Here is a 61065-nt window from a genome sequence, read left to right on the forward strand (position 1 = left end):
GAAGAAGAAGGAAGTGCCAGGGCCACAGGAAGTTCCACTGTTCCCAGAGCCCCAGGTTTCCATCTCCGGCCCCGTCAAGGCCCTACTTATTGCCCCACGTGGCCACCTTTGTATACAGAGGCGTTCGGAGGAAGCGGCCACTCTTCATGTAGGCAGAGATCTTCTTCAGTCCCTGAGAGTTAGAAAAGGAAAAGAAAACCAATGTGGGCTTGCTCTTGGCCAGAGAGGGCAATCATCTTCCTCTTCCTCACACTGCTCCTAAGAGGCACACATCTGAGACCTGCCTGGGCTTTGTCTCCAATGCTGTACTCTCTCGGCACTCCCTCCTGCCCTCCCCAAGGGGCCCTGTCACCCCGTCTACACAGACATGCTCCTCTTGCACACATAAACTCCATATTGCCTGGGTCTGCACATTGAGTAGGAATCTATCAAGACAAAAGGGCATGATAGCAGATAACCCCTATCTCATCCAGTGCCTTGGCAAAACCAGGGTCAAAGTTTATAGATATAGATAGACCAGAAAAGAAAGCCAGGCTCTCCCTAATCATTCCCTTAAGGAGAAAGTCAAACTTCTGCACCTGGTGCTGAACCTCAACCAATCCTGTCTCTAGCCTTGATACAGGGAGCAGGCTCAATGACAGTCACCTGTGTTATTGGCCTTCTACCAGGAGAGTGAGCCCCTAGAAAAATCTCTAAAGAGTTCAGCGAAGTCCAGAGCTGTCTGTATCCAAGGGACCAAGTTCACATTTAGCCTAAAGCTGCAGCCTTCAGGTCTCCCCAGCCTCTTCATTCTCAAAGGCACCCAGTTTGGACCAAAGGATGAGAACTAGCTGAGAAAGCTCATCACTTGATAAGGAATGGGACAGGAAAATGAGTTCCAGACTTTTGAAAAACCCATGGGACTAAGGTCTCCAACCCCCAAGTTTCTAATAAATTAGGTGGTGTGGGCATCAAACAAGTAGTCTCTGGTGAATCAGGGCTCCATGGCACCCAGGTGGTACCACACACCCGTCCCAGTCTGGTGTGCCTGATGTTATCCAATACACACGGTGCCAAAGTGGGTCTAAGGACCACCTTTTCCTTTCTTACTGGGCATGGCATGTGCCTCATACAGAAATCAGAAAATACAAGCAAAACTAAGCATATGATGATGTCTCACAAAAGGAACACTTGGACACCCAAAAGGAAAAAAATCGAAGGAGTGAGAGAGGAAAGCCATGACACACATTTCAGGATAAAATTCTCTAACGGGGCCCACAAGGTCTCAGCAGAACATTCAGCACATCAAGTACAAGTATTCGTTACATCCGGGTGCTTTGCAACACCTTCCTTTGACTTGCCCTCCTAACCCAGGCAGCAGCCGCGACCTGCTGCCCAAAGAGCAGAACGTCAACAGGGACCCCAGCACAGTTCTGCTGGTGCTGACACCTTGAGCAGGTAAGTAACCCTCTACGGTTTCACATTTCCTTATCTGAGCAGTGGGGCTGATCATTCTCCACACCCTGGAGAAACGCTGTAATGATAATCTTGATCAGCAGACACAAGGTGCTGAGCACCGGTTCCGGCAGAGAGTGGGTCCTCAATGCACGCTACTTTGTCCTCACGCCATCTCCAAGCCCAAGAAAACATCAGCTGACAGCCAAGAGCAAGGAGGACCAGGGCATCACCTCAAAGCGGGCCACAAAGTCCTTCAGGTTTGGGAAGGCATCCAGGCACTTGGGTTCGAATATAAGGTGCAGGTCTAGGATATCATAAGCAAGGAAATCCACAAAAGTAATCTGCAAAAGACCAAGAATGGGGGGGGCATGAAATTCTGCCCCCTGGGAAGAATGACAACCCCAACTTCTTCTGTCTTACCTTTTCACCAACAAACCACGTCTGCTTCCCCAGGAACTGTGAGAAGAGCTTCATCGTTCCAGGCAGCTGCTCCGAGTATTCAGCCTTCAGTTTCTCCTGAAGCAAAAACAGCTGTCACCATGGAAGTTCCCTGGCACAGTGACCAGGTCCAACAGTATCGTGCATGGCCCTAAATGGTCAGGGGTGGGCAGACATCTCCACTAAGATGGAGACCGCGTCGTTGTCCAGGCTTTGATTGAATGTACCAACACTTACTTATTAGATTCCATGGTAGCTCATCCCACCCTTCAAATGCAATCAGACACTGTCCACAATGGGACATCATCATTCCTGATGCCTAAGCCTACAGGTGCCTGGAGCAGGCAGCAGGCCCTGGGTCTGATGCCAGGCAGCATCAAAGAAGTATTTGGAGGAGAAGATGAGAGTTCCATGTAATAGATGGATGAAATATACTTGAGTTTCCCCCCAGTCAACTGAGGAGTATTTGAGGCTGGCAGGCAAGGAGATAAAGTCCTTCAGGCTGCTCCTGATCTACAGATAGAAAATTTGCTGACTCGCGTGGGTGTGAAGAGAAGCACTTTGAGAGGTCGGACAGGGTTCCCTGAGTCCTGCACCTTGGACTTCTTTTTCTAATCCATTGAGGATACATGTATTTCATGGTCAGCAATGATGTGAACTACCTGGTGGAGGGCCTACGGCAGAGCGCACAGGGTGAGGACACTTGGAAACATGACTTCACCGTCTAGGAACTTAGTGTCCACTCTGGAAGTCTGTACTGTTCCCTCAGACAGGTAGGGCCTAAGTAAGAGTGTTCATTTGATAGTTCAGTGTTATGGAGACTGCTGGGGACAACCCAGAAAACATCCTGGGGGATAAGTGGCTAAGAAATTCAAAAAGTAAATAAGACCTATGCAGAACCTGGGGGAACCTGAGAGAGCTGAGTCCCGACCCAAACACTGCCTGGTCCAGCCCAGTGTGGGAGATGGATGGGACTCACAAAGTCTGGGCTGTAACAGACTCTAGCCAGCTGATTGGAGACATCCATAGCCTGGTTCTCCAAAATGTCCACACGAATCTTTTCTTCTTCCGTCTCCCCACCTGCAGCACACACAACACAGACTCATCCTCAACATCCCACCCCAGCCAAGCCAAGGAGGTTATCCCCCATGCCCCTCCCTGCAGCCAGCCCACTCACACATGTTGTTCTTGCGGGCAATGTAGCGCAGGATGGCGTTGCTCTGGGTGATCTTGTGTGACCCATCGATTAAGTAGGGCAGCTGTTTGGACAAGCAAGGACGGTCAGATGGGATCTGAGGTCCCAGCCTCACTTCCCTAAGTTAGGACAGACACGTGGCCCTGTGGCATGGCATTCAGTGTGGCTAGCATGGGAAGCCCTCCATGAACACACTGCACACTGAAAGGAGGAGTTGGGACCCAGTCCATCACAGAAATGCTGTGCAGCCACCAGGAATGGGAGCAGGAGAGCAGAAGCTCTGATCCCAACCCCCTCAGCCAGGCAAGGAGATGAGGTGAGGACATCATGCCTTCCCCAAACCTCCCCTTCCCTGCACCTACGTTGGGAAAGTCCAGGCCCAGCTTGAATTTCTCACTCAGCCATTGGCTTCTGTCATAGTCAGGAGCTACGGTTGAAAAGATGACGTAAAAAGAAATCAGCCTAGTGTCCAACACACCTGTTCTAGGAACTCAGCCCCTTCAAGCAGGGGATCTGCAACCTCACACACTTCCAGGGATGAAGAGTGCTTGGGACTGTGGGCCCGACATCTCTACGACTTAGCAAGTCTTCATGGGGAATGTGATCTAATTTCAACAGGAGTAAGGGGACCCACCCCTCCACCTCCAGGGTTCCGTGTTGAAAGATCAAGCCCACTCTCTGGAAGTTTCTGTAAGAGGCAAGATTCTAAGTCCACATGGAGGAGCCCTGTACTGCAGAGCCCTGTAATGTAGTGTAGGTCAGAAATGGGTTGCTAGGCACCAATGGACAGGGGTAGGGAAGAGTCTGACCAGAAGAATGTCATTACCATCGCCCATGGTGTATCTCTTCTCCTCATAGCTTGAGTCTGTGTATTCCAGGAGCAGGCGGATAGCGTGAGCCAGCTGCAGAGATAGGTCAGGAATGGGAACTGGGGTTTCTGTGTGACTTCGCCTCCACCAAGAGAGTACACAGACGCACACGCCAGCAAGCATGCGTGCCATAATCTGAGCTGGACAAGGGATTCCTCTAGACCTCTCCCTTCCACCGCTTCCCTCATCCTAGCCCCTCGATCCTTTCCACCCGTCAAGTGGTCGCTCACCCCACGGATGTCCCAGTAACCCAGCGTCATAGGCATGGTGCTGGTGCCAGCGGCTGAGTCCACTGTCCTCCGGGGAGAGCTGCTTTGACTTTATCCTCCTGCTCTAGGATAGCTGGGCGGAGCTGACGCCCGGTGCAGTCCTGCCCCTACTGGCTCCGCCCGGCAACACACACCGGCTCTACGGCTCTAGCCTAGGCAGTGTCACCTGCAGAAGCAAAAGTACTGAGTTCCGCCCCCAAGAGACCGGAAAGCGTAAGATGCGGTTCCGCCTGCAGTCCCACCCTCATCCTCCCGCCGACTGCGCAGAAGCAGAGCACCGGCCGAGCCGCTGTCTTTCCCAGACAGCTCGCCCTGCTGTTCTCGAAGTGTGGTAGGGTCAGACCACAAGGAAGTCCCCAAACCGAAAGTATTGATTAGGCACTTCATCCCTGTTGTCAATCAAGGCAGACTCCTGCAGGGCTCTGCCGATGACAGTTGAGGTGATGTTTCTCCACCTGGCAGAGAGCAGTCTCTGTTCAGAAGTACCTCTGAATTCAAAGAGATGATTTTTATCACAGATAAACCTCTGATTTTTAAAAAGTAGGAAAATGGAAATTTTGAATGTTCGCCCATGGTCAGGATGTCCGCTCATATTATTCAGGGAGTTAACACGAGTCACATGTCTCCTAACAAGTGTAGCAGCTTTCACTATATTGTGACCACCTGAGTGTACTTACACAGACCTAAGACTTCCTGAAATGTCGGAGGGTGCACAAGGCCAGTGCGTGAGGAGCTCAGGGTCAGCGTTCAGCGTCCAGCAAATGCAATCAAGAAAGCAATGCCTGAGATGTCTATAGGAGCTGTTCAGAGCAGGGTATACTGTTCACAACACTGGTTTGTGTGTGTGTACAAAGACTGTGTCTCGGGGGCGGGGGAAGTGGGCTCTCCTTTTGTACAGCAGGTGTCTCATACATGCGTTATGGCTTTAAAGACTCCTACAGGGTCATCAAATAGGAAGAACTTTAAATTCCATTAGAATTCTATGGGACTTTCTAAATATATAGGGTCCATCTTTAACCAAAATGTGCTAGAGTGGCAGGTGACTATACCTGAAATTCTTACTAATATTAAGAGTGTACTGTGGCAGTGCATCATGATAAAAATCTCTTTTATATTCTAAGAGACAGACTTTTGCTGGACCTCACAGCCAGAGTTAATATCACACTTAAGACTGCCATCCTGCTGTGTACTCAGCCTGTCTGTGAACCAAGCTAACACATAGCTATAATCAGGTTTTTGTTTGGTTGGTTGGCTGGTTGGGGTTTTTGCTTTTTTTGTTGCCTTTTATTTTTGTTTTTGTTGAGACAGGGACAGGATCTCTCTACATGGTCCTGGCTGTCCTGGAATTCACTCCGCAAACCAGGCTGACCTCGAACTCACAGAAATCTGCCTGCCTCTGCCTCCTGAGTGCTGGGAATTAAAGGTGTGTGCCACCATACCTGGTACTATAATCTTAAATGATGTACTTGTCTTAGCTACTTTTCTGCTGCTGAGGAAAGGCCCCATAACCAAGGCATCGATCTCATAGAAGAAAGCATCCTGCATGTTGGTTGATTGCCGTGGATAAGCCATCACTTTCCTTGCTTGTCTTCTGTGTCCCCTACCCATTATCGAGGGTAGAACTATTTCTCCAAGTCTCCCAGTGTTTTAGTCTGTGATTTTTGTTGTTTGAGCAAGGCTTGACTCTGTAGCCATGGCTGGCCAGAACTCATTCAAGGCTCAACTATGTAGCCATGGCTGGCCATGAACTCATTATGCAGACCAGGGTGCCCTCAAACTCACAGAGATCTACATTCTGCAAATTTGTGCTGTATGTATTTTGTTCCAGTCCCACTGTGGAAGTCGGCCTTTATGGAAAGGAATCTATTATTCCTCTTGGGAGTTCTCCTAAATTATCCGTGCTTGCCTCATTTTGGAAGGTTTTTGCTTATCCTTACATAAAAAACATGATTTCTTGGTAGATGATAGTTTTAATTATCTGGAACATTCCAAGGACTAGTTGGAATCAGAGTAAGTTAATATGCAGGAGACTGGTCAGCCTCATGTCACATGAGAGACAGTAGAACACAGGTAACTGCTGACCAGTGAGTGTCTTTGTTATCATAAGAGTGAGTTACTTTGTGTCTCAAGATGGACAAAAGCTCAGGGGGTTAGGTTTTTTTGGTTTTTTGTTTTTTTTTTTTTGTCTTGTTGCTTTTTAAATTTTTTATTTTTGATTATTTAATACCTCTGTGCAAGGCAGACATTATTGAGTGGAATTAAACAGTTCCTACAAAACAGGTCCAGATACCCCGAGGAAAGCAAAGAGCTGAGGCAGCCAGAGTAACTCCAATATAAATTAAAATTCTTTGGCCTTGCGGGTAGGCCTATAATGACCTCAAGAGGAGCCTAAGTTTGGCAACACTGGAGATTGGAATTGATAACGTGAGAGAAAGTGACTACCAAAGCGGCCTCTGAAGGGGAACTTTCCATCTGCAGCTTTTAGAAAAGCAGCTGTGAAGTTTTTGTCAGGGTCAGGTGAGGGTCAGCAAGTCATCAGCGGCAGAACAGGAGCAGTGACCTGGGAGAAAGGCAGGGAAGTGTTATGGTCTCTTAAGCGACAGGTGGAGGGTACAAGGAGTCAGACATAGAAGAATAACGATAGGAGAAATAATCTTTAGATTTTAGAGGGCTTCAGATGGGGAATGAAGAAGAGGCCTAATAGTTAGGAAAGAGCTTTGAATCCAAATGCTAATCTTTATCAAAGGCGGGAGCAGAAGCTGTTCACCTGTGACTCAGCATCTTCTGGAAAATTCCTAGGAATCTCATTTTAAGATTTCCATGAACGGCTGGTGTGGTGATTTGAAAGAAAATGGCCCTCAAAGGAAGTGGGACTATTAGGAGATGTGGCTTTGTTGGAGTAGATGTGGCCTTGTTGGAGGAAGTGAGTCACTGTGGAAGTGGGCTTTGAGGTCTCATCTATACTCAAGCCATGCACAATGTTTAAAACCACTTCCGATTGCCTGGAAGACGTAGGGACTCTCAGCTCCTTCTCCAGCACCATGTCTGCCTGCATGCAGTCATGGCCCACCATGGTGATGATGGGCTGCACCTCTGAACTGTAAGCTGCCACTCCAGTTACAAGTTTTCTTTTATAAGAGTTGGCATGGCCATGGTGTCTCTTCACAGCAATAGAAACCCTAAGACAGCTGGAAAGATGACTCAGCAATTAAGAACACTTAGTCCTCCTGCAGAGCACCTGTGTTCAGTTTCCAGCATCTACATCAGGTAGCTCACAACCCTCTTCCGGCCTCCACTGGCACTTTGCATGTATGTGGTACACACATACATGCATGTAAAATAATAACCAAGTCCTTAAAGAATGTTTCCAATAGCTCAGTGCTTTGGAGGGAATATGTATCCTTTGAGCTGATCAATACTAACCTGCAGATCAATACTTCGGAGTTTCGTAAAATCCTTTTCATGTGGGCTGAAGGGAAACTTTTCTCAAGCCCTTTCAGAACAGAGTTTTGAGCTGCAGATGATAGGTAGGTGGTTTGACAAGGCAATGCAGCTAGTGTCTCTTGATAACACTGATGTACTGGATGAATCCCTTGCATCCCTTGATCATCGTTCACTGGAATCCCATAGCATCTAAGGTGGGGGGGGGCTTTCAAACACATGGACCAGCATCTTACTAACTCATCAGGTCAACTCAGGCCTAGAAGGGACTGATCTGGTATTCATTAAAGCTAATAGTGATGTGTTGAGCTATGGATTTATAAGGGTGCTTTCTTTGTTCATTTAGTTTTACAATTCTACAAGGTCTTTCTATTTTTCCTGAGAATTATGGATGATGAGGACAGTAAGCTTTCGGGGAAAATACAAACTTTACAGAGTACCTTAATGACAACTTTAGATGCGTGTTATTACTTGAGAGAGAAATGGAAATTCCAGGTTGCAGAACAAAAGCCAAGCAAAAATTCTTTTTGGCCACAGTTAAAGATTTACAAGGAAGGAAAAGCACGTTCATAATCTACTGCAGAAGGCAGTCACATTGAAATCCATGTAGAGGCTAGAAGAGTCCTCAAGGACTTGGTTCTTTTTATTAGCAGCACACTGCTGTCAGGAAGACATGTTTTTAAAACCTCTCAAAGTTTCCCATTTTTCTGCTTTTTTTTTTTTTGAGTCACTTATCTGTGATAATTAGAAGCTAACTCTTCAAATTCCTCCAAAGTTTGTTTTGCCATGTGATTATAATCTTTGTTACTGCTGCTGTGTTTAGCTCACTGTGCTCCTAAAGCGCTACTCTGAAGTTCTAGGTCCCATGCTTAACAAATATTCCCTTTGTGTTGCAGCCAATGTCTCCTTGCTGTTTCTCAGGGGTTTTTATTGTTGCTGCTATGGTTTGGTTTGGTTTTGGTCTTAGGGGTTTGGTTTTGTTAAGACTGTCTCATGCCATAGCCCAGATTGTTCTGGAACTCACTTGTTGAAACAGTTGCTGTAGGATAATGTTCTTGTACACTGTGAAGATTTGTCACTCAAATTGGTTTGATAAAACGCTGATTGGCCAGTAGCCAGACAGGAAGCATAGGTAGGGTGACCAGACTAGAAGAATTCCGGGAAGAGGAAGGGCAGAGTCAGGAGTCACAAGCCAGATGCAGAGGAAGCAAAATGAGAATGTTGTATTGAGAAAAGGTACCAAGCCACATGGCCAAACATAGATAAGAATTATGGGTTAATTTAAGTATAAGAGCTAGTTAGTAATAAGCCTGAGCTACCAGCTGAGCATTTATAAGTAATATTAAGCCTTGGAGTCAATTATTTAAGAAGTGGCTGCCAGGTATTTGGGAACAGGTAGGTAGGAAAGAAACTTCCATCTACATATAATCTCACACTACACCCAGACTGTCCCAGAACTCATGATGAAGCAGGAGCTGACCTTGACCTCCTGAGAGCTGGAATACAAGGTATGAGTCCACCACAGCTGGCTTAAAAGGTTTGTTTTAATCTGTTGTTTCAGTTTTATAATTTTTGCCAAGGCCAGAAAACTATCCATTTCTAATGCATTCAAAGTTGACAGAACCTCACCCCTAAAGGAAAAATTACCTGCTGTGAACATGAATGCTTTTCCAGCTAGAAGAGTCAGGTAAGGACAGTTATTTCAGACACCAGAAGTGATTTCATTCCTAATGTAGTCTATGTTTTAAGAGCAAATTTAGGTCTATGGTAACACTTTTTTTTTTTTTTTTGGTTTTTCGAGACAGTGTTTCTCTTGTGTAGCTTTGTGCCTTTCCTGGAACTCACTTGGTAGCCCATGCTGGCCTCAAACTCACGGAGATCCGCCTGCCTCTGCCTCCCGAGTGCTGGGATTAAAGGCGTGCGCCACCACCGCCCGGCTGGTAACACTTTTAAAGATTTTAAAAATTATATACGTCTGTGTATGGATATCTGAACATGAGTGCAAGTGCCCTTGGAGGCCAGAAGCATCCAATTCCCTGTAGCTGGAGTTACAGAAGGTTGTGAGCCACCCAGTGTGGGTTCTGGGAACTGAACTTGGGTCCTCTGCAAGAGCAGTGCCTGCTCTTAAAAAAAAAAATTTATTTATTCTTATTTTAGGTACTGGTGTTTTGCCTGCATGTATGTCTGTGTGAGGGTGTCAGATCTTGGAGTTACAGACATGTTAGCTGCCATGTGGGTGCTGGAATTTGAACCCAGGACCACTGGAAGTCAGTGCTCTTAACTGCTGAGCCATCTCTCCAGCCCCCAGTGCCTGCTCTTAACCCCTAATCCATCTCTCCAGCCTCTGTCATAACATTTTAAAATATAAGAAAATAAAGTCAGGCCAGAGCATTCTAGGTGACTTTTTAATAATAATAATAATAATAATAATAATAATAATAATAATAATAATAATAATAGTAATAATAAAAAGATTTAAGAGTGAAAGAAAAGCATAGAGAATTAACAGAACAATCCCATGGGGGTGGGGGGGAAGCCAGATCCTAAACCTTTAGCTACATTTGTGACAGATTATAGTTGATTTTCACACGTAGACAAACAAACAAACAAAAAACCCAAATTTTTGATATAGCAAAGCTTACTTTCTTTGCGTTTCAGACAGGGTCTCCGTAGGTAGCCCAGGCTGGCCTCTCATCTCCCTCTTTCTGCCTTTGCCTCTCAAGTGCTAGACTTACACAGTGTGCCACCACGCCCAGCTTAAAGCTTTACATAAGTTTTTAAGCACATGGTGTAGTTCTGTTAACTGTAAGCACAATGTCCTACAACACATATATACAGTGTATTCCCCTTGAGTGGCTGGGGGGATGTGCCGTTCAATGCAGCTGACATTTTCTGCTCCATTAGCCTCAGGCAGATGCCATTTTTGGACTACTCTATATTTGCACAAGCTTGCCTTTGTTAGATGTCTCCGCTAAGTGGAATTATGCAATATTTGTTTCCCTGTGGATGGTTAGTTTCACTTCCCTGATTTATCCATGTTGTTGTATGTTGCAGAATTTCTTTCTTTCTTTCTTTCCTTCTTTCTTTTTTTTTTAGAATTTCTTTCTTTATTAAGGCTAAGTAATATCAATACGTTTTCTTAATCCGCCAACCCACTGATGAGCATTTAGGTTGTTTGCATGCATTGGCTGTGGTTGGTTGTGCTGCAGTAAACAGAGGAATGGCAAGCTCTCTTTGAGATGTTGATTTCAGTTGCGGGGAGCTTGTGTCACTGGATGTGGAATATTGGGATCATGTGGTAGTTTCTTTTTAACTACCTCCATGCTGTTTTTCCATAGTGGTTTCACCATTTCTATTCCTGCCAACAGTATGTAAACATTCCAATTTCTGTACTTGTTATTGGGGATGGTAGCTACTCTTGCTGGCTGTGAAATGATAACTCACTGTGGTTTTGATTCCCATTCCCTCATGGTTAGTAATGTTGAGAGTCTTTCAACATACCTGGTAGCCATTTGCCTGTCTTCTTTGGAGAAATGTCTATTCCGGGCCTTTGCAAAGATGGTTCAACAAATGCAAATCAATCAGTTGGACATGTCATGTTAACAGAATGAAAGATTAAAAAAAACCCACGTATCATTTTAATAGATATAGAAATAGCATCTTGTAAAATTCAACCACTCTTGTTGGAACATGGTCAAAAGAATGACGTACGGTGAACAATGCCTTGGGGAACTGTGAGAGAGGCTCCAGGAAAAAAGGCAGAGGGCCTTTTTACCTCAGGTGCATTTTGTTCCCTGGATTGTTCTTGGATGTGGTTTTGTGCCTCCCGTGTTAAACATTTGCATTGGATTTACAAGGCATGTTTATTCTTGTTGGATGTCGGAACGTAGCTATAGAACCCAGTCTGGTGGAAGGACATGCTGAGTGCTGTCCCCAGTGTGCCCTGAATGTGCATACGGCCTCTGCCTTGCTCTCCTGCTTTCCCAGATGTAGTCTGTCGTATGCGGCAGGCAATTGTGTTTAAACTGGTCTATCCTGAGAAGTTCTGGGGAAAGACTACTCTGTCAATATTTAATATGTGCTTACTGATGTTTATTTACATGTTTTTCTGAACTCAAACAACCTTCCTTGGATCATCACTTTCTTTGTTACATTCATGTATAAAAGTACACTAAAACTCAAGTAAAGTTGTCTTCAGCATTAAACTGTAGTCCGCCCCATTCTTTCAGGTCCTCAGATCCCAGGTCTCGCAGACACAGGGAGACTCTACATAGGTCGGTGACATTTGACAACTCTCATGATTAAAAAGTACTCAAAAGCTACATAACAGAAGTTTTTAAGATTTTTATACTCATAAGTCAACTAGATATGTCAACATAATAAAAGCATGTGTAAGAAACCTACATCATAATTAGCTGTAACACCTGGGACTTTTTTTCCTCAAAGATTATATGTATGGGTGTTTTGCCTGAATGTGTGTCTGTGCACACCATGTTCTTGGTGCCCAAGAAGGTCAACAGAGGGCACTAGATCCCCTGGAACTGGAGTTATGGGCAGTTGTGAGCTGCCATGTGGGTGCTGGGAATCAAACCTGGGTCTTTTTGCAAGAGCAGCCACTGCTCTTAATCACTGAGCCACCTCTCCAGCCTCTTCCTCAAATCACACACAGACAAACAATGACAGCTCTCGTAGTTTCTGTGCAACACAGCACTAGAAGTCTTGGCACAGCCATCAGGCAAGCAAAAGAAATAAAGGCACCCACATTGCAAAGAAAGAAGGAAATTGACCTTGATTTGTAAATTTCATAATCCTATACATAGGAAACCTTGGCATGCACCAAGGTTTCAGTGGTAGAACACTTTCCTAGCGTGTGGAAGGCCCTGAGTTCAATCCCTAACACCATTAAAAATGAATACTTAGGGGCTGGAGAAATTGCTCAGCAGCTGAGAGCATATACGGCCCTCGCAGATGACCAAGTTTGGTCCCCAGCACCTGTGCTGGATGGCTCACTACCCCCGTGAGTGCTTCCAACCCCAGCCCCAAAAGACCCAATGCCCTCTTCTGGCTTCCTGCTCTCACATCACATACCCACAGACAGGTACATATACTTTTAAAATTAGACAAAAACTTTGAACCAGTTTAAAGCACGTGCTGCTCTTCCAGAGGACCTGAGTTTGATTCCCAGCACCCACATCAAGTGCATCACAGTCATTTTTCTTCTTTCTTTGCAGTGTGGGTGCCTTTAAATTCCAGCCCCCGAGGAATCTGACACCTCTGGCCTCTGTAGATACCGGCACTCATGCGTAGACACACACAAAGAGACACATAACTAACTGTAGAGCACTATTTGTAGAAAGACCTATCTCCATCATCCTCTGCTTACAGTCAAAAAAATAAATAAACCAGAACCTTCTTCCATCCACAAAAGTCAACCCACACTGGACTCAGGCTTGGTATTTGAGACCTGATTCTATAGAACCCTTAGAAGAAACCACTTTGGGACTTTGGTCTAAGCCAGACGTCTTGGAGATGGCACCAAAAGCACAGACGGCAGAAGAAAACATAGACAAGAGGGTCACACCAGGCTGCAACGCTTCTGCAAATCACAGGACGTAATCAAGAAAGTGGGAAAAAACACTTGTGAATTCCGCACCTAATGAAGGGTTGATACCTAAAGTAGACAAGGGACCCCCACTTCTCAGCAAGAAAACATGCTCCAAAGCTTTGAACTATACATTTAAAATATAATTGCTTTATTGGCTATGCTAAATAATATATTATTTAAATGTATACAAGTTTATACATCGTATAATGTTGAAATCATGTTAAACAGGGGTTAGAGAGATGGATCAGTGGTTAAGAGCACTGGCTGCTCTTCCAGAGGATCTGGGTTCAATTCCCAGCACCCACATGGCAGCTCATATCTGTCTGTAACTCAGTTCCAAGGCTTCTGACACCCTCATACAGAAATACATGCAGATAAAACACCAATGAACATAAAATAAAATATAATAATAATAAATCATGTTAAACATGTCATACTTAATTATTTTTAATAGTTAAAAATGCAGAATCTTTCCTTCCAATTTCCTGCAGAACACATGGCATTCTTGTTTATCATAGTTAGCCTCCTGTGCCATAACACACTAAGGTTTCTTTTAACTATAAGCTATCTTTCTATAAGTACATGTCTCACATTTTCTAAACCTTCTGATAAAAATAAAACACACACATGTGCTGTGGATATCTGTATGCTGTGAATGTGTTGCTCTGATTGGTTAATAAATAAAGTGCTGATTGGCCAGTAGCCAGGCAGAAAGTATAGGAGGGACAAAGAGAGAGGAGAATTCTGGGAACAGGAAGGCTAAGTCAGGAGACGCTGCCAGCCGCCACCGCCACCATGAGAAGCAAAATTCAAAGGCAGTACTGGGAAAAGGTACCAAGCCACATGGCTAAACATAAATAAAAATTATAGGTTAATTTAAGTGTAAGAGCTAGTTAGTAATAAGCTTAAGCTAATGGACATGCAGTTTATAAATAATAAGCCTCTGTGTGTTTACTTGGGTCTGAGTGGCTGTGGGACTGGTGGGTGAGAGAGATTTGTCCTGACCACTGGCAGGCTGGGACACAGGAAAATTTCAGCTACACACATGCATTTTCATCTCTAAAAGTAATTGCATATTTTGTTATTCCACTGAATAAGGACAGATTAAAAATATGTTTCATAACCAATTTTTTGGCTTTCCCCCTACTCTTAAAAAAAATATTTCATTTGCCTGGAATCAGAAGCTCATGTCTGTCCCTAAATGGTGATTGTCTTAGTTAGGGTTTTTTATTGCTGTGAAGAGACACCATGACCATGACAACTCTTATAAATGAAACATTTAATTGAGGTAGCTCGATTACAGTTTCAGAGGTTCAGTCCATTATCATCATTCCAGGAAGTGGTGCTAGAGGAACAGCTGAGAGTCCTACATTTTACAAGCAGCAGGAGTCAACTGACATCCTGGGCAGTGTCCTGAGCATAGAAAAATCTCAAAGCCCTCCGCCACAGTGACACACTTCCTCCAACCAGGCCACATCTCCTAATAGTGCCACTTGCTGTAAGATTATGGGGGCCAACTACATTCAAACTAGCACAGTCAGCCGGGCGGTGGTGGCGCACGCCTTTAATCCCAGCACTCGGGAGGCAGAGTTCAAGGCCAGCCTGGTCTACAGAGTGAGTTCCAGGAAAGGCGCAAAGCTACACAGAGAAACCCTGTCTCGAAAAACCAAAAAAAAAAAAAAAAAAAAACTACCACAGTCTATTCCCTGGTCCCTAAAAGCTTGTAGCAATACCATAATGCAAAATGTGTTTAGTCCAGCTTCAAAACGCCATAATCTATCGAAGTATCAACAATGTTTAAAAGTCCAAAGTTCAAAGTCTCTTCTGAGATTCATGCAATCTCTTAACTATAATCCTTTATAAATTCAAAATAAAAAAATAAACAGATCACATACTTCCAACATACAATGGCACAGGATATACATTACTATTCCAAAAGGTAGGGAAGGGAGCAAAGTGAGGAAATACTGGACCAAAGCAAGACCAAAAAACAGCTGGGCAAACTCCAAACTCTGCATCTCCATGTCTGATGTCAGAACGCTCTCCACATCTTCAAGTCTGTTCAGCTTTAGTGACTGTGACACACTTCTTTCTCTTGGACTGGTTCCACTCTCTGTTAGCAGCTCTCCTCAGCAGGTATCTCATGACTCTGGCATCTCTCATATCTTGGGTTCTCCAAGGCAATCCAGCCTTCAACTTTACAGCTTCACGCAACGGTCTCTCTGAAAGGATAAACAGCGCTGGTGGGTCAGCGGGCGTGGTGGAAAAGTCAGGGGCCAAAGCTACCAGAGTTAGAAAGAGCTTTATTAGAAAGAAACCAGGCCTGGAGAGACAGAAAGATGGCGGGAACGGAGCAGAGAGGAAACAGAAAGAGGAGCGCAGAGAGAGAGAGTGTGGGGGTCCCTTCGTGTGGCCTTTTAAGGCAGGGACGCAGTCACCCACTGATGATGTAAGGTGCCAGGCAAGACCCCAAGCTGTGCATGTACAGAATCCTAACACTCTCTACCAGTGCTCCATTCAGGGACACCCCTGACACATGCCAGGCCTCAGTGACTTTATACCATAACTCCTTTCTTCTACCTTTAACTCTAAACCCAGAACCACATGGCCAAAGCTGCCACGTTCTCCTGCTTGCTAGGGTGGAAACAGCCCCCTTGTTGAATTACATTTTCACCAGCTTTCTGTTTTCCTTCACTGCCCAAGCTTGGCTGTCCTGAAACTCTAGGCCAGGCTGGCCTCAAACTCAGAGATTTACCATCCTCCGCCTTCCCAGTGCTAGGATTTAAGGTGTGCCTACCACACCCAGCTCTAAACTTTTCTTTAGTTCCTTCTCACAAATTGGAAACTTAGCTGGTGGGATCTTGCCCTGGGGTCACCGCTCCCTTTATTCCATTTCTTAATCCAGTTATCTCCTTGAACATAGGATTTCGCTCTTTCCCACTTCCTGGTACTCTTTTTTTCCCCTCAAAATTTTCATTTTGTAATTTACCTTGCTCTGCTTGATCCTTTTCATTATAAATCTTCATTAGAGTTACCACTAAAAACCACACAATAGAGTCTGTACTAGGCTGTTTTGAGATTTCCTCTACCAACAGAATTAATCCAAAATTTAGCCTCAGGCAGACTCTTTGGACAATGGCAAAAGGCAGCCACTTTCTTCACCAAAGTATTACAAGAACAATCAATAGCCAACATACTAATAATCTCTTCTGAAACCTCTTGAGTGAGTTCCCCATAGTTCAAATAACTTTTAACTCTACTGTCTTTCATGTTCCTACTAGTATGGCCCATTAAGCATTAAAGCATTCCACAGCTTTCCAAACCTGAAGTACCAAAGTTCAAATTCCTATCACAGCAATACCCCAGTTCCTGGTACCAACTTCTGTCCTCGGGTTTTTTGTTGCTGTGAAGAGACACCATGACCACAGCAACTCTTATAAAGGAAACATTTCATTGAGGTGGCTCGCTTACAGTTTCTGAGGTCTAGTCCCTCTTTATCATGGTGGAGAGTGGTGCTGGAGGAATAACTAAGAGTCCTACAGCTTGCAGGCAACAGGAAGTGGACTGAGACACTGGGTGGTATCCTGAGCATAGGAAACCTCAAAGCCCACCCCCACAGTGACACACTTCCTCCAACAAGGTCACACCTCCTAATAGTGCCACTCCCCATGGAATTATGGGGGCCAACTACATTCAAACCCCAACAGAGGTCGTTCATCTTTGACTAAATCCCACACAGGCCAAGTCACACACAGCCAGTGAGCTCGTTTTCTAGTTCCTCCCACCTAAAACTTCACCCCTTCCCGCCTGACACCTGCTCCCTGCATGTTTTCCCCCAGGGATACCAGATTCTTGTGTCTACCTAACAGCAACGCAGGCTGCATTCCTAAACGACAGACTCCCAAATGTTGTAATCCTATCTGTCGAAATCCCAAAAGATTAAAATTTCTAATTTGAAAAATCACAACATCAAAAGATTAAAATCCCTAATGTGAAAATCCTGAAAACTGAAAACCACAACTCTCACTGAAAAATAAACGGTTGCATAAGACAAGCTTTAAAAAGCCAGACTGCGTGAAGAGAATTAGCATGTTCTGTGATTTGTGGGCTGTTTGCATCTGGCTGAGCGGAAGGAAGATCTAAGAGTGTGATGAAGCATTTTCAGGGCTTGCCTAGGTGTTGCCAGAGAGGATTATGTTGGGAGTTTGAGTGGACAAGCCCGGGAAGACACGCCTCGGTGTGGTACTGTTACCGGACCTGGTAGGGTCAAAGCCTGGGATCTGGCAGTCCTAACAAGGTGGGCTGGGCCGTCTGTCCCCAACACACCAATTAAAGAGACAAGTGCTATTGAAAAGCAGAGAAAGGAGATTTGTTCAACATGGCCACATTGGAAAGAACAAATAACAAGGTCAGGTGACGCTCAAGTTGGTCTTTGGGGTACTGATGTGAGGGTTTGATCCCACCCAGCACTCACGCAATTTCTTGGCTCTGGTCTGTCTTGCCTGGAGGTCTGACAAGTGTCAGACTGTGTGAAATCTCTTCGTGGGAGGCAAGTTCCTTCTCTGGCTGGCACGAGGACTTCAACCTTTCCCTTCCTTCAGTGTGGGGTTCCTGGGAAATCTTTTCATGTTTTGAAGCCTTTGTTTCAATAGTGGTCGTACAAGCAAATGCCTCTCTTCTCAACAGCTTCTTCTGCCAGGACCCTAACAACACCGCCCAGGCTGCCCAGCTACAGAAAACAAACACAGAAAGCTAACTTGTCTCTGAGAGTTGAGAGTAAGCTTCCTGCTGCGGCCTTCGACACCAGCACTACAGGTGCCCGGGCCTTTGGATCCTGCACCTGTGCCAGCAATTCCCAAATTCTCCGACTTTTTTAGCGAGTGGCCCTTCGCCCTACCTGTCAGCACTAGTTTTTACCATTTGCCACATGGCTCAAGTTCACATCATTCCAAGTCCAGGAAGTGTAGACTATGCAAAGACCTCCGTCATGCTAATTCCCTGCAGACTGCTCCTCTTCTGCAAAGCTTATTCTTTGGAAGTTCGGTATCATCACACTGACTCACTGGTTTTGTGTGTGAGCACTGCCCGTGCCTGTAAAAATGGTGAAACATCTTGGTAAGTGAAGACATGCTTCTTGCTCATCTGCGTTTGTGGAAGACAAAGTTTTTAAGGGTTCCGCCTCTTTGACGGAGTGCTTACGCTGTGGTGACTTGCTGAGATTTCTTTTTGTTCTGGATTTGCAGTATTGGGGATGAACGCAGAGCCTCCCACATGCAAAGAGTACCCCTAAGCTATACTCGCCCACCCCATGTTATGATCAAAAAGGACAGAGATGTTAGACCACAGACCCTCTAGCTGCCTCCTCTCTGTCTCACAAATGAGGCCTTGCCTCCTCTGCCGCTCTGCTCTCTATCTCCTGTGGATGTAAAGGGAACTCTGAGGCAAATAGTCTGTATCTGATGTCCCGACCCCCAAAACTGGCTTTGACTTGTGGCCAGACTCCCCACCCCTGGGGAAAATTCTAAAAGTAAGGCATTTCCCTCTTAGCTTTCTAGTCTCTTGCTTTCATGTCTGATCTCCCTCCATCTCTCCTTCTCTCTCCTAAGTCTGTGTTGTACGTGGCTCCTTCTTCTCCAACTCTTCTTTTTCTTAATGAAGCCCTTCTCCAGGTTTCAAGCGGAGTCTCTTGTATTAGTTACTTTTTGTGGCTGTGGTAAAATACCATGACCAATAAGCCTCTTGTGGGTGAGTTGATTTGGGTATTTGGTTCCAGAGAGAAATTCTGGGATGGCCGAGGAGCCAAGCTGCAGGAAGCAGAGAGAGCACACCCTTCAACAGGAGAGGAAAGCAAACGCAATGTGAAACCCAGCTTTAAACACAAAACCCGCCCCTAGTGACCGGCTGGCTTCTTCCGCAGGGTTCCACCCCCTGCAGGAAGCATAACCTTCCCAAATAGCGCCCCCAAGTGGAGGACACCTAGTGTCCAAATACGTGAGCCTCTGGGGAACATTCGCTCAGCCACCACGCCTCCTCATTTATATGTATATATGTGTATCTGTGCATGTGTGTGCCCACAGAGGTCAGAGGTATGTTGTTAGATCCCCTGAAGCTGGAGTTACAGTTATGAGCCATAATGTGGGTGTTGGGAAACGAACTCAGGTCATCTGGAAGAACAGCAAATGCTCTTAACTGCTGGACCATCTCTCCAGTTCTCCCACTCTGGTTTTTCCACACCACCCAAGCCTGATGACCTGAATTTGAGCCCAGAACCCACATGAAAATAGAAAGGGAAAGCTGACTTCATAAAGTTGTCTTCTGACTTTCACATATGTGCTGAGGCATGTTGCGTGCCCACATACACACAACATAATCGATGGATTTAAAAAAAAAAAAAAGACTTTATGGGCTGGAGAGATGGCTCAGCAGTTAAGACCACTGGCTGCTCTTCCAGAGATTCCGAGTTCAATTCCCACTACCAACATGGCAGCTCATGACTGTCTGTAACTCCAAGATCTGGCACCCTCACACAGACATACATGCAGGCAAAACACCAATGCACATAAAATTAAAAAAAAATGTTTTAGAGATGTCATTAAAGTATTTTAGATGACTACAGTTATAAAGCTGGATATACTCAATTCCCAACCATAGTGATATGTATTTATACATTTTTGCTTCTCAGTTTTATTTTGTGAAAATAGTTGATCCACTCACAACAGTTACACCCACCAGACTGATGTTAGTAAATCTCAGTGTTTACAGTTATGAAGACATTCATGTTATTACTATTGACTTTGCTGTGATGTGGCTTTTAAAGTGCTCTGTTTTGATTTCATTGTGTTCCTCAGGCAGTTTCTAAGGCAGGAGAATAGTGAGTTTGAGGCCAACCTACAATACACAGTGAGTTCCAGGTATCTTGGGCTATATATGGAACCATTTTCTCAAGAAAGAAAGAAAAAGAATGGGGCTGGAGAGATGTCTCAGAGGTCAAGATGTACCACTTGCTGCTGATGGAGAGCAAACGATGTCCTGAGTGCATGTCTGTTATTAACAAAAGGGCCCCAGTACCTCAGACCCGTGGGAGTTGGCAAGCCTTCCTGTCCTTGAGTGAATGTTGATGGTTTATTCAGAGAGCAGTTTATGCAACTTCCTCCTAAATGGTTACAGCCTGAGACTCCCTACAGAGACCTGCCACAGGGACTAGCTAACCCCAGACCTGCCGGTTCAAGACGTTAAACAGAGAAACCCTGACATCTCAAGATTAACCTGCTGATTATCAGTAGACCCGGCTGCAAATTGAAGTACTAGTTTGCTGTAGAGACTTAAAGTCCCACAAGTCTTCTGGCTACAATTCCTATAGTGCCCCCTGGTGTTCGAATGTGCAACTACGAAGACGTGGCCCTGAGGTTGCTTTAGCCCATTATAGGGAAGAACACGGCACAGCCACACAGCCACAGCTACCTAAAGGGAAAGATATTTTCCTTAAGATGCCATCAGATCCGCGAGCTATCAGGCCTATATCCCACCTTTTCCTGATGCCCACAAAGATGGCATAGAATGAAGAACAGCCATAGGTTTGCACATAACACAAAGGCCCAGCAAGGAGCATGGGGGCAGACTGTGACGAAGGAGAGAGAAACACCAGGGTTCCCTGCAGTGGGGTCCCTGGGGATTCTTGGTGTGAATATGCAAAGCATGGCCATATCGCTAACACCTCCAACTCCACAAATACTGAGCTTCTGTTTGGTGACAGGACTGGGTGGTGTGGGAGCAGGGGGATGGCCGGACCATCAGCTGATGTAGAAGACTGTCTGCAGCTTCCATATCCAATCAGGTGGCAACCTCAGGCACAAGGAGCCAGTGGTGGGGTGGGGGTGGGGTTGATATGGTCAAGATATATTGCATTCATATATATATAAACTGTCAAAGAATAAATTTTTAAAAAAATTTTAAGAACCAGAGGTATCAATGATAACTCAGCCGCACCTGGCAGAGCCTCAGGGACCCCAGGTCCAGGCCACCACAAGAATAAAACAGGCTATCATCTCACAAAAATCCCTCGGCCATCAGCATGGAAAGGCTGTGTCAGCCCATGGGAGGAGGCCCTTCCGGATGCACAGAGGCACTGAACCGCAGGGTAGCAAGCATGTCTCTGACCAGGGCCACATTGATAGGGAAGTGATGCAGACAACGCGCGCTTTTCAAAACTGTGGCTTCAACTCCCTGCTCCCTAAACCAGTCCCGGCTGACATGTTCACAAACGCTGTGCTTGGTAGTCTGAGTCTTCACTGCAGGCGGCTCAGTGGTTGACTTAGCAACTCCAGGATGGGTCATCTCTGGACGCCCAGCTGAGATCTGGTCTGTGAGGCCTCGTCCCCCAGGACCCCCTGAACACCTGAATTTGATCTCCTCACCCACTGTGGCCTCGGCTAAGGTATCCACACAACCTGGGCCCTCCACAAGGCCGGCCAGCGCCCTTCTCCTCTCCTGTACCCTCCTCCCCACGCCCATCCCCACCAGAGCTTTTGACTCCAAGATCTGAGAGGACGGCTACGGAGCAGCTAGCTGCAGAAAAGCCATCTCCCGGACCTTCTCGGGAGACAGGATTGTCTGGTGACGAAATGAGCTGAGTAAAGGCAAAGGGACCCGAAGGCAGCTCAAAGCCCCACACCAAGAGGACGAAGACATCAGTGGTAAAACTTCAAAGAAGAGACCAGAGAAGCAGGCCTCCAGTCAGGGGACCAGGGAGACAGGGGGATGAAGCAGAGAAGTAAAGGAAGTAGGAGAGTGTGTGTGTGTGTACGTGTGCGTGTGCGTGTGCGTGTGCGCACGCGCGTTTGTATCACACAGAAGACCACTTCTGGTGTTGTTACTTGGCACCAACCCTCTGCTCGTTACTTTGAACGTCAGATTCTCTCCCTGGACTGGAATTTACCAAGAAGCTTAGGCTTGCTGACCAGTAAGCCTCACGGCTCTTTCTGTCTCCACCTCCCCAGGACTGGGATTAGAAGAGCCTATCACCGGCCCGGGCGGTGGTGGCGCAAGCCTTTAATCCCGGCACTCAGGAGGCAGAGGCAGGCGGGTCTCTGGGAGTTCGAGAGTGAATTCTACTGGTCTACAGAGTTCCAGGACATCCAGGGCTGTTCCACAGAGAAACCCTGCCTTGATGGGGGCAGGGGGAGTGCATGTCACCGTATACAGTATGTTTCCTTTTTCCAGGGACCACTGGAAAAACACTGGTCCTGGTGTTTAAAAGGCAAGCACTTCAGCTCCTAAGCCATCCCCCAGCCACTGGAAGCCTATCTAATTATTCTAGGGGCACCAACGAGAGAAGGAAGTGTAAAACTGATGAATAAAAGAAAAAGAGTGGAAAGCTAACCTGGGTGACCCCGAGCAGAGTGAGTAACACAGAAGAAAATGCAGCTTGCCAGGCAGGACAGGCTAGTCAGAATCTGGTGACAGACCGGGGAATTGTGGGTTCTCCTACTTTGTCACAACCTGTAAACATCTCCCCGAAAGCACCTGTGTGTCACTGTGTCTCAATGTGAAATTCAGATGCTCCAAGATGACGTCATCTGCGAGATCATCTAGAGGTTTCCAGAACAGCAGAGGTGGTACCACCACAGGGGCTCGCTCGCCTTGGAATCTGGATTCAAATAGACGTGAGTTTGAAGCCTGGTTCTTCTATCGACATCACAAGGCAGAACGACCAGGAAATCCTCAATCTGTAGATTAGAGATGGAGATAACGAAGGAGATAACGTCCAGTGGGCTGTGCGAATCTGAAAAGGAAAGTAATCCAGAGACAGGAAGATGATAAATAGAATGTTGGGTGGGGGCTGGGAGCTCAGGAGCCTGGGAGGAGGACTGTGGGTCTGGGCCTCCACCGTCACCCCCAAAGCATTCTGAGATCCATGCTCATGGGGGCTCCCCCAAGGGGTGCTCAGGGCCAAGGCCGGGGTGTGCAGTAGGAGCAGAGGAGGAGGTCCCGGGAGTTAAAAGAGACACTGGCATTCTTGCCTTCAAAAGTGTGCTTAGACCCATCCTCACCCTGGACCCCAACACCTCCGTTCCTCATCCAGGCCTGTTTACAGGGCCTGACCAGAATCTGCAGGATGTCCCAAAGGGAGCTCATAGGGTAAACGCTGGGCCAGGAGTCTCAAGCTGCTCCTCACCCAGCTCACTTCCTAGCTTGAGACCAGTGACTTATGTGGCCCGCCCCTCAGCTGTCTATGCCGTTATCCCCTCTGAACAATTCTGACCCCACCTTGCTCCCAAAGACTCTGAGGCTGTTGGTAGAAATAATCACACTCCTGTTTAACCACAACACAACAGACCCCCACAATAGAGCCTGTGCTGTGGCTTGGATGTGGAATATCACTCAGGGGCCCAAGTGTTGAAGGCATGCCTAGCCTACGGCACCAGTGGGTAGGAAACAGTTAAAAAAAAATTTTTTTTTTTTTTTTTTTTTGTTTCTTGTTTTTTGAGACAGGGTTTCTCTGTGTAGTTTTGGTGCCTGTCCTGGATCTCACTCTGTAGACCAGGCTGGCCTCAAACTCACAGAGATCCGCCTGGCTCTGCCTCATGAGTGCTGGGATTAAAGGTGTGTGCCAACGCCGCCCAGTCTAAACAGTGAAGTTTTTAAGAGGTAGGCCCCCTCTGGAAGAAGTTAGTTAATTGGTGGCATATTCTTGAAGAGGATATTGGGACCCTCCCCCCGGTGTGATGCTTCCCGGCCTCCATGAGGTAAAGGGATCCCCTCAGTCACGTGCTCCCTCTGAGGAGCAGGTGGCCAGGGCTGCAGGCCTCTGAATGGGAGCCAAAACACACTTCTGTTTTTATGTTACCCGGGTACTCTGCCCCGTGACAGAGTTGACACACCCTGGTAGGTCATTTCGTAGACAAGAGGGCAAAAGCTCAGAGTCCATATAATGTTCCCAAGAGCTCACTCACGTTAATAAGTGTCAGTGTACCTTGAAACTGAGTTCTAACCCAAAACTCATACCTCCACGGGGCCCAGTGTATGGCAGCAGGAAAGAGTGGGGCTTGTCACCATCTCTCAGCATGCGGAGTCTCAGTCTTTTGTCAGACTTTGCCGGGCAGTCACGACACCGTGGGTAGCTAGCTCTGCCACCCTGTCTTAATTAACGTTTGGTCTTTCTTTTTTTTTTTTTTTTTTTTTTTTTTTTTTTTTTTTTTTTTTTTTTGGTTTTTCGAGACAGGGTTTCTCTGTGTAGCTTTGCGCCTTTCCTGGGACTCACTTGGTAGTCCAGGCTGGCCTCGAACTCACAGAGATCCACCTGGCTCTGCCTCCCGAGTGCTGGGATTAAAGGCGTGCGCCACCACCGCCCGGCTACGTTTGGTCTTTCTAAACACACACACATCCATGCCCGTGTGTTCAAGGCCAGAAGACAACCTAGGATCCTCAGAAATATTGTCCACCTCATTTTTGACTAGACTAGCTGGCCAGTGAGCCCCCAAGGAGCCTCCACCTCTCCAGCGCTGGGATTCCAAGCGTTTGTCCCCAAGTCCAGCATTTTTTGTTCTTGGTTGGTTTTGGTTTTTTGAGACAGGGTTTCTCTGTGGAGCCCTGGCTGTCTTGGAGCTAACTCTGTAGCCCAGGCTGGCCTCAGACTCGGAGATCACCTGCCTCTGCAACCCAAGTGCTGGGACTAAAGGTGTGCGCCACCGCTGGCCAGCAAGCCCAGCACTTTTTATGTGGATTCTGGGAACTGAACTCAGGTCCTTGTACTTGAAAGGCAAATGTTTTACCAACTAAGTTATCCCCCTAACCCCTTAATCACTGATCTTTTTTAAAAATTGTACTTGTAATTTTATTTTATGTGTATGCATGGTTATCTGTGTACCACATGCCCACAGAGGTCAGTCAGAAGTTGGATCTCCTAGAACTGGAGTTACAGATGATTGTGAGCTGCCATGTTGGTGTTGGACATTGTCTAGAAGAGCTGCCAGTGGTCTTAGCCACTTAGCCATCTTTCCAGCCATTAACTACAGATCTTAAACTGCCTCTCCTCTGATGCTCTTCTCCACTCCATCGACCAGCTGCATCCAGATCACTCATGCCAGGATGGGGCAGGACACTGTCCCTTCTCAGAGACTTCTGCCCCCAACCAGACACATACCTTAAGGGCCACCATAGAGTGGCTGAGAGTCAGCTCTGCACCAGCCAGCCGAGTCATCTCAGACAGTTACTCAGCCTCACTGAACCCCAGGTTTCTCTCTTTATGAGAGGAGAATGCCAGACCTGGTGGTGAACACCTGGAATCCCAGTACTTAGGAGGCCGCGTGAGGCAGGATGCCCGCCGCCAAGTCAAAGCCAGCCAGGGCTACAGAGTGAACTCCGGCCTGGAATACAGAGCAAACCTCTGTCTCGAAAAGGGAAGAGTGGGACTATGATGCTGGTTGACACGCAAAGCAGCCCTTAGTACGTTACACCCCCAGAAAGGGCATACGTAGGCCTCTGTGTGCAGAGGTATTCTGTCCTGCTAGAAACACACACTAGTCCCTTCGTGTCCTTTCTTAGGGCCCCAGGCTGGGGTAGGCTGGTTTTCACTCCTCCACCTACTCTGTGTCTCGGGGCTCGCTCCCCCAGCTACTAGGCTCACACCCCAACCCGTCCCTCACGAGCAAAGTGGAGACGGACACGCTAACCGTTCTTGTGGCGCTTTTGCAGACAGGAGCCAAGGCTGCAGCAGAGACTGCTGGTCTACCCAGCCTCTTCAGCCAGCCAGAAGCACTGACCTGAAGACTGGACCTGAGGCTGAGCCAATCTTCTCTGGACGAGGGCTGGGGGCGGGGCTCTCCTTGAGCCCTGTGCAGACCCCTGCATCTGATTCTGAGGACCCCCCCCCTCCAAGAGTAACAAACATTCAAATGCACCCACGTCCCTCATTCAATGTAACTCTTCTTTAGTTTAAACTAAAGGGGCCTCGGTTGACTTGCTTTTGAAGTTGCCCGACTATGAGTAACTCATTTAGTTTAGAACTGTCTATGACTACAATCATGCTGTGAATTCTGGAGCGTTTGCCAAAAATCCAGTGTACAAATTGTTTTCAAATATAATGACATTTGTATGGATACTAAAATTAACAAATATTGGAGTTGATATGCTATTTTCTTCAAAATTTGTTAGTTTGAATTTCTCTCTTTTTCTTATTTTACAGCCTCCAAAATTCTAGCTCCACAGCTTTCCTTGCGCCTTTGAAAGTCCACTCCACAGGTTTGCATCCACAGCCAGGGCTCCTTCCTGGGCCACCCCAGCTCCAGACACTGCAGGAGGCTCTGTGGCTTCTATCCACAGAGACCACCTACCCCAGGTCATCAACCAGGCAGTGTCAAGTTGAGCAACTTTACTCCCCTTTAGAAAACAAAGTGAATCATTGAACATTAGACTAAATGTGAGTTAATGTTTAAAGTTCTATTGGAGTTTCCTTGAATAAATTCACCCATGAGGCAATAGTATGATAGGGTTTGGATGAGCACAAGAAATGTCGCCACCTGCTCCTCTCCAGTTCTCCAGGAGGGGGCGCCAGAGAGCAGCCCAGGTTACTGTCCGCTTGACTAGATTTTATGATTGCAGTGCCTAGGTGTAGACCTCACTCTGGGCCAGCCCTGGAGCTACAAGGAGGGAGATTCTTCTGCTGTTAGCATGCGCTGTTTGGAACATTTTAAAGCACTGACTTTAAAAATCAGCCACCAACCATTCCCCTACCCTGCAAACAAGAGGCAGTTCCTGCCCCAGCCAGGACTACATAATGAGTTCAAGGACAGCCTTTGGAGGCAACCTCCCTCAGGAGGGGTCCACAGTCATCTGCCAAGCAGGTCCAAAGGGAGGGGCTGCTACGGGGACTGTATGAGAGGTCTGGCAAAGCAGAGAGCGAGCAAGCAAGGGGAGGGCTTTGCTTCATTCTATCAAGTGAAACAGACATCTTAAACACGGTAGTTCTCTCTTACGGGCTTGTAGGTTAGGGTGAACCTCTCGAGTCTTGCACAAACCAGAGCTAAAGCTTACCAAAATCTTACCTAATGTTTTAAATCCAATGACGGGAAGAATCCAGCTGAGGAAAGCACTATAGATAAGAATCCGTAGGCACAGAGAAGGAAGTGTCGTTTGCCCATGATCACACAGACCAGGAGTACAGCCAAAGCCTAGGTGTTATGGCTCCACAGTGCATAGCCAGTCACACGCCCCAGGCCGACATATTACTGTCTTTTTACACTTTGAGTACATGTGTGCACACGCACTTGCCACGGTGTGCACACATGCCATGGTGCAGGTTACTGGGGGACAATTTTCAAGAATCAGCTTTCCCTTTCCACGATGTAAGACCCAAGGATCCACCCAGGGCGCCAGGCTTGGCGGCAAGTGCCTTTACCCTCGGAGCCATCCTACAAGCCCAGGCCTAGCTATCCTTAGCAGAGAAGAGTCACAATGGCAAATCACCGGGGCAGGGCACAGCAACAAAATTTACATTGGTAGATTATCTTCACGAAACGTTAAAGACGAGTTCGTGATTTTAAAAGCAAATTTATATACACTAGAACCTCCATTTTAAAAAACATCACTTGAATTTAGCATGTGGTGGCACACACCTGTAACCTCAGCACTGGGCAGGCTGTGTAGAAGGATCGTGAAGGCCAGCCTGAGCTGCCTAGGAGACTGTCTAAAAAACCAACAAAATGCTACTGTCAGAAAGGAATCAAAGGGCCGGGCGGTGGTGGCACACGCCTTTAATCCCAGCACTCAGAAGGCAGAGGCAGGTGAATCTCTGTAAGTTCGAGGCCAGCCTGGTCTACAGAGCGAGATCCAGGAAAGGCGCAAAACTACACAGAGAAATCCTGTCTCAAAAAACCAAAAAAAAAAAAAAAAAAAAAAAGGAATTGGGAATGGCAAGATGACTCAGTCAATGACTGCTGCCACACCTGGCCACCTCAGCTCCAATCTCCAGGACCCCAGTGGAGGAAGGGGAGAACCCAACTGACTGCTACATACACTCCAAGAACACGTGTACACACACACACACACACACACACACACACACACACACACGAAATATATGCAGTAAAAATTATTTTTAAAAAAACTAGAAGGAAAACATAAATATGTAAAATATATATCCATACATACATATAGCTCAGGTATGCATGTTATAAGCAAACATTTGGTAAAATGGTAAGAATAGGATTTTTACTTCCTATTTTCCTGTAGCTGCAAAGGTTTTTGTTTTTGTTTTTTTTCTACTCAGGCATTTTATTTATATGTATGTTTTTGTTTTATGCCCCCTAGAAGAACCCCAGGACCTTCCCTCCTGTGTATTTCCATCTTAATTCTTCAGGGTTCACACTGCCATCTGAGGCTGTCAGCACAATGAAACCAAGCTGATGGGTAGGATGGATTACTCTTGTTCATTTTTCCTAGGTCTCTGAGCTACACATCAAACTCGGGGCTGACCATGCCACACTTGGTTAGCCTGGCATGAGATTCATTTTCCCAGCTCTGTGGTCACCAGTGATTGCCAGCAGAGCCATGCTTCATCCTCACAGGGAACAACCAGGTGACCACTCCAGGGCACAGGCTGATAAGGACAGGATGTGTGTCTCCTCAGCATCCTTTACACTCTTGAGAGCATCAGCCAGGAAATTCACGTGACCTGTTATGGTAGTGCAGAAAGTTTTCTTTTCTTTTCCTTTTTTTTTTTTTTTTTTTTGTTTGTTTGTTTGTTTGTTTTTCGAGACAGGGTTTCTCTATGTAGCTTTGCGCCTTTCCTGGAACTCACTTGGCAGCCCAGGCTGGCCTCGAACTCACAGAGATCCGCCTGGCTCTGCCTCCCGTGTGCTGGGATTAAAGGTGTGCGCCACCACCGCCCAGCAACAGAAAGTTTTCTTTTCTCTTCTCCTCTCCCCTCCCCCTCTCCCCCCCCTCCTTTCTCTTCTATTCCTCTTCTCTTTTCTTTTCTTTTCCGAAACAAGGTTTCTCTGTGTTAAGAGCCCTGGCTGTCCTGGAACTCGCTTTGTAAACCAAGTTGGCCTCGAACTCACAGAAATCCACCTGCCTCTGCCTCCCGAATGCTGGGATTAAAGGCCTGCGCCACCACACCAGACAAGTTTTCTTTTCTTTTTAGCTAGCAAAAGCTTCCTTACCGTTTAAAGATGAGTTGCTCCTGGGCGGAGTGTCAGCTCACTAACCTAGTATAGGAAAGGTCCGGCGTTCAATCCCGGGCACCACAAAATCAAATTTGAAAAAGGGAAAAGATTAACTCACAATAAATATTTGAAAGAGGAATTTCTGCAAAACTGAAAACCAAAGTCCCATTGATGTGAAGCTGGAGAGGTTGCTAAGGAACATTTTGTTGGTTAGTGATGTGCTGCGGGCTGGGCCTCAGCGCAGACTGAGAAAAGCCAGGCAGGAAAAAGAAAGGATTTGACCTAATGACAAATTCCGAGAATGGAGTCCTCAGTGCTGGTATGGGACAGGCAGTGCTGGCCTTCAAGGGACGCTCTCAATCTACTAATCCTGCTTACTTGGTGCCAAAAGTTAGCTCCCCTCACCCTTGAAAAGTATTGTTTTTGGGGAGGTGCAGGCAAGGTCCAGTTAGGCATGGAGAACTTTAGACATGGCGCTTGTCTCCACTCTTATTGCTGGCCATTTCTAGCTCCACAGGCCATTCCCCTAGGCAGAAATCAATTGTGTGTGTGTGTGTGTGTGTGTGTACAGCCTTTTTGTACAGCCTTCTGCTCACGCCCTAACTCCAGCATTCAGTTCAGATACGTAAATGACTAAAATGAATTGGCGAGGAGCCAGTGGGAGTCGGGGATTAAGTAGAGCTGCTTTGGGTCTCTGGGGCACCTGCTACCGTCTGAGGCCAGATGCAGATGGGCCCTCCTACCTGCTCAGAGTAGGGGTTAGGGAGTGGGGGCTGCTGCCAGCCTGTGGGCTCCCAGCCAGGCCTTCCATCACACAGGCCTGCAATTGCGAGGCAGGAAGCCCCTAGTCCCTCTCTCCCCAGCAGCAGCTGTGGCGAGCGAGCGTCTGTTGCCTAAGCAGGAAGTGCCCTGTGCTGTCCCTTCTTCACATGCACAGCAGACTGGAGCCACCTTAGTGGCAAAGAGATGCTCTGCAATTGCACCACAGACTTGGGGTGGAAAGTGAATTGCTAGAGACGGATTCAAATACAAGCAGCTCCAGCCGTTTGCAACACAATCTGACAGTTATGTCTGTCACCACATCTGCCACCTTGGTGTCAGAACCTCCCCGGAGGGAGAGATCTGGAGAGAGTATTTTAAACAGGCTACCTGGAAGGTCCCGCAATTTTGGAACCAGAGGCCTCAGGCAGACATGCAGGGGCACATGTTCCCACCTACCATGCAGTCCTAAGAGGCTGCACAGGAGGCACGAGGTGGGAGGGTGCCACCCAAGCTGGTGTGACGAGAATACACCATGGACCTGGAGCCCCGCGTCCCCTTCAGAAGGGGCCAACTGGCTGAGGGCTCAATGGGCATCTCCTCTCTCCTACAGATACCCCAGTCAGTGTGCAAATGCACTAATCCACTTCATCCATGCTGTGTGCCTCAGCATGTCACACGTCACAGCTGTGACAGTGTACACCCGTGGTCCAGGCACTCAGCAGTGTTGGCAGGACCAACGTCGGCCTTTGTTATACAGCGGCCCGCTACTCCCCCCAGAGTGCCTTTCCATTTACCCCCTTCCTCTCCCAACAGAGACCTTCACATGCCTCATTACTTAAATAATCTTTATTTCTCATGCACTAGGAAAATGGGTCATATGAAACACTGTTCTTCATAGCAAAGGCCTTGGTCTAGAACATAACGCAAGAGGCCAACTGGGATCTGGATCTAGTCAAAGACCAGGAACCCCTCGAAGGTGGTACCACCCCCAGGGCTAATGGCAGACCCAGTACCCTACAACTGTAGTAGCCTCCAAATGTAGACACACAATCTGGGCGGCTGCCCCCTCCCACAGGGGTACAAGGGAGCTGGTTACAAAGGAACATGTGGACCGGAGAGAAACAGAGGAGGCTGATGGGCAGTGACTTGGCAGGGGCAGTGGTCCAGCCCCTTAGGCCAGGCCTCCAGGGCCATGAGCAAGCCCAAGTCCTGCTCTGCCCAGCACAGATGGGCCACAACTTCACAGAGACTGAGAGGCCAGTACCACAACAGAGGGTTACTGAGCCCCTCCTGACTGCCCCATGGCCACGTAAACCAGAGGGGAACTCAACTTTGAACTCTAGCCAAAGCCTGGATTTGCCGAGGTAGGGCTCCCGAGGCTAACGGGACCAGCCCCACACAACTATCCCAAGCCCCTGTGGACACTGAAGACACCAGAGAACAGCCGGACTTCTGACAATCCTGGGACGGGTCACTAGCAGGGCCAGCCCTTAAATCTCAGCAGCCATCAGGTCCCACCTGAGACAAGACAACAGTGAGGCAGATTCCTGGACTTGCTCTCATTGAAAGGTGGCCCAGAGGCAAGACATGGTCAAAGACATGCAGGACAGAGACACAGAACGGAGACATGCAGGGACCACGCCGGGTGGGAGGGGTCCAATCACAGACACGATCAAGTTGCTGAGATGGGACAAGCACTGCGTGGACCAGGTTCACTAAGGCCCCGGGCTCATGATGAGGCCCACTTCCTCTGGGATGGTCTCCAGCATCTCACTCTGGACGGCCTGTGTGATAAGCGCCAGCTCCTGGCACAAGGTCTCATGGCGGTAGCCCACTCGGATGTCTGGCACATTGGTGCGGCGGATGTCGTTGCCCTCAGGGCCCTCCTTGGTATAGTTGGGTCCCAGCCAGTGGCTTTTTACCTGCGGAGGGGGGTAGGTAACGGGCTGAGCTGCAAGAAGATCCGAACATCACAGGGACAAGGCCAGGACCCCCAACGCAAAGGAAGGAAAAGAGGTGAGGCCCGGCCCCAGGCACGATGCCCACGGTACCTTGTGGGAGAAGCCACTCATGAGCACGCTGTTACGGGCCAGCTCACACATGTCACAGGAGCTGAGCTTCCACACCTGAGTGGCGATGCTGTACTCCTCCATCAGGGGTTCCTGCACAGGCCAGGTTCCTTGAGAGAGGCATCAGGCCCCTGCAGCCCCTCCTTCCCTAAGGACAGTTGCTACGCTCCCCCAGCAAGGGGCAGCCCAGACCCAGAGACAGACGCCACCCCAGGGTCCCCTAGACCCCCCCCCCGCCCTTGGCTACCTGTTGGGCTGGGTCTGACCTTGGTAAAGTGGAACTGCAGGGGGTCATCTGTGGACAGCGAGACCATGAGGCCCCGGGACAAGTACTCAGGTAGAGGGTTCCGGTGGTAGCTCAGGAACAGGCTGTTGTTGCTGAGCGGAGACATGGCGATGCCGATCTGAGCCAGGTAATACAGGTACTGCAGGACGGGGGCCTGGGCAGGGAGGAGGAACGGAGGACCGGTTAGGGGGCCTCGAGGCTCGGTCCCACGTCACAACGGTGAACCCAAGCTGGGCTCCTCCACTCGAGGATGGGTGGGAAGAGCTAACTCTATCGGGAGGGAGGAATCTGATCTCATGGCTGGGTGAGGAGGAGGAGGATCAGGAAGGCAGCGGCTGCACGTGGAGGCTGGGGGTGTAGACCCTGACCTTGCGCAGAAGCAGACCGTGGGAGATGTTCTCGGCCAGCATGAAGGCTGACACCAGGTGATGGATGGGCCCAGCCTCCCCGCAGTGCGGCCTCAGCACAAACGTGTGGAAACCCCTCTGCCTGAGGGGCATGAAGACAGAGTCAGCTCCAGAGCCTGGGCACACCTAAGCTCACCTGACTCCAGATCACGCACACGCGCGCACACACACACACACACACACACACACACACACACACACCCTCCAGCTAGTGACTATGGGGGCCTAGGACGGAGGGCTGGGGCAGATTCTTGACTGGAAGGGACGAGAAATGAAGCCTAAGGGCAGAGGAAGAGCCTCGTCAGTCTGGACGCCGGGGCAATGGGTGAGTCGGGGCACTGGTGGCCTCAGCTCAGGGCGCTCGAGGCAAGGCAAGCAGAGGCTCGGCCCTCTTGGAACCAGCACCTGCGCAGATGGTTCAGCACGGCCATGTTAGCGAAGGTGTAGTAGAGGTAGTAGGCGTAGGGGGGGTTGTCCTCCTCCACCCAAGCTTCTGGGAGGGGGCTCTCCAGGTTGAAGACGTGGTTCTCTGGCTTGGACTCATCATCCACACTGTCAAAACCGTCCACCTGGCAAAGAGCTGCTGGTCAGTCCTAGAGCCACAGCTGGGCCCTCGCCCAGCTGTCCTGCCCTCGCCCAGCCCATGCTCACGTGCTCCAGAAAGAGGTGCAGCTCTGGGTGGCTGGCAGGGTGCACGGTGGCCTCGAACAGCGGCAGAAAGATGTTCTCCAGCATCTCTTGGAAGTTGGCCAGCTGGCCCTTGGTGCGGTACACGTCACTGCGGGGAAGACAGGACACACGCACATGCAGGTCAAGGCCAGTGGCAGGCCAGGAAAGAGTCAGGGCTGTCGTGAGAAGCACCAACGCCTGTCTGAACCACAGTGGGGAAGTGGGACATTCAGAGAGACCAGGCTGCACAGACAACGGTGGGGTGGCCTGGGAGGCCCTTCCTGGCGCTCAGAGTGCCTAGCTTGGCTACTGAAGGCTTAGCCATCCCAGGAGACCGGAAGGCAGGCCCTGGCCCCTTGTACACAGCCGCGGAGCTTCCTCCCACTCTAAGGGACACTCACAAGAGGCGGGGCACCTGCACCAGCCAGCGCACGTTGGGAGAGTGCACCCTGTGCATCACCGCCCAGCGCGCCAGCTTGTCCCACTCGTCCCTCGAACGCCCGTAGATGGACAGCCGGAGCTCTGCGTTCTGGTATTTGCTCTCCTCCAGGTCTGACATCACCTCCTAGACACCAGAAGCAATCACATCTATGTTCCTCCCTGCCCCGCATACCCACATGTGCTCATCAGGCCTCTCACCTCCCTCCTCCTGTCTCTTGAGCCCTGACACTGACACACACACACACACACACACACACACACACACACTCTGGCTCGGCTGGGGAGAGCTGCCTCCATACCTTGATGATGTGAGCGAAGTACTTCCCAGAGATCTTGTTGTCGGTTTTGATGAAGATCTCTCGGAGGACAGACTCCCCAATAGGGTTGTATTTGGCGTTGAATTTGTCAAATCGATGAAAGGTATTCCTGTCCTGGAGGAGATGGGAAGGCCTAGGTCACCCCTGATCCCTGGTCCTAGTGCTGACCCAACACCCCAGCCCAGCCCAGCCCAGCCCAGCCCATGGGACGGACCGCGTGCACATCAAGTGTGTCCACACTCAAGTCATAGGCAGTGAGGTTCATGCTCTCGAAGACCTCTCGCAGCGTCTGCTCGCGGCCCTGCTCCACGTGCACAATCTCCTCCAGATGTCGCTTCATTGCCCGCTTGATGAAGCGCAGCAGATGCTTCTGGTTCATGCAGGACGAGGCATGGATGTGCGTGTCCACCTGCAGTGGAGAAGGACTGCTGGGCCCACCAAAGCCTGGGGCCTTGGGACTTTAGCCAGTAAGTGTTTGTACGCTGTACAAACAGGAGGACTACAGTTGGGATCCCCGGCAGCCACACAAATGCCAGGCAGATGCAGCAGCCGACCCATAATCTCAGCATGAGGAAGGCAGAGGCGAGGGACACATGACATAAGCTGGCTAGCTTTGGCCACAAACTCTGGGTTCAAGGGAGAAACTCTGTCAATATATAAGGTAGAAGATACCCAATGTCAACTCTGGCCTCCCCTCCACATACACACACACACACACACACCACATACTTGCAAACACACATATACACATGCACACACACCACAGACACATACACTCCTCCCTGGGGAGAGAGGGCTCAGCAGAGGAAGGCACCTGCCACCACCGACAACACAAGTCAATCCCCAGGACCCACGCTGTGGAAGAGGAGAAATGATTCCTGGGAAGCGGCCCTCTGCCTCCCCTGCCCACACCGGTACACATCCACTAATTACAGAATTAAAATGCAGTAATTTTTTTTTTTTAAAAGGAAAGGTCCGTGGCCAAAACAGTGGGTCAAAGAGGGCTCTCCATACTGAGCGCTGGGAGGACCCCCCAGTCTTTGGAGGGGCGGCCACACGCGGAGGGCCCACCTTACGGATGTTGTAGAAGTCTCGGTGCGGCACTTTCTTCTGAGCGGCCAGCTCCTTCATCTCGTTGAGCAGCACGTGCATCTGGAACTTGGAGCTCAGGTACTGTAGCCGGCGGTAGCAGAAGGACTTTCTGGGCAAGAAGGAAGGAGGACAGAGAGCGACTCAGATCCTGACAGAGGCTCCTGGGAAGGGTGAAGGCAGGGGGCAGGGACACACAGAATAAGGGCAGCAGACTAAGAGTAGGTGACGCAGTAGGAGTAGCAGAAGACAAAGTGACATTGTCAGGGGCGGGGCGGGGCAGGGCTGGGGCTGTGAGGTGAGCTGAACCGGGACAGGCAGAAACTTACATGGGGCCATTGATGATCAGGGCCATCAGCACATTGACGTCAGCGACAAATTCCTGTAGGTCAGGGTATGGAAGCTCCACCTCTGGACAGCTAGCATGCAGGAAGCTCAGGTGAGGAGAGCAAGCCAAGCCCTCGGGCCCCTCCCAAGACAATGCATTATTCCACACGGTGTACCCCAACACACACCACACCCCTCTTACTGCTCATCAGGGTCCCTGCGGGTGTAGACATGCACCACACCGCGCACCATGCGCAGACCCAATCCCAGGTCCCCAGGCATGGTGCTTGGCTCACAGTGCTCATAGGGGTGCTGCTCCAGCGCAGGGGGGTGCACTGGGGCATCTGCAAAAGACAGAGGGAAGCGTCAGGGCCAGGGCGCTTCAAGGCCTGCAGCCGCCCAGTCTACGGGCTCCACAGAGGGTCAAAGGCTCCAAAAGAGCAGCGATGGTCCCCAACCTCCACCCTCCTGGACGTCAAGAAGCTAGAAAGAGCCTGGGTGCGGGGAGATGCAGGCAGGGCGGAGGCACCTAGGCTCCAAGCCTAGATACCCAGGGCAGTTGGGGTGTGGGGAGGGAGGGGAGCTCCCCACCAGCAGACACAGGGGTATCGGGGCTCTGCTCGTAGGTTCGAGTCTCCAGGGGCTTCTCAGCCAGCTGCTGCAGGTAACGGCGGGTGGTGGGACAGAAGCTCTGCAGGGCCAGGGCCATGTACTTCTCCCGGATGAAAAGGGCCCGCACCACACTTTTGGCTGCATCCAACAGGTCCGTGAATGGCACCTGAGGACAAGGACAAGCAGTCCCTTCCTTTCATCTCTGTCCACACTCAGGCTCACACTCAGCTCCTCCCTGGGGCCATCCCCGGACCTCATACTGCCCGCCCCCAGCTCCAAAGGCCTCAAACCCAGGAGTACCTAGCCCTCTCTAGTCCCAGCCTATCCGTGAGCCTAGTCCTTCTGTCACTCCAGGCACCAGAAGAGAAATACCCTCTCTAGCTCCTGCCAGTTCCCCGGGCCAGAACTCCCCAGAATCCAAGGCTTCACTCCACACTCACCCCGCACTTCTCCTCCCCAGAGATGGTGACCCGCTGAAATTCCCGTTCCAGCACGGCATCACGCTCCCAGAGGCCCCTGTCACCCTGGCCCTCTCCTTGCTCCTTGTAGAGCCTATAGGACAGGGAGACAAAAAGGACTGGAGATGGCCGCAGACAGCACAGACCCCAGCTCCGCATGCGCTCCGCAGACCCCAGCTCCGCAGACCCCGGCTCCGCATGCGCTCCGCAGACCCCAGCTCCGCAGACCCCGGCTCCGCAGACCCCGGCTCCGCAGACCCCAGCTCCGCAGACCCCAGCTCCGCATGCGCTCCGCAGACCCCGGATCCGCATGCGCTCCGCAGACCCCGTTCCTCACTGTAAGTCCGAGTCACTGTCCGTCTTCAGGAAATCTTGTTTGGCCCGAAGCAGAATGTCCGGCTCCAGCCTAGAGGGGAGAGCAGTAAGGTCTGGTAGGGCAAGAGCGAGCAGTGGCCGCGGCAAGCGGGTCCCGGCACTGTGCCGGCCGCTGCACAGATTGTCACATGGGGTCCTCATGGGCAGGGGCTGTGGACCCTGGGCTGTTCTCACCCCACTTCAGAGGTGAGAAAGCAGTCCCCCAAGTTTATACAGCAGGCTCTAAGCCTCCCAGGAGAGAGAAGCAGCAGTGGCCTGGCTCCAAAGAATGTGCTCTCTGCTGCCTCCCCGGTGGACTTCCGAGAGACAAAGGGACAGGGAAGGGGCAGCGGCCGGCTCACTTGACATCCTGGCTGATCTGCCGCTCCAGCCGCTGCCTCCGCTCCTCCAGCTGCTCGATGGGGCTTGCCTCGGGGAACTCGTAAGGCGCGCTGCGGAGCTCACTCTCGGCCAGTGAGCGGCTGAACAACTCCTGGTACCAAGGAGGGAAGGAGGGAAGGTCAGGTGGCCATGCTTTCATGCCCTCAGCCCCCCTCCCCTGCAGAGCCTGGGTGAGGGGTGTGCACGGGAGCCAGGGTTCCTGGGAAAGGCTTAGGATCAGGGACAGCCAAGTCTGAGATGAGGTGGCTGAGGTGGAGGGGTATGGCAACAGAAATCGCTGGAGGTGGGGAGGTGGGGGGGGGTACCCGGTGATACCTCGGCAATCTCCTTGCATTTGCCATCCATAGACGTGCGAAGGTCGAGCGGGAAGTGCTTGAGGCAGGGGGCAGTGCCCGGCAGGGATCGGGCAGACTGCAGCGGAGAGGCCCCCAGCCCACCTCGAGCCTCTGCGGACACAGCGATGCCAGGGTTAAGGGGAGGAGAGGCAGGGCCTGGATGCCTCTGGAGGTCAAGAGGCGCCCCTTCCCACCCTGGGGCCAGAACCTATTAAAAGTCAGGGCCTCCACACGGGGCAATACTTCCACTGAGACAGAAGAGCCAGCCATGTGGGGCTCCCAAGGGAACTCATCCACATCTACACAGAGACCCTTCGCCACCCCAGGCTCAGGGATGAGGTCCTGCGCCTGCCTGTGGAGCAAGTGAATCAACTCTGCAATAAGAACTTGAGGTGGGGGTAGCCCATTCCCTTTGATTAGGAGACTCTATCTGCAAGTGACTATTTTCCAGAAAGGGGTGCACATGTATGTACGTGTATACACACACACACACACACACACACACACACACACACACACACACACACCCCAGGCACTCATTTAGGACCAGTGACCACACTAAGGATCATCAGCTTCTAGGGCACTAACCCAGCGTCAGATCCACCCCTGGCCTAACAGATCCTTCACTGAGAAGAAAAGAACAGCCGTCTACTCTCCTAGACCTGCAAGGCACAGGCAAAGTACAGCAGCACTCAGCTCTGACCTGAGAAGCAACTCTCAAGGAAGAGGACCTGGTTGGCACGGAACCCTCTCTCCCCCTGGAGTACTGTTCCAGGACCCCAGAGCTGCCAACAGGAGGGCTGATCCTAGGCTACCCCTCCCACGGCTGGCTGCCCCTCCGAAGGGAGCTACCACAGTCCACGCCACTTGGAGGCCTTAGGATCTGGGCAGGAGGCCCCCTGGAAGGCCCTGGGAAAGGCAGAATTGAAAGCCAGATGTCTTTCTACTCCAACAAGGGCCGAGCAATTCTTCCTGGGCCCCACCACAAGGCTAACACTGACGGCCTGAAGCTGCTAGTCTCCTGGACTGCCTAAGTTCCCAGCCCACCGGGATGGACCCTTCTAGGTCCTCCAGCAGTCTTAGCCTTCTCCTGCAGGAAGCTGTCCACAGACCATCTGGTTCTCCCAGCCAGCTGAGGAAGACGCATCCCTCCAGAACCCCTCTCCCCCACCTCCACTCTGTCTTGGAAAAGGACTCGGAGGCTCTGTCTAGGCATGATGCCTTAAGGTCTCTGTACCCACGTCCTAGTATTCCAGGTACAGTCCCAAAGCTGGACAAAGAAAGAGAAAGCAGCTAAACCTGGATCAGGACCCAGCCGCCGACTTGCCTTGGTCCCTACTGGAACCCTACCTGCAGAGTTCAAGAGTGCTCTGGTCAGCAGCCCTGCGCCCCTTGCCTGCCTGTTTGCCTCGTGAAGCTGCAGCCGGTCCCCCAGGACAGCTCAGGGGCTGGCATGGGCTGTACCAAGTGCAGCTATAAGCAGGGGAGACCCTGGGATGGCCCCAAGGAGGGGGCCGGGAGAGTTCAGGGGAGTTCAGAAATCCAGAGAAGGAGCAGGAGGAGTTGGGAGGTGAGAAGAACTCTAATTCTAACAGGACCTTAACCTCTTCAGTGCCAGTGAGGCCCACCCACATCCAGGGATCTCAACGGGAAGAAAAAGAGACAGGTCAAGGCAGCCTGGAAGGGAGGGGCCAACTCTCCTTAAAACCACAGCCGTAGGGGACAGAAAGTACACAGCCTGGCTGGCCTAAGGGTAGGAGGAGAGACAAGGAGGGAGACCCGCCATCCTCCCCTGAGCCCTGTGCCTCTGGTCAGCTTCCTCTACCACTGGCCTAATCTGGATAGGAGCTAGCTACAGAGGCTTCTCAGCCTACACGCCAGTCCCAATCCCACTGTCAGGGTAGAGACATCCTATTCAGGAAGAGTACCTTGGAATATGGGAGCAGCAGTTGGAAGACACAGAGGACTCTACTTTTGTTTATTTGCTTGTCTTAAGCTCTGGACACAGGCTATAAATGGGTGAGAAGTGGCCTTGTCCTATCTGGCCACAGCTCCGGGACTCACAAGGGGAATGTCCCACAAGCGTTCTGTAAAGCTTAGGGCTGGGATCCCACGGGACTGCAATCAGAAATTCCTGGGACGCTGCAAACACTTCCCACATGGAGACCCTTCAGTGGGGAGAGTGAGAGGTTCCCTGAGCCCAGTGCAGGGGCAAGGCTGTAAATTGGGAAAAACAATGAAGAAAAAGAAAGTTTGGATGGGTGATGAGGCGATTCCATGTCTCCCCTGCAAGAAAGCAGACTAGGAGGAAAAGGCAAAGATCAATACCTACCCACCCAAGCAAGGGTTTCAAGTCTTTGATTATCAAGAACCCAGGTCCTAGGCCAGGCAGTGGTGGTGGTGCACACTTTTAATCCCAGCACTCGGGATTAAAGCAGAGACAGGCAGATCTCCGCATTCAAGACCAGCCTGGTCTACAGCGTGAGATCCAGGACAGCCAAGGCTACACAGAGAAACCCTGTCTCAAAAAACAAACAAACAAGCAAACAAAAAAAACCCCAAACAAACAAAAATGAACCTAGGTCCTATCCATTCTCTCAAATACCCCTCCAGACCATTTAGGGGTTTTGTTTTCTGTCTTTTGCATTACTGGGACCACACCTGAGGCCTTGGGTCTGCAAAGGAAGTCCTCTACTACTGAGCTATATCCTCACCCTTTTCTATTTTTACTTTTAGGTAGGGTCTTATAAGTTCCAAGCATACCTGGAAACTCATGATCCTCCTGCCTCAGCTTCCCAAGTAGCTAATTACAGGTGTGCATCACTACACCCAGCCATTAACCACTTCTAAGTCCCTGAAGGCAGACCAGGGAGCTGCAGAATAAAGTCAAAAGCCTTCCTTTTAAACCCTTTCCTGTCGGGTAGCCCTGGGCCTACGCAGCAGTGCAGGGAGAGCAGGAAGGCTTCCAGCAGCCAGAGTCACCTTCCCAGTCTGCCTCACAACTGCACAAGACCACTAGATTCAGCAGAGGCAATACACCAGCAACCACCTCCACACCCCCTCAGGCCAGCTCCCGTCTCCCTGGCCCTGTGCCAAAAGTTGGCATCCCAACATCACATATACAGTGCAAAGCCAAGGGGGGGACCACTCCATCAGCTCCAGGATTCTGGTGCCTGGTCCCTCCTTTTGACTAGGAGCCCCCCTCACTCATTATCAAGACGGCCTCACTAGGCCTTGACACCAGGGACAAGATGCTCTCAGGGTCTAACCACCTAAGGGTCTCTGGCTCAGCAGCAGGCATACACCTGGAAGACACAGATCCACACACAGCCTGAGACAAAGATCCGAGCACGCAGCTCAGCACCCGACAAAGCCCTAGCCGGGCATCTTGGACAGCGTAAGAACAAGCCAGGGGAGGACAGTCAGGGTGTAAACACAGCCACAAAGGGTTAACAACTCCCAATCAGGGTGTAAACACAGCCACAAAGGGTTAACAACTCCCAATCACCAAAAGGTCTTTCTTTAGCCAGAACACTTGAGAGCTGCAGACACCCACAGCCCTGGAGGCACCAACTCCAGTGGCTGAATCCTCACCAGGATGGACAGTCGCCACCACACACAACCAGCTGCAAATGGTGCAGAGATGGCCACAAAGTAGGGGCCAAACCCAAGGGTGCAAGGTCCAACAGCCCACTGGCCATCCCAAGGACTCCCCGCTCTCCTGAAGAGGTGTACAACACAGACCAGGAACAGGCAAACAGCAAGGATAGTAGCCACTGGGCCCTAGCTCTGGTGCATGTGCCAGCAATGCAGGACCCCAGATGGCAAACCCCGCCACTCACAGAGTTCTAGATCCTCAGCCTGCCTAGTACAGGCACCAAACACGGTGGCCAGTCCACAAAGCAATCAATCCCACACCACCCTCCCCACTCCATTCACATACACTTCACACGCAGCCTTAGCATCTGCCCAGGCAGACACGTGTGCCTATACGCCTCTTCTGCACCCACATGCACACCCACTCCTTGTTACGGAGGGCAGCATCCCTGACACGGAAACCTCAGGCATCCCCTCCTACCTCCCTCCCTGCGCCACCCAAACCAGCCAGTCAGCCCTGGAACGGAGGTAGAGAGGATCACTGCGGAGGGTGCTGCAGGAGGGGGCCCCTCTCTGAGGCACTAGGTGGCCCGGGCAGGCGGTGGAGGAACCCTTGCCTGAAACCAAGAACACTTACCTGGAGCAGCAGCGGAAGCTTGCAGGCTGGCTCGCTTCTTAAAGGGATATTTGGCCTTGGACTTGCCTGGGCCAGGATAGGATGCCATGGCTGGGGCCAAGGCGACAGCGGAGGAACCTCACCGGCTGGGGCCAAGCTCTCTTACATCCAACCCCTTCCTCCGCCCCGCCCCCGGCGGGAGTGACTGATGCAGGAAGCAGCGCCCCGCAGGCGGAAGAGGCCCTGGCCACGATTTCTGATGTTGTCTAGGCAACCTCGGGGAGTGGGGCCTCCATCCTGCCCCTTATCCCTCCCTTCCCACTCCAGTCCCTAGAGTGACGTGACTGATGGTGGCTGGGACTGGGGTGGGGGTGGGGGTGCAAAGAAAACAGATGGCGCACCGCCAGCTCTCAGCTCTGCAGCACCCTCACCCCACCTCGGGAACCCTCATCCGTTGCCAAAGCTCCAAGGCAAAGAAGCCAAAGTCCAGGCTAGGCTGGTCCAGCCGGCCAGAGAGAAACATAATAAGCAAGAATACAGCCTGAGCTTCTCCAACCTCAAAACCCATTTCCTCCAGGGACAGGGCAAGCGTACTCATGAAAACCCAGCGCCTCTGGGGCAGAGCCGACTCTTTTCTTCTCCATCTGACCCCTGCTCTAGGGACAGTCCAGCTCTGGGAGAAGGAGGCTGAACTGAGAATTCGAGCCCAGGAGGGAGGGGCCTGCCTTGGGAAAATTCCATTGACCGGCAGAAGCTGCCTCCTAGGAAGACAGGAAGAGCAGGAGGCAGGGTCCTGTCTGAGGTCTGTGGGGAAAGACCCCAGCCTCCTCTGACTTGTCCATCTGCTTGCACACTCAAGGTCTGCTTCCCGAGACCCTTCTAGGATCTGCTCACATCCCCTAGGTCTTGCAAGGCTGTGTGCCAAGACGCCCCCACCCTCTTGTCACCGGACCAAGGCACCTCTGTCCCGGGTTCCCTCTATAGCCAACACACGCTTACCTGAGGCCATACTGCCCGAGTCCCAAGTGGTACCAGGGAGGCTGCCTAGGAAAGTCTGCACAGCGGGGAAGCACGGCCGAGGAGGGGGAGAGGGCCCCCAACGGGGCGAAGCCGCGCCACTGGCCCCTGCTCCCGCACTGTGAGAAGCGGGAAGAAGGCAGTTTTTCAAAACGGCCAGCTGGCCCCAGGCGGACTCCCACCGACTTCAGCGGCCAGACTGACCTCCGGAGACCCTGGCGCCGCGACCCCCCCGGCCCGCCCGCACTCAAGAGGAAGCCGGCCACGTGCTCCACAGAAAACCGGACCCGGAATTCGCCTAGGGTTCTTTCACTACTTTCTGGGTACCAATTAGAGATCCGAACCTCGTGGCCGGGCTTGCGGGGGGGGGGTCCCGCAACAGGTGCGACCCCGCCTAAACCTCCCCGGCTGCGCGCCAACCTCGCCGGCCCCAGGCCCCGCCAAGTCTGCGGCCACGCCCCGTTCGGCCACGCCTCCGATCGCCTGGCCACGCCCCCACCATTTTCCCTGTTTCCCTAACGCCACGTGGGCATCCACGCGGCCAGGGTTGGCCTGGCGTGGCCCTTTGGTCTTGGGCGATTTCTGTGCGTCAGCTTCCTCGTCATTAAGATGAGGTGAGGTAATGACAGCATCTCACCCAAAGGAGTTACAGAGGAATGAATGTAAAGCCCCTTTGCCCAATGCTTGGCACCAAGTCAAGTAGCTATTATTAGGGTCCCAGAATCCATTTTCTGCAGAAGCCCTGCCCTTGCATTCTCCGCATTCCCACCTGAATCAGTTTCCTTCTATTGGGCATTGGTAAGCAGGGTGTGCCCTTCAAGGCTGGCTCCCCATCCCACATTAGTTTCTATGTTGAGGTCAGACTAGCCAGAATGTCTAGGTTCAAATTCAGGCATCACCACCTACTTCCTGACTGACGCTGAACTTCTCTGTGCTATTTCTGTAAAATGAGTGTCTGCCCTAAAGGATGCTGGTGAAGATAAACGAGTTAATTATAAGTGCTGAGACCTGTGCCTGGCCTGTAAGTTACTACCTAATCAGTGTTCATGTAACATTGCTTTGGCCTGGGATCCTTATTGCCAACTCGTTGATTCCCCTTGTGGGTAAGTGAAATTGGGCTGTTTGAATAGGGCTGCAGACACCTCTCAAACCAGCATTCCTATCTCCAAGGGCCAGTCCTACCTAAAGGAAAACGGTAAAGTCCCCTCACTAAAAGCACTTACCCTACGAGCAGCAATTGGTCCCTTCCCTATCGTTACCCTTGGGGGAGTCCTTTGCCCTCACACCCAGATGTTCCAAAGATCTCACCGCTCCTGCCTCCACCCTGAACTCTGGGTCCTGCGCCCCATTCTCTAACTATCTACATCTGAGGCAGCCTCCAGGGTGTCTCCTGTCCACTCTGCTTAAACTTTAAAAACTATTGCCTTGGGCTGGGGCTGAGGGCTCAGTGGCACTATCCCGCTGCCTTATATGTGAGAGGCAATGCCCAGCACTACAGAAAGACAAAAACACAAACAAGAAACCCCCTAGGTGGCCTCCATCAACTTGGGAGAGCTGTGGTGTGTGATTCTCCAGCTCACCCAGAATCAAAGACTAAAACAGAACAAGAGATACATTGTTCTTAATTTGTTATGTTGAAATATTTAAACAGGAGCCACTCAAAGCGTCCCAGTACAGGTGAGGATGTATTCAACTAGGACACACATTATATGACCATAAACACTAATATAATCTAAGAACCGGCTAGCAAAATATAATCAAGGGTCTCAAGTTTCACTGTTTAACCCAGTAATCCATTTCTAACAAGTCTATTTTTTTTTTATTTAAGATCAAAAAATAATTTTATTAGTGTTTAAAAGAAAAGCCCCAGGCCATGCAACGTGTGACTCTCTCAGCAGCTGCCTGGAAGAGGAGAGGAGAAAGGAAGACATGTTTAAAAGAAAGAGAAAGAAAAAAGAAAAGTTGCACCTTTCTCTTCTGGACACAGGAAGATGGGCAGACCCAGCAAATCTCATGGCGACTTCCAGGGATTTCTTTAAGGGATGGGAATCACAAAACTGTTCTGTTAAAAAAGGGTTATCTGGAAGGAGTGGGAGGTGAGGGGTGAGGGGCGTGGGGGTGAGGAGGTGGCGCGTGCCTTTAATCCCAGCACTCTGGAGGCAGAGGCAGGTGGATCTCTGTGAGTTTGAGGCCAGCCTGGTCTACAGATGGAGTTCCAGGACAGCAAGGCTACAGAGAAACAAACAAAAAAAAGATGATCTGAACCCGGGCAGTGCAAGCCTTTAATCCCAGCAATCAGGAGGCAGATGCAGGAGGGTCTGAGTTTGAGGCCAGAGGCTAGCCTGGTCTACAGAGTGAGTTCTAGGACAGCCAGGACTACCCAGAGAAACCCTGTCTCAAAAATCCAAAACAAACATAATAATAATAATATAAAATAAAGGGTTGTCTGAAAAATATCCACAAAGTTGTTCAATATTGCAATATTTACCACAGAAAGTTTGGAAACATAAAGGCCCAACAACAAAGGAATGGTTTTTGTTTGGTTGGTTGGTTTTCGGTTTTTCAGGACAGGATTTCTCTGGGTAGCCCTGGCTGTTCTGGAACTCTGTACAAGCTGGCCTCAAACTCAGAGATCGGCCTGCCTCTGCCTCCCCATCGCCTCCCGGCTAAAAGGGAATGTTTAAATGAAAGCAATGAAATATAACCGTTAATACTGGTCTTGGAGGATTTTTTTAATCATGTGAAAATGCTTACAACATAAAGTTAGGTGAAAGAATGGATGCAAAGAACTACACATATAGAATGGTCTTAATGGTGTGATACATATGACACAGAAATCAAGATGATAGAAGCCAACAAAAACCCTGCAGAACACTAATCATCCGTCAGTCTCCCCTAGGCTAGGAAAGTGGGCTGTTCTGAATATGACCCTTAGACATCGTGAGCGTTGTGAGAATGTTGGCTTCCAAGAATGAACAAAATAAACCCCCAGATTAACAAGCAAGTACCATGAGGCCATATAGATGCTCATTTATATTCTGGTATGATGCAGATTTTGGCATAATTTTAAGGGTCACAGCCGTACACTGGGCCAGGCCTATGTGAATCCCCTAATCCAGATCTACCTACCTACCTACCCAGCCAATAGATGGCAATCCTGTTCTCCACCCAACCCAGGCAAACCAGTTCGCGAGCGCCTTCATCTTGAAGTCCTACCAACAACAACACACCCTTGACTTCCCCCTACAGCCCTCCCCACCCCCTCACTTCCAGGTCACGTGGCCTGTAGCGGTTGTTAGGGAGTCTGCCCTGCTTCCAGCTCAGCATCAGTGTCCCACCTACTCAACACAGGCTGAATTTCAGTGGGGTTTTCTTGTCTGCAGAGCAGAGCATGGAGAATGAAGGAGTGGATCACCCTGTGGCCCGGGACTTTCTGGTATTGAAGTCTTAATGCTGCCTCAGTCTCTGGGACTTCCCTGCCTCCAAACACAGCTTCCTCCTCCTAATCGATTTCCACCATGGCTTCTCAGCTGGACCTCCCTGAACCCCTCCCAACATCAGCACACTCCCGTTTTATCTGAACAGCTTTCCTGCTTTTCTGACCTTCAGCTCCCTGGTAATGCCAGCCTGGCTAGGAACAGACCTCTACTAGCAGATGCTAGACTCGGGAGAAAATAGCTGAAGCTTCCAAGGATACTTGCCCAGGGCAAGTTCCTATGCCCTATCCTATTTCCAGATCTTTCTAGAATCAAGCTTGACCCAGCATCATGCAGTTGCCTCTCTGCTTGTCCACAGGTCAGGTCCCCACCTGACATTCAAGGCCCTGCACTAGCTGGTCCTTTTCCCTTTCCCGTCCTCATCTCCCAGCTCTCCCATCCTTTCATGTCCTGTCACATCAAGCTTTCCAGTCTAAGCTCATATTTACCTCATACCTTTTCTCTTTCATCCTTTCCTCTCCCCAGACTCACATCCTCCATTTCTGCTGACCGGCTCCCCGTGGAAAGTCTGTCCATTTCATCATCACCTCTTGCTTTCAATATTACTGTTATTTAAAATGTGGCCCTTCTGTAGCTCAGGCTAGTTGAGAACTGAGGATTTTTCTACCTCAGCTTACTGCATGCTCTGTTAAGGGCATGAGCTGCTGGCTTAGGCACACACACACACACACACACACACACACACACACACACACACTTTAAAAAAAAAAAATAACAATCGATGTGTGTATAATTGCCTCTCCTACCAGGGGGTGGAAGCAAGGTTTTCAACAGCCCTGAATCCCCCAACGTTAGCGTCAGCCCTTTAATTGTTACTCTGCTTTCTCCAGCCTCCTCACGTAGACTGCAAGTTCCCAAAGGCAAATCTTCCTGTGTCAGTGTCCCACACTCCATCTGGGGCACAGCTTCTTACGAAGCGTGAGGCAGATCCTGAGAGCTCCTTCACTTAGGAAACATGCCCAGATTTCTCCGGTGATCATTTAAGTGGTTGCTTTCACTCAAAATGAGATGGCCATCTAGGGCTGTGACCCAAACACCTGGGTTCTGTCCACACACCCTCATGCAGAGGGGGATTACTCTTCCATGCTTCACTCACCTCTGGGACAGGCACTGTACCCTCCTGTGCCCTGCCTTCTTCACCAGGACGTTGTCCCTAAATGATCAAGTGGGACAACCACAGGGAAGGCAGGAGGGCTGAGAGTCTCTCAGCTCAAGTGTGAGAATGGGGAGCTTCCTCCTCCTCCGGCTACAGCCCAAGCAGAAGCAACACTGGAGTCTGTTAGCAACAGCAGCTGGGACGAGAAAGGGGGCAGGTGTTCCCCATGTGTGAATCAAGCTGGGGGTTCTCTCCAGCACAGGCCCCTGTCTGTCCTCGGTTTCCCCATTTGTCCAGCAGCTCTTTCTCTCACTCAGTGGGATGGCGGTTAGGGAAAGGAAAACCATTGACTCCTCTGTTTACTAAACTATGTGACCTGAAAAAAGCTGCAGAAGCATCTGCAGCAAAGGCCCAGAAACGGTCCAGCACAAGCCTCTGCTGTCCCTTCTTCTGAACAGTTGGGCCTTCAGCACGGGGCTGGTCTCGGTGTGAGTTACCAGCACTGTGGGCAGGGCTGGGCAGGGCAGCGCTGGTGGCATAATTACAGGAACCTCCTAGCCAGGATTCCAAAACAGCCACGATTTCTAAGGGACTCTTGTCTGCCCTTAAGTCACTAAGGCTCTTGCCAGTTTCTGATTGGGAAAGCAGGGTTGCCATGCCAGGCAGGCACCTCCGCAGCTAGTTCTCTCCTGGGTCTCAAAAGTCGGGCCTTTTTAATACTAACAGGGAGGAGGGCCAAGGAAGACGCTAAGCCATGGTTCCCAGTGTCCAGTTAGTGGGGACCTAGCTCCCCCTCCATCCTCACCTCACTGCCACACAATTTTGGCTCTAAAAGTGCAGATTCAGTCTGTTTATCTTAAGGGTTCTTTTCCACCATGTAACTCTCATGCCTGGACTGTACTCCAAACCAGTTTAGTCAATCTTTAAAAACATTCGGGGCTGGGGCTGGGGCTCAGTTGGTAGAGAACCTTCCTGGTGTGCACGTAGGCCTGGGTTTGATCTCCAGCACATCCAATGCCAATGTACACATCCCAGATTGTACTTTTGTAAGGCGGCGTTTTCAGACTTGCCAGATGATAATAATCACTTATATTAGCTTCATTTCAGGCTCCAAATTAATAGTAACTGAAATTCACAGGTTCTAAAACACACCCTTTACAAATATTCTAAACTGTTTTTGAAAAGCCAGGTGACCTTATAACCATATTTCAGGAAACATAAGTAGACAAGGCTGGAGAGAACCAGCTCCTTAGGGCAGTTCTTCCCAACCTTTAATGCCCTGTGGGTCACTTGAGGTATTGTTAAAATGCAGATTATTTATTGGACTTTCTGAGCTGAGGTCTGAGACTGTCTTTCTAACAAACTTCTAGGGCTTCTGATGTGCCTGCTCCTTGCATTACATATGGGTAGCAACGGTCTAAAGCAGCAGTTCTCAACCAGTGGGTTTTGACCCCTCCAAGGGGTTGAATGGCCTTTTCACAGGAGTCGCATATCAGATATCCTACCTATCAGATACTTACATTACGATTCATAACAGTAGCAAAATTACAGTTATGAAGTAGCACCAAAAATAAGTTTATGGTTGGGGGTCACCACAACATGAGGGTCACAGCATTAGGAAGGTTGAGAACCACTGTTCTAACTTTAGGTGAGGGGTTGCACTGGGAAGACTCATTTACATGAAACTCCTGGCCCTGAGAACCCTGGCTCATGAGGTGTGTTCAGAGTTGTGTGGCAACTGCTAGACTGCACCCTCACTCCCACAGAAAGACGGACAAGAGGAGCGCGAGGGGGCAGAGCTACCCCGCCTCTCCATAGGCAGAGTCCAGCCGCCCAAGGACGAAGTGTGCTGTGTAGGTGACAGTGACGAACCGCCCACCCGGAATACCAGCAAAGTCCACCCAGCGGGAGAAGCTGGTGTGGGGCTGGGGGAGGCAAACGAAATTTCTCTACCACATACTCCCTTCCCTTCATGTCTGCATTTACCAAACAGCTGATGAGGACCTACTGGTGAACCACAAATTCTAAGGTCAATCAGATTTAGTCTGCGAACGGAAGACATGTCCAGTGGTAAATAAATTAGGAAAACAGAACAATATGAAATGTCAGTGTTTGAGTGATGGCGCACGCCTTTAGTATCAGCATTTACTCAGGTGGCAGAGGCCAGTGGATCTCTTGAGTTCGAGGTTAGCCTGGTCTGAGCAAGCTAGGGATACAAAGTAAGAACCTGTCCCCCAAAAAGAAAAAGAGCCAGGCGGTGGTGGCGCATGCCTTTAATCTCAGCACTCGGGAGGCAGAGGCAGGTGGATCTTTGTGAGTTCTAGATCAGCCTGGTCTACTTAGTGAGTTCCAGGACAGCCAGGGATACAGAAAGAAACCCTGTCTCAAAAAACACCACCAACAACAACAAAAGAAACTAACTCTCTCTCTCTCTCTCTCTCTCTCTCTCTCTCTCTCTCTCTCTCTCTCTCTCTCTCTAGGAATCCTGAGAAATGAGCCAGCACAAAGGAACAATAATAGCCCCTGGAACAGACAAGTCTTTGCCAGGACTACCCCCTTGATTCCCTAAAACCAAGACCTTGTAATCTGAAGACTCAATTTGGAGAATACCCTTAACCTTCAGCTCTCCAATGCAAGTGAATCCACAGGAACAGAGGCTCTTAGGGATGACTCTTCAGAAGGGAGGGGGTAGCCATTTCCTCCCAGAGCTCCAGTACCTGCAATCTACCCTACTATGTCAGAACCCAGATCATCTCCCTCACTAAAGAACGTTAGAGTCTGCCCTTTGACTGACGGGCAAAGCTTTTAATTGGCTTGCCCTGTCATAGTGCTAGACATAAAGGGGACATCCCCAGCTTAAAGAAGCAGTTCTCCGGCTGGAGTACGGAGTCTCAACAGGTAGGCAGGGTGCAAGAACCAGCAGTCCACACTCACCCAACTTTTATGGGATCGAGAGAATGCTCCTCTATCCCAACCTAGTTTCTCTTTTTCTCTATCTCACAGACAGGAACCTTACTGGAACCTTTTAAGAACTGGAGAAAGCGGTTCTTCTCTGAGGAGAGGGCAGAGATGGGGAGCGGAATCAGTGCTGAGGACAAAGAACTTGCCAAGAGGTCCAAGGAGCTGGAAAGGAAGCTGCAGGAGGATGCGGATAAGGAAGCCAAGACTGTCAAGCTGCTGTTGCTTGGTGAGCATGAGCAGACTATCGGAGGGGAAGGATTGCTTAGCACTCTCTTTGCTTTCCGGCCGGGTTGATGGGGTCTGGCAACCCCACGGAAAGGGGGAGGCCAGGCACGTTCCTCTCATCCTGGTTCAGTCTCAAGCTAGGAAACCAAGCAGAGCTTAGAGCTATGTGACTATGGAGCCTGCAGAGTCACCCCCAGGGGACCCAGCATGTCAGGGTCACTGGAATTGTTTTACTTTTCCTTGACTAGGAAGAGTGCAAGGACAAAGCTGGGCTACCCAACTGCAACAACACCTTTTGTTGTTGTTGTTGTTCAACAGCTACCCGGAACCCTGGCCATGCAGGCAGGCACACACCAAATCTCCAGTCAGAGAACTGTGGCATACAATAAGTAAACAGGACTCTCTCTCAGCAATGGATTCATAAAGCGCCACCACACCGTAGCAATACATAGTCTCAAGGAGAAGCCTACTGGTTTCTGCTAAGTAGACTGGGTCCTTCTCCTTGCTCCCAAAATAAATGTTGGAGAACCTGGTAGGGAGGGGAGACCCACAGGGAAGATGGAGTCTTTAACAGAAATGCCCTCCTGGCTTTCTATTAAGCAATTGCTCTAAAGCCCCTGGCATCTGGAAGGCTCATCAGCCTGATGCATTCTAAGCAGATCACTGGTTGGTGCCGGGATGAAAAAGCACCTCCGTGGGTGAGTCAGTCGTGGAAACCGATCACGGCTTCAACAGAAAATAAGAAACTGACACCTGGCCTGCTCACAAAAACACCAACGGTACTACTGAGGTGGGATCGCTGGATCTATGGAGCAGAAAGCCGGCTGCCTGGGACAGGTTTCCGTAAAGAACCCGGAGAATGGGGCAGTAGAGACCAAAGACACACTAAAGGGGCCTATTTGTAAGCTGGACCCAGGCTCCGAGGAATTCAGGAGTTACACACAACAGAGGCTGAAAGACCAAGGCTCCGAGGAATTCAGGAGTTACACACAACAGAGGCTGTAGGGACAGATCTTTTAAGCCTAAACAGATTGTCTAGGTTCAGGGTAAGCAGCTTAGAAGAAACAGCACAGGCAAGGTGGGAGGAGATTGGGGGATGAGGTCAGTACAGGCCTGGAAGGATTGTGGGTTCGTGGTGGGCAAGAGGCCAGCCTAAATAAGGACATTAGAATGTTTTAGCTCCAACAGACACCATCATGGTAGGGAAAAAAACAGTATCTCGATGAAGAGCCCCAGCTCTTTCTACTTGACTGTGAATATTTTAAAGGAATTTCCATGAGTCTATCAGTTGTTCCCAATGGGGAGACTTTTGAGTCCCAGGGGCACACGATATGTCTGGAGATATTTGGTTGTCACAACTAAGAGTGGGAAGCTAGTGGCCTCTAGTGGGTAGAGACCAGGAAAGGTTCTAAACAGCTTATAGTGCATAGGGCAGCCATAAAAAAAAGGAAATCCAGCCCTCAATGTAAATAGTGCAAATGGGGACAAACTGCTCTAAGTCCAGGTCGAATGGCCTGAGCTCAGGGTGTCTCTCAATCAGTCTCCCGGAAACACCGTTTACACACCATCTTCTGGACTGCTGGGGGAAACTGGGAGAAACTGACGGCATGGCCATTTCCCTTCCAGGTGCTGGAGAGTCAGGAAAGAGCACTATCGTCAAGCAGATGAAGTGAGTGGAACAGAAGAAGCCTGGGAGGACTGAGGTGGGGGAGCAGGAGCCAGGGTCGATGTGTGCAGAAGGGTCCTTAGCTCCGAGGAACCCTGGACTAAAGCACCCGATTTTCAATGTCCTTCTCCTCACCCTGCACTTAGAGACAGCAGTAGAAATACAGGTGGATTCCTGTGAGCCCGATGTCCCCTAGAGTCCCAATCCCTTAGGTCTGGTTCCTCGGGTCCCGCTAAAAGTTTAGTGTCTGTTCCTTGAAGGATCATTCACCAGGATGGATACTCACCAGAAGAATGCCTAGAGTTCAAATCTGTCATCTATGGGAACGTGCTGCAGTCCATCCTGGCCATCATCAGAGCCATGTCCACACTAGGCATTGACTATGCCGAACCAAGTTGTGCGGTACGTGATTAATGTTATCTGGTTCAGGGTGGAAGCAGGAGAAGAAATAGACAAGAAACCAACAAACCACAAGGAAAGTCGGGTAAGAAAAAGTTCCGTGTAACTCAAATCGCATCTGCTAAGCTTTAAATCATCTTAGTCCTAGGAGAGTAAACAACCTCTGCCTTTATAACAAATGCTTACAAAATTGACTCCTAGCATCATTTTGCCTTCTAATCTTATTTTACCATTTAAATTCTCTCTTTGAGCTTCTTGCCCTAGCCATGGGACTTTTATAAGCTAATATACTAGCCTTTTATACACTGAAATACACTTAAGTTGTGTATTTCAGGGCCAGTGTAGCCTTTACATTTCCAGTCCCTGCAGCAAAGGACCTGTATCTTCTTTCAGCCTAATCTGAAGTCTAAAACCTGAAGGATCACCTGGGACTATCCTCTAGGCATCCCAGAGCTGGCTACATCTGAAGAGCATGCTCAGTAAATTCGCAGGTTTCCTTAAACTGCACCTTCCCTGAGACTGTCCTGCCTTAGGCTTCGGTAGCCTAAGGCACAAAGTGTTCCTAAGGCACAAAGTGTTTCCCATTCTGTAAATTCCCAGAAATCTCCTCCTGGCAAGTCACTAACTTCTCCTAGCTCATTCTCAGCCACCTTTCTGGATCACACAGGATGCCGGTCGACAGCTCAACAACCTGGCGGACTCCACTGAGGAGGGGACCATGCCTCCTGAGCTGGTGGAGGTCATCAGGAAGTTATGGAAGGACAGTGGGGTTCAAGCCTGCTTTGACAGAGCTGCAGAGTTTCAGCTCAATGACTCGGCATCTTAGTAAGACTCTGGGGGATGGGGCGCGGGCGGGGGGGGGTGCCGTTCAGGAGAAACCTCACCCAGCCTTAAGTTCCAGGTAGTGGGAGCCGCAGACCCACACAAACTGAACTTAAGGCTGTGGGGACATCTGCCAGTTCCCACTGTTTTATAGTCCTTTCTCCTGCCTCCCTGAAGCCTGTGAAGTTGAAGACACAAAATTCAAAACAGAGGCCCTGCTTAGCAGCCCTTGGTCCCATCTCAAGAGGCAAACCAAAGAAAGATGGTCACAGGCACCAGGAAAGCCATCCACTTTGTAGCGCTGGCCCCAATAAGATAAGGGACACAGTTATCAGCCCCCAGCAGCACAGTATCAGAAGTGGGCATGAGCTGTGAGACCAAACAGACCCATGTGGACTCCCTCTGCCACCTCATCTTGAATAATGTCATCATTTAGTTTCTGGAATCCCCCCTTACTAAGGTTCTGTCCCTGCTAGGTGCACAACATGCTCTATATGGATGGCCCTTGTTTATGCACTAGCCTTCAAGGTCCACGAGCCCCATTCTCTAGTAGAAAACCTGCAGTCCAGCGGAGTTAGTGAACTGGGCAAAGCTATGCATAAACAGCGGAGGCTGCGCTTGGGTCCAGGTCTGCACGCGGACAAAGCTGAGTTTTATAGTAGGCCACAGTGCTTTCTTGTTCTGGGTGGAGGCAGGGTCTCACTTTGTAGCCAAAGCTGGCCTGAAACTCAGTCCTCCTGCCTCAGTCTCCCAAGTAATCCCTCTGAAGTTTTCCTTTATCTGTAAAGTGGGGGCATGACTCTCAAAGTCTTCTAAGATTTAGTGAGAATTTAAATGTGAAAATACATGGTGTACATTAGACATTCACGTCAATTTTCCTTCCTTCTCCATATTAAGTCATTGTATTTCACAACTGCCCTCTCTCTACTCTTCGTGAACTTCCTCATGTTCTTATGAAAACTTCTACACACATGAAAGTGGAACACACAGTGAACCATCTAGTTTACAGTTGACTCATGACCGCTCTTAGCTTACTTTACACCCCCCTCACTGGATTAAAGTACCCTGCAGCTATCACTTTGTCCTAACAATTTCATTATGTATTTAAAATGCAAAGAAGAAATCGTATCGTCATACCTAAATATTCAATAACTCCCTAATATCTCCAAATACCAGTGTTCATGTTCCCCAGTTTGACTGAGGAGAGAAGGTCCACACATTGCCTTATCTTGTGTCTTCAAAGTGTCTTTCAATCTACTCCTGTCTCTTGATGGAACTTGGGACACATATTTAAAGTCTTTTCTTGTGTGTGTGTGGTTTTTCAAGACAGGGTTTCTCTGTGTAGCTTTGCACCTTTCCTGGATCTCGCTCTGTAGACCAGACTGGTCTCAAACTCACAAAGATCTGCCTGCCTCCCAAGTGCTGGGATTAAAGGCGTGTGCCACCACCGCCCGGCTTAAAGTCTTATTCAAAGGTCTTGAAAGGCTTGGGAGGCCAGGACACTTGCCTCACGTGGGGGTGGCCCTCTGCCCTCCTGCTTCTCCGGCATTTGCACGATCCTGGATTCCGTGCCGTGGACTCTAGTCCTGCTTCCATCACTGTATTAGCTGTGTGACTCAGGGGGAGACCCTTTGCTTCTTCTATTCTTGACTTTGAACACTGTAACATCACCAACGCCACTCTTTTCGCTAGCTACCTGAACCAGCTAGACCGGATTACAGACCCTGACTACCTCCCTAATGAGCAAGACGTGCTTCGATCCAGAGTCAAAACCACAGGCATCATTGAGACCAAGTTTTCGGTTAAAGATTTGAATTTCAGGTCAGCATTCAGTTCCCTGGGGCATCTCAGGTCCCATAGCATGTTTCCTGGCCTCTGCTGAAGCCCAGTCCGATTACTGTCCTCCTCCTCCTCCTCCTGCCTCTCCTATTTCTGATTCTGCTACTAACTGGCCCCAAGCAGCCGCCTCTCAGGATGAATACCAAAGGCAAGTGAGTCACATGTTGGTCACACCCATGAGAACAGCTGTTTCTTCCCTTAGGATGTTTGACGTGGGAGGGCAGAGATCAGAGAGAAAGAAGTGGATCCACTGCTTTGAGGGAGTCACCTGTATCATCTTCTGTGCGGCTCTCAGTGCCTATGACATGGTGCTGGTGGAAGATGACGAAGTGGTGAGTGGCATTTACACCAGTTTCAGTGCCACTGGATTTCTGACCCCTTCTCTAAAGCTTGTCATCCCACTGCCCAGCCGGCTAAGACCGGCAGCCCAGACATCTCCTAGCAGAGCAATCTCTGTCTCCTGTTGATTAATAACTCCACAAAACCCCCTTTCTGCTGCAGGTTCTAAGTTAGTACTTCAAAGCTCCAAATTTCCTGAGCACGAGTTTGGTCTGAGATTAGGAGTGCAAGCATTGTATGGCCATCACAAAGTTCAAGAGGAAGTGAGGCGAAGTGGAAGTAGATAGATGAAATAGGCAGTGCAAGGACTTAAGATGTCTATCTATATGCCAGTTCCCTTCTCTTGAGTCTGAGATAAAGATGTCAAAGATGTGAAAACAGTAATTTCCTTGCTAGCCAGATGCCCAACAGAAAATACAGCTTTTATCCTAAGTCACTCCAGCTTTGGTCTATCCTAAGTCACTCCAGCTTTGGTCTATCCTCTTTCACTTCAGATTTAGTAGTGTTCACAGTAGGACACTCTGTACCTTTTAGCCAAGATGTCTTGTAGCATTATTCATATTCCAAGATTGCTTCCATTTTACCCTCAGTTTACCAGGTATTCAAGTATCAACAGCAGGAGCATTAACAGTGAGGAAAGGCTACAAGTCAGTTTTCCCTGATTAGATGACAAGAATGAATTCAAGTCACCTGATGGCACTCTTCAAGTCCCTAAAGGGCTTGTTCCCTAAACACTCACCTGACGTGGGCACCAGCAGACACATGTCTCTCCTTCTCTCTCAGAGTAGCTATGAGGAAAGAAGAGGTTCTGGTGGTATGGCACTGGGAAATCCGGCAGCCCTTACCTGTGGACCCCCTGACAGAAGCCTAGCAAAATCATCTTGGAGATGCAAATAAAAAAGTGCTAACTGGGCCTGGTTTCAGCCTAACAGCAGCACTATGCATGTTACCTAGACTCTGGCCGCTCAAGATCTCCACACATAGGTATTCCTATAGCCAGCTATGATGGATACCCCTGGTACATCCTCTTTAGCTTTCCTAACTCTATAAGGAAACTGAGACTCTGGGCTCCTAATAATCTCTCTCAAATCAGAGTTATTAAACTGACAGAAAGGAGATTTGAATGTTTGGTTGTACCTCACCACAGTAAAAACAGATGATCTGTTCCCCTGCTTTCCTTTTATATTGGGAACACTGGGCTGTTCAGTTAGAAGAGGAATAAACAGACATCTATCCCACAAGCTGATCTGCTATTTCCCACAATGTTGCCTCCCCAGAATCGCATGCATGAGTCTCTGCATCTGTTCAACAGCATCTGTAACCACAAGTTCTTTGCGGCCACCTCCATCGTTCTCTTCCTCAACAAGAAGGACCTCTTTGAGGAGAAAATTAAGAAAGTCCACCTCAGTATTTGTTTTCCGGAGTATGATGGTAGGTGCAGACTGCTGCAGACAAGAGTGATGTAGTGATGTGGAATGATGACCTCATTCCACAGGCCAAAGCATAGAAAGGATCTTGCCTTAGGGGAGTAACAGTTGGAAGGTCCAAGTTCAGATGTGTCTGGAATAGAGCAAACAGATACACCAGAGCCACTGACTGTTCCAAGGATACCTACCCAGAAGCAAAAGTGGAGACATGAGACTTTTCCTCCATTCCCTTGTTTACCTCAAGTAAGAAGCACCACAGAGCCCTCACCCCCCAGTCACCTGCATGCACCAGAGAGCCCTCACCCCCAGTCACCTGCATGCACCACACAGCCCTCACCCCCCAGTCACCTGCATGCACCACAGAGCCCTCACCCCCAAGTCACCTGCATGCACCACAGAGCCCTCACCCCCCAGTCACCTGCACGCACCACAGAGCCCTTACTCCCCTGGACAGTCACCTGCATGCACCACAGAGCCCTCACCCCCCAGTCACCTGCATGCACCACAGAGCCCTCACCCCCCAGTCACCTGCATGCACCACAGAGCCCTTACTCCCCTGGACAGTCACCTGCATGCACCACAGAGCCCTTACTCCCCTGGACAGTCACCTGCATGCACCACAGAGCCCTCACTCCCTGGACAGTCACCTGCATGCACCACAGAGCCCTCACCCCACAGTCACCTGCATGCACCACAGAGCCCTCACCCCCCAGTCACCTGCATGCACCACAGAGCCCTCACCCTCCACAGTCACCTGCATGCACCACAGAGCGCTCACTCCTGACAGTCGCTGACTATATTTGTCTAACACAATACTCCAAGAAGCAAATCAGTCACCTAAAAATTGAGCACGTACAGGCTAATTTATTCCACCTCACTAATTTTTTTAAACCAGGGAACAACTCCTATGAGGACGCTGGGAATTATATCAAGAGCCAGTTCCTTGACCTCAACATGAGAAAAGATGTCAAAGAAATCTACAGTCACATGACTTGTGCTACAGACACACAGAATGTCAAATTTGTGTTCGATGCAGTCACAGACATTATCATCAAAGAAAACCTCAAGGACTGCGGGCTCTTTTAATGCTCAGTCAGTTCCTCAGGTATACATTCTACAAGCAGGCTTAGAATCGGAGACCTCGTGCAGAAAACTAGTCAAGTACCGGGACATGACAACTAAGGCCATTCTGTTGGAGATACAGAAGGCATGCTTGCTTTTCAACTAGTGTGGCTCGTCGGTTTAAAGAATGCATGGGCAAGGATCCTAAGACCCAGCTTCCAGTACTGGTTCTGCTCAGCGCAACCGAAACACTTCACTTTCTGAAGCAAAATTCCTCCATCTGTATAACGAAGGTAGCTTTCTTACCTACTTCACAGGGCTATTCTGAAGAGCACAACCCTAACTGAAGGAAAAACACAAGGAAGGAAGCTGCTGTGGTTGGCCACAGAAAGCCCATAAAGGCTGCAACTGATGGATTTCCACACTTGCTCATTAGAATGAACTATCTCGAAGTGTAAGAGCAAACCTTCCTTACAATGAGCGATGAACTATTAAAAATTAAACCTGGCCCTGGGTTTTTATTAGCAGATCAATATGCCTTAGCTCAGGGACCTGGATCACTAGAGAGGAGATGTGAGCCTACTCATTTCGAAGGCACTCATTCAGAAATGATCATCTTTATTAAAAAACAAATGATCTCTCTCCCCTACCCTGGTTCCCAAACAGCTTCCTTTCTCTCTATAAAGAACTGCTTAGCTATAGAGGAGTGTCTGGCTGAATTTGAGGACATCAACATACTCCCACTTAGGACTCCAGCGCTGCCACTTCTGTATCACAGAATCTGAATAAGAGAGCAATCTGAATTCTCATGCCAACTGCTACATGCTTCACAAGAACAAAAGCGATTGCTGAGCTTGCTTTAGGCACTGGAAATTTTTGCAGCTGGGTCCACGTGAGGCTGGCTGCAAACATCTTCCCAAACAAACCAGGGATAAATTATTCCTTTGAACTTCTCTGAGGGGAAATGAAGCTTGCATTTATCTTGACAGGAGGTGGTGAAACCATGTATAGATTTAGCATTTACAACTACTAGTGAGGAAAGACACTTGGCATCCATGGTTTAGTATATAAAAGAAAGTGTCAATTAAAACGAAAATCTGCTCCTTGCCAGAAACACCCATTCACACTTAGCTGCTTCCAGCAATATTAATACTAGAGAGCCAGCCAGCTTCAGGAGCTTGAAATGCACCAAAGAACCAATCTGAGACCACTGAAATGAGGATTCGCTTAATGGTCTCAATGAGCAAACGACCACACATACACACCCCAATCTGCCAGAATTACCATAGGAACTACTCTAGGTATGGCTATTAGCAACAACAACAAAACAAACAAACAAACAAAAAAAACCCTTAAAACAAAAATAAATAAAAAACAAACCCCACCTGGGCAAAGCACTTATAGAAAAGGTAATATAAGGACTCCTTTGAATGTCACGCCCCAGCCATCACCAATCTGTCCATTCTAACTCAAGTGTACAATGACTTTGAGAGTGTTTTAGATCATGAATCCCTACAGCAGGATAAGGAAGGCTGTGGATCTCTCTTCAGAGCAATATTTTGCTTTTCCCATTTTTATGAGATGGGGTCTCATTATACTACCAAAATCACTCTTGAGTTTGTGAGTTCAAGAGATGCATCTGCTTCCGTCTGGTGAAGAGCAGGACCACAGGCATGCACCAACACCCCCATCTCAGAATGCTTTTTTAAAAAAGATTCATTCTTATGTGTATGAGTGTTTTGCCTGCGTGTATGTCTGTGAAGAACTTGTAACCCAGGGTTCCACTGATGTCAGAAAAGGGTGTCAGACCCCTGGAACTAGTTACAGATGGTTGTGAGCTACCATGTGGGTACTGGGAACAGAACCCAGGTCCCTGGAGGAGCAACCAGTGTTCTTAAACCACTGAGCCATAACTCTGTCCCTTAAAATGCTTTAAAATGCATAAGATAAAATTCAGACTTACAAAGGAAACAAGCAAATTAAACTATTTGATCTGCAGACTCTGGAGCTTTTGAACCCCCAACTTAAGAAACCGAGTTAGGGCCAGTAGCTTTAAGTCACACAGCTTTAAGTCCAGCATGTACTCAGGAGGCAGAGGCAAGAGGGTCTGTGAGTTCTAGGCCAGCCAAGAATACAGAATGAGACCCTGCCTCAAAAACCAGAACCCAGAGTATGGTCATCTATTCAGGCCCCAAACAACTTTACTACCCCATTTGCTCCTTAGAGGAGAGCCTCCCCTCCGGACTGCACTGGCCTCTTTGCTTCTCTTTATCTCTGGCTACTAATATTCACACAAAACTTGCCCTCTAGCGTAAGAGCCAGTGGAATAGGACTTCTGGCAGAACAATAAAATTCTCAAGCCAAAAACAGAGTTGCATTTTAATCCTCTCCTGTCTTCTGACAGATATTTTAATGTTTAACTGGCTCACAAACCCACATCCTTGCATGCACATCTCACAAAATTGTTTCCTTGGCAGACGGAGGGGAAACAGTGACTCCCAAAAGGGCCGTATTCCAGTTGTTTTTCAGTTGATGTTAGGATGTGGTCACATACACC

General features: G+C 49.5%; 3 protein-coding genes and 1 pseudogene across 5 annotated transcripts in view; 2 read left to right on the forward strand and 2 right to left on the reverse strand.

The window, feature by feature from the left end:
• LOC114699996 (glutathione S-transferase Mu 1) overlaps nucleotides 1-4402 on the reverse strand; it is a 5050-nt gene extending 648 nt beyond the window's left edge. The window contains exons 1-8 of the mRNA XM_028879411.2: nucleotides 4170-4402; nucleotides 3897-3972; nucleotides 3433-3497; nucleotides 3053-3134; nucleotides 2855-2955; nucleotides 1858-1953; nucleotides 1668-1778; nucleotides 1-172 (exon numbers count right to left, since the gene is read on the reverse strand). The exon at nucleotides 1-172 is cut by the window's left edge and continues 648 nt beyond it. Of these exons, the coding sequence (XP_028735244.1) occupies nucleotides 83-172; nucleotides 1668-1778; nucleotides 1858-1953; nucleotides 2855-2955; nucleotides 3053-3134; nucleotides 3433-3497; nucleotides 3897-3972; nucleotides 4170-4205 (657 nt within the window). The 5' untranslated portion in view covers nucleotides 4206-4402 and the 3' untranslated portion in view covers nucleotides 1-82. The remainder of the gene's footprint in view (nucleotides 173-1667; nucleotides 1779-1857; nucleotides 1954-2854; nucleotides 2956-3052; nucleotides 3135-3432; nucleotides 3498-3896; nucleotides 3973-4169) is intronic.
• A 26605-nt stretch (nucleotides 4403-31007) lies between these two features.
• On the reverse strand, nucleotides 31008-43618 carry Ampd2 (adenosine monophosphate deaminase 2). 3 transcript variants are annotated; one of them, XM_028879401.2, is made up of 19 exons: nucleotides 43520-43618; nucleotides 43158-43294; nucleotides 37926-38056; nucleotides 37571-37701; nucleotides 37192-37260; nucleotides 36837-36948; nucleotides 36376-36562; nucleotides 35987-36128; nucleotides 35787-35876; nucleotides 35440-35569; nucleotides 34583-34777; nucleotides 34351-34482; nucleotides 34012-34175; nucleotides 33593-33719; nucleotides 33347-33510; nucleotides 32903-33023; nucleotides 32515-32688; nucleotides 32231-32341; nucleotides 31008-32101 (listed from the first exon to the last, which is right to left on the reverse strand). In XM_028879401.2, the coding sequence occupies exons 2-19, from the start codon at nucleotides 43165-43167 to the stop codon at nucleotides 31895-31897; spliced, it is 2397 nt and encodes a 798-aa protein (XP_028735234.1). In that variant the 5' UTR covers nucleotides 43168-43294; nucleotides 43520-43618; the 3' UTR covers nucleotides 31008-31894. The 3 variants fall into 3 exon arrangements, with proteins under 3 accessions (XP_028735234.1, XP_028735231.1, XP_028735235.1); XM_028879398.2 differs by lacking the exons at nucleotides 43158-43294; nucleotides 43520-43618 and adding an exon at nucleotides 42180-43132; XM_028879402.2 differs by lacking the exons at nucleotides 43158-43294; nucleotides 43520-43618 and adding an exon at nucleotides 39296-40359.
• Nucleotides 43176-49796, forward strand: LOC119088258 (annotated as a pseudogene).
• Nucleotides 49797-50769: 973 nt separating this feature from the next.
• Gnat2 (G protein subunit alpha transducin 2) lies at nucleotides 50770-59154 on the forward strand. The gene is made up of 8 exons (XM_028879316.2): nucleotides 50770-50955; nucleotides 52581-52623; nucleotides 52881-53022; nucleotides 53687-53844; nucleotides 55534-55662; nucleotides 55883-56012; nucleotides 57297-57450; nucleotides 58342-59154. The coding sequence occupies exons 1-8, from the start codon at nucleotides 50838-50840 to the stop codon at nucleotides 58530-58532; spliced, it is 1065 nt and encodes a 354-aa protein (XP_028735149.2). The 5' UTR covers nucleotides 50770-50837; the 3' UTR covers nucleotides 58533-59154.
• The last annotated feature ends 1911 nt before the right edge of the window (nucleotides 59155-61065 follow it).

Source organism: Peromyscus leucopus, chromosome 6 (assembly GCF_004664715.2).
Source record: "Peromyscus leucopus breed LL Stock chromosome 6, UCI_PerLeu_2.1, whole genome shotgun sequence".
Lineage (NCBI taxonomy): Eukaryota > Metazoa > Chordata > Mammalia > Rodentia > Cricetidae > Peromyscus > Peromyscus leucopus.

Excerpts from the sequence above, each read along its gene's own strand:
- Gnat2 (XM_028879316.2), top strand. The coding sequence starts at position 50,838 with ATGGGGAGCGGAATCAGTGCTGAGGACAAAGAACTTGCCAAGAGGTCC. Across the intron at positions 53,023-53,686 it reads ATGCCGAACCAAGTTGTGCG|GATGCCGGTCGACAGCTCAA; the intron begins GTACGTGATTAA and ends TGGATCACACAG. Across the intron at positions 57,451-58,341 it reads TTGTTTTCCGGAGTATGATG|GGAACAACTCCTATGAGGAC; the intron begins GTAGGTGCAGAC and ends TTTTTAAACCAG.
- Ampd2 (XM_028879398.2), bottom strand. The coding sequence starts at position 42,267 with ATGGCATCCTATCCTGGCCCAGGCAAGTCCAAGGCCAAATATCCCTTT. Across the intron at positions 36,949-37,191 it reads GACAGTGACTCGGACTTACA|GCTCTACAAGGAGCAAGGAG; the intron begins GTGAGGAACGGG and ends CCTGTCCTATAG. Across the intron at positions 33,511-33,592 it reads TGCACCTCTTTCTGGAGCAC|GTGGACGGTTTTGACAGTGT; the intron begins GTGAGCATGGGC and ends GCTCTTTGCCAG.